This window comes from Castor canadensis, chromosome 17, assembly GCF_047511655.1.
Source record: "Castor canadensis chromosome 17, mCasCan1.hap1v2, whole genome shotgun sequence".
Classification (NCBI taxonomy): domain Eukaryota; kingdom Metazoa; phylum Chordata; class Mammalia; order Rodentia; family Castoridae; genus Castor; species Castor canadensis.
In genome coordinates, this window is record NC_133402.1 from 17,430,325 (window position 1) to 17,500,655 (window position 70,331).

Consider the following 70,331-nt stretch of genomic DNA (forward strand, 5'->3'; position numbering starts at 1 on the left):
GTGGCTGATCCTGTAACTTCCCCCTGCTGTGTCTCAGTTTCCACATCTGTAATATCAGGCTCATTCACTTCCCAGCTAAATCCACCTCCAAGCCTTGTCTTCTTATGCTTTATTGGATTTGGGGCATTCCCCACCTCAAACACTTCAGTGGCTCCCACTTACTTGTTCGAGCATGTGTAGCCTGCTTCCATTAGAGATGGGGTGGGGAGGGGAGAGGAGGATATGTTTACAGCATGTCTGCTCTGAGGTCTCACACAAACCTTATTTTACAGCTGAGAAAACCAGTGTCCTGCAGGTACGAAAGTCACCCAGGTCCACATTGGAAGCAGAGCTGGGCTTCAAACCCTCTGTCCTTCTGCCCCCAGAATCTCTTGCTGCTGCCCATACAGCTTCATCTGGGCCATGAAACGGCTGTAGTTTAAATGCTGGCACGTCTTAATGAAAAGAAAAGAACATCAAAGGAGCCAGGCATCTGTGACTCACGCCTGTAATCCTAGCTACTCAAGAAGGAGAGATCAGGAGGATTAAGATTTGAAGCTGGCCAGGCAAATAGCTCATGAGCCCCTATCTTGAAAAACCCTTCACAAAAAAGGGCTGGTGGAGTGGCTCAAGGTGGAGGCTCTGAGTTCAAGTCCCGTACAACAACAACAACAACAAAAGTTACAAATTGCGCGGCAAGTCTCTCTTCCTTGCAAGTGCCCCGCAGGTCTGGCTCCAGCATTGCCACCAGACATCAGCCACCAGGAAATGGCAGTGACCGTCGCCCTCTCCCTGTCCTTGAGCCTGTTTACACAGATGAGTAACTTATAAACGTACTCAACTTGGCTCTTTGTCTTCATTCTGTATCTCCTAATTTACTTTTATGACATAGCATTTTTTTACATATTAAATTATTTGTAGAGCCAGGTGAGATGGTGCACATCTGTAATCCTGGCATTCAGGAGGTTGAGGCAGGAATGTCTCTGTGTAGCCTAGTCTACATAAAAACAAACCAGCAAACCACCACCACCACCAAAATAACAAATAAGTAAAAATCAGATCAGAAAGGAGTTCGCAAACACCCCAGGCCCCAATGCCTTCAAAGATGAACTTGGCTGCTTTCAGCTGAAGCGATAAAAAAGAAAGAAATTCCAATGTTAATTAAACCATTTTGAGGCCGTGGGAGAAGATGGAAGCACTCTCATTGATTTTAGAAAAGCAATACAGCCCTAATACGAAAATCTGAGGCACACACAAACCGAGAAGCTAAGCCAGCGGGAACAGAAAGCAGACGACAAGCCACGGTGTGGATGCAGACATTGTAAGTGAAACGTCAGCCAAGGGCTGCAGTACAACCTTGAGTTCAAGCCCTAGTGCCGCCAAAAACCCATTAGCCAAAAATCACAATTGTAATCAAAAGAATACCGTGCCTGGAACAAAGAATTTGTTTCAGGAATGGCCAAGTAATTTATGGGTATCATTGTACATTTTACCCTAAAGACACCAATGTGACATCAGCTCATGTCGAGAAGTCAGTTGAAAAACTCAACAGCTTTTTCTAAAACAAACAAATAGGGAAAACACTAAAAAACCAATGAACAAGATATAAATATGACAAAGGTTTTTTTTTTTTTTTGCCAAAATCTAATGGTCAATGTCAATTTTAAATATTAATAACATTTTTATAAAATCAAAACAAATCAGGTTTGTTCTTTTTTTTTTTTTTTTTTTTTTTGTGGGACTGGGATTTGATACTCAGGGTCTGAGCCACACCTCTAGTCCATTTTGCTCTGGTTATTTTGGAGATGGGGTCTCCCAAATTATCTGCCTGGCCTGGCCTCAAACAATGATCCTCCCAAACTTAGCTAAGATTATAGGCAAGAGCCATCGGTGCCTGGCCAAAACAGTGTTTTGAGGGTTCTGTTAATTATGTCAGAATAGGAAAATGAAGTGGTCACTATTGAAAAAGAAGAGATAATTTGGTATTGTAAGAAATCCTGGACTCAAGTGGAAAAAGGAAAATACTCCATCTCTGCTTATGTTGTTAGGGTCACATTTAACAAAGACGATGCATGGCTTTCATGAAGAAAAATGTGCTGAAGGATTAAAAAAAAGAGAGACTAATGACAGAAAATGGGAAGAATTAAAACATCAGAAAAGGACCAGTACCCCCAAATGCAAGTCCAGTTAGAACACCAGGGCTGAAAGCCAGGTGTCATGGTGCATGCCTGTAATCCCAGTATTTGGGAGGCTGAAGCAGGAGGATCATGAGCTCAAGGCAAGACTGGGCTACAGAGCAAGACCCTGTCTCATCCTCACTGCCCCACCCCCAACCAAAAGCAAAACCACAAATGCAAGAGCAGATGGCAAAAAGCAAAAGCAAAGTGCAGCAAGCATTTTGGAAATCAGTCTGTCAATAGCTAAGAAATTTTTGCAAGGTCTGGAGGAATTTACTTCTTATGCACAGTTTGCTGGGCAAGTATAGGAGAACATGCTTCACCGAAGTGAGAGAAGGAAATAAGCACATGCCTGGATCACAAGTTTGAGGCCAGCCTGGACTACATAGCGACCCAGTGTCAAGGGAAGAAGGAAGGGAGGGAGGAAGGGACCCAAGTAAGAGGAACATGATACCATGTAGGAACCGGAGACCCAACACAGGAAAGAGAAGAGACCCTTGGGGAAGGATGACACAGAAAGACCAAAGACGCCACTGGGCACAGTCGGGAAGCAGCTGGTTTGTCTTGGCTCAGGCAGGGCAGGAGGCTTCCACAAAGAATTTTCCAAGATGAAATTCGTAAACTACTTAATCCAACTGAAATCTCAGGAAATGATTTAAGGGCGCTAGGGGTTGAATCAGTATAAATTCATAGATTATTCTAAACAAATGAAGAAGGAGGAAAAAAAAGAAAACTACTAACTCCAGGAAAACATAAAGTTGTGAGAAGAGGAAGGTAAGCTTCATTTACTCCCTGGTTTAGCTCTGGGAGGTGGCGTCCTCACAACGATGTTCACTGAGTTCTTGATGGACAGACTCATGTTTTCCATGAAACATAGAAAGCTTCTACTCATTATTTTTTCAAATTGTTTTCTGTCTTATAAGTGTTTATTTTCTTTCTTTCTCTCCTCCCTTCTGCTGCTCTCCCTTCCCTTCCTTTCACATTCCTTCCCTTCCCTTTCCTAGACAGGGCCTCATTATGTAGCCTAAATGGGCCTCAAACTTGAGATCCTCCTGCCTCAGCCTCTCAAGTGCTGGGATTATAGACCTGTACCACCATGCCCAGACTTGACCCACACATCTAAAGGATGATTATTCCAGCAGGCTTGCTGGAAATGATGTGAATGTCTCTGCGGAGATGGGCAGAGCCCTCAGCAGACACCTACACAGTGGAACCCTATGGAGCCATGACACAGGGAATTCAATGGATCTTTCTCAGTTGCCTTATGGGGTTCCGTCAAGTGTTCTTAGATGAAAGTAAGATGGAAAGAAATATGAATAATTAGATTCCAGTTTTTTTTTTAAACAACAAATAACCTCTTGCTATGGTTTGGATGTCATTTGCTCCCAAGAGTTCATATGTTGGAAGCTTGGTCCCCAGTGTGAGAGGCTGTGGAACCTTTAAGAGGTGGGGCCTCGTGGGAGGTGTTAGGTCACTGGGGCCATCGGCTTCAGAAGGAATTAATGCTGCTTTCGGGGAGTGAGTGAGTTCAAGCAAGAGAGTGATCCGACATAAAAGAGCAAGCATGGCCCTGAAGAATTCCTCTCTGACTTCCTGTCTTGCCATCTGATCTCTCCCTGTTGCACAAACTTCCCATTGTGGTGCCATCTGCCATGAGGCCCTCATCAGAGGCTGAACTGATGAGACCACCCATCCTTGGGCTCTCAGTCTCCAAAAATGTAAGACAAATAAACCTCTTTGCTTCATAAATTACCCAATCTCAGGTGATATTTTATAACGATGAAAAACTGACTAATACACCCCCCTTGACATGCATATATGTGCTTAGTTATGGTCAGTGGGAATAGAAGAGGTGTAAAGGAGCACATTGGATCGTGAGCTTTGGTCATGAGGAGGATGGACTGGAAGAGAGGCAGAGGATGAAGGAAGATTGCCCTTAGGTGGGCACTGGTGGCTCATGCCTGCAATCCTAGCTACTTGGGAGGCTGAGGTTCAATGCCAGCCTAGGCAAACAGATCTTGAGACTCCATCTCCAAAACAACCAGAGCAATATGAACTGTAGTGTGGCTCAAGTTCACCTGCCTAGCAAGCTCAAAGCCCTAAGTTCAACCCTTAGTTCCACTAAAAAAAAAAAAAAAGACTGACCCTGATGACTGGTGCTGGTGCCTGTGTATTAGGACCAGCTTAAACACATCTCCATGTTTGTGTGTGTCTATTCTCATAAAGTAATACCTGAAGGGTGTCACCAAATGACATGGTGGCTTTTATTTTAATTATTTTAATGAATATGTCACTGATATAATCAGAGAATCAGTAATGAAATCCTAAAAGGGCAGGTTTCTTTGGATGGATCCTCCAGAACCAGCTTCTGACTGTTCCTGGAGAGTCCAGAGCACAATGACAGTACAGCCCCACAGCTGAGTGCTCTGATGGTCTCGAGTGCAGTTTGTGCTCAGGGACCCCAAGAGTGGCTCCATCGCCAGTACGCAGGCCACACAAAAGAATTCCTGAGTCTTTTTTTTACTGCTCTGGGTGGCGCCCTGGAATCCCTGCGATGGTGACTATTTGTAAATGACTGCGAGTTTTTATTTTCACAAAGCTGTCGGGAACTGGAGACTCTAGGTTTATCGAGACCATCAGCTATGCAGAGGCCAGCTTCTGGCTTATCATTTGCTACTCATCCTTTCCTTGTGCAGACATCAGCAGCTTTTTACTGCTTGGCTGTGAACCATTTTCTCTGTCATTCGTTCTGCCAAGCTTGAAAAGAAAAACTTTTTAAAAAAGCTACACATTTTTAAAAAAATCAGATCATGCAACACCTTGCTTAACACCTTCAAGGGCCTCCTCCTGCACTGGGGACAGAATCTAGAGTGCTCAGCCAGAGGGACACAGAGGGGCTGACATGATTGGACCTTGTATCCCAAGGAGGCCTCCTAGTCCCTGCATGAGACTGCTCCCCTTTCCCCCTTCCCTCCCAGCCCCCAGCTTCTCTCTCTCCCTTTTCCTCCTCCTTCTTTCTTTCTTCTTCTTTCAGTACTGGGGTTTGAACTCAGGTGTGCTACCTCTTGAGCAATGCCCCAGCATGTTTTGCTCTGGTTATTTTGGAGATAGGGTCTTACTTTTTGCCCAGGCCAGTTTGACCACAATCCTATTTAAGGCTTCCTGCTGTCTCTGGGATGACAGGTACACACCACCATGCCCAACTTTTTCTGTTGAGATAGGGTCTTGCTAACTATTTTCCCTGGACTGGCCTGGGACCACGATCTCCACCTTCTGCATAGCTGACATGACAGGCCTGAGACCACCGCGCCTGGCTCTAGCTTTTCATTTTTACAATGTTCAGCTGGGCTCTGGTGGCTCATATCTGTAGTCCTTGCTACTCTGGATGCAGAGATCAGGAGGATTGTGACTTGAAGCCAACCCAGGCAGACAGTTCGTGAGACTCTATCTCAAAAAAACCCAATACAAAAAAGGGCTGGTGGAGTGGCTCAAGGTAGTAGACCCTGAGTTCAAACCCCAGTATTGCAAAATAAACAAGTAATAAAATGTTCAAACATAGAAGAGTTGAAAGGATGGTGGCTATTCAGGGAGCCATCGCTGACACTCAATAATTACCATGTGGTCCTGTTTGGTGGACCGTGTGTATTTTGCTGAAACATTGACAACCTAACTGTAGACATGACACTTAGCTCCTAAACATGTTAACATGATCTCCTAGATATCTCCTCCATGTTACGTGCTATCATTACACCCCAGAGTCATTCTCTCCTACTGGGTCTACAATCTAATGAAGCCAGTTGTTCCCAACTGCACCTGATAGATGTTGAAGATCTGCCAAGTTTTCTGCATCGTGGTTGGTTAGTGCGTCTCTTTATATTCTTCTAGCCTGGAACAGATACTTGAAGTGTGGCTTGGAAACTTTTTAAAAACCAACTTCATGCTGGGCAAGGTGACTCATGCCTGGAATCTCAGCTATTCAGGAGGCATAGGTAGATCGGGAGCATAAAGGGGCCAGTCTGGGGGAAAAAGTTAGTGAGACCCTCATCTCAACAAAAAAATCTCAGTGTGGTGCTGTGTGGTTTTTGTTCCAACTATGAAGGAGCTTCTTGGTCTGAGGCCAGCTCTGGGTGAAAGTGTTGAGATCCTATCCAAAAGTAACTAAAGCAGAAAATGTGGCTCAAGTGGGAGAGTGCCTGCCTAGCAAGCGCAGGGCTGTGAGTTCAAACAGACCTGGTGGGGGGAGAGAGAGAGAAATCATGAAGAACTGCACTGCAGGGTCATTTGTAGTAGTGAAAAGTTAGAAGTAACTCAAGTAATTAACGGTTGGAAGATGGTTTCATAAGTCTGGGGACATCCATTCAGGAGGCTACTGTCAAACCAGTAAAATGTCACACTCTGCATGACACCTTTAAAGGCAGGTATGCCAGCTGTGATGGCTGATATGGTGGTTCACATCTGTAATACCAGCACTTGGGAGGCTGAAGCAGAAAGATCTTGAGTTTGAGGGCAGCATGGGCTACATAACAAGACCCTGTCTCAGAAATTAAATAAAGAATACATACATATATACATACATATGGCGATTACGAGGCAGCTTCTCCAGTCAGTAAGAAAATGTTGTTGAGACAATAATGTGTGGGGGGTGTGGGGTGTGGGGAAAGCAAGCTACAAAATGGTCAACAGGTGTCTTAGGTTGTATGGGGAAAGCAAGCTACAAAATGGTCAACAGGTGTCTTAGGTTGTAAAGGACAGAAAGCCACTCCAAATTAGTTTAAGGCCCACAAGATATTTCATGAGGACCGACAATATATCATGAAATCCAAGTACAGTAAGCCAGACCCCATGTGAGCAGGAATGTGGAGTCAGAAAACTGACGAGGGCTGTGTTCTCTCTCTCCTTCCCCCCCCCACCCCACACATACTACTGTACCAAAAGAAACTGCTCCTTTTCTTCCTGGGCACCCATTTCCCAGCTTCCTTTGCAGTTAGGTGTGGTCAGGTGACTCTTCTTCCCATAGAATGAGAGTGGAAGTGACGTGGTCCAGGTGCAGGGCTGAGGTTAAAGTGGATATACTGGGCTGGAGGCGTGGCTCAAGTGGTAGAGCACTACCTACCAAGCATGAAGCCCTGAGTTCAAACCCCATACCATTGAAAAAAAAAAAAAAAGCTGTATCTACCATCCTGTCTCTTTACCGTTACCCACCGTGTCACAGGGGAAAACCAGCTTTCACTCAATTACTTTGGGTGGGGCTCCGGCTCTGGGGGTGTAGCATATGACAAGGCTTCAGCCAATCAGAGAACTCCATTGCTCAGACCATGATGATTGGCTCAACCATAGATCTAGGATCCAATCAGAATTAACGAAGCACAAAGCAAACACCAGCTGTAACAAAAGGCTTGGAAAGAAATCGCTCTCCTGTGGGGAATCTGAGCGGGTGTAAGGTGTGGCACCTGGCAGCCAGCCTACAGCAGGAGGAGAGAAGCAGAACCGAAAGACCTGCCCTAGTGTGCGAGTTTAAAACCTTGCATCAACCAGCCAGAACGTGGTCCTACGCTGGGATTTTCCTTTTCAAATAAGTCAGTTAGATTGCGTTTTCAGTCATTTGGAACCAAACAGGTCCTGACAACACACCAGTAGTCTCAGCCTCAAGTGTGCACACTAGTCACAGGTTGGTTGTATGTTCACACCTGAGCCCATTGCTGGCGGCGGGGATGGAATATAGAGATTGGCCAGGCCTGAGTCATGTGACCACCCTATGAGTCAGAGGGGTGGAGAGGGGTGGAGTCACCTTCAGCCGAAAATCAGGACATGGTAGCCAAAGGAAACTCAGGGTGCTATCCCTCAAGTGAGTGGGAGAATGGATGCCAAACAAGTGAGAATATTGTCATTCTTAACATGTCATGATCCGTCTGCACCCCATTGTAATGAACTGCAGCCCTGAATTACCCGCCAGAACTGAAATCAAATGACTTGATCCCCTACTACACACTAAGCCTCTTCCCCCTCTAAACTACTTTTCTTTGTTTTGGTGGTGGTGGTGGCACTGGAGTTTGAACTCAGAGCCTTACACTTGCTATGCAGGCGTTCCACCAGTTGAGCCACTCCACCAGCCCTGTTTTTGAGTTGGGTACTTTCGAGATAGGGTCTCCTGAACTATTTGCCTGGGCTGGCTTGGAAACGTGATTCTTCTGATCTCTGCCTTCTGGGTAGCTAGGATTACAAGCGTGAGCCACCCGTGCCTTGCTAGTTGGAACTTTTGATGAGTGAGTTAGTCTAGACTGAGAGGTGTAGACAGGAAAGAACACTAAGCTCCCTCAAGAGGGAATGTGCTATAATCAAGAGGCATTGAGGCCAGGTTGTAAGGGGCACTTAAAGGGTCATTCCGTGTGTGGGAGAGTCATTGACATAGCAGACAGTGGCTTTATCACCCAGTCAACAATCTCACAAAAGTAGAAACCCAATGCCCCCTAGTGGTGAGACCTGGCATTCTTTGACACATGGTGCATTTCTAACACCAATCTAGAAATTAGTGATGTGGTTTGCACTTGTAGAGTTCCACTCCAATCATTCCAGAGAAGGCGCAGATCATCCCAAGTTCAAGGCCAGCCTGGGCTACATATACATATCCTGACTTTGCCTCAAAAGAAAAAAATGCTACACTTTGAAGAAGTTGTAGACATTTAGAAATACAGTTTTCTTTTAACATGTCCAATCCACTTCTCCAGCAGGAGTTCTCCCCCTCTCATCTCTCCCTTCTTGCTTTTTCTGTCCCCCCCCCACTTTGTAGATATTATGTGACCCACTGTCTGTTTTCCTCAAAAGTGAGCTTGGTGGAGAGCAGGATGAGATAAGGACTGTTTCTCTTGTTTGTTTCCGGGTCCTCAGCCCATAAAAGAGCACGTGGTATTCAATTTCTAGGTGGACAACTTGTGTTGCGTGCTCATTACGTGCCTTGCAGCTGTCTCTGCTCTTGGAACTTATGTTCTAGTGGGCACAGGTGGGCAACAGAGAAATATATGGCGCTGCAAGTGGTACTGGAAGCTGGATGTACAATGAAGTCTGGTAAGGGCCCTTCTGTTTCATAGTTTTCTGGGTTCCTTTGACATTTGAGCAGAGACCTGGAACAGGGTGGGAGCCCTGGGGAGATGTGAGAGAGACTGACAAGGGAAGGTAGAGTCCTCAGGGGAGCACATATTTAGTTGTCCTGAAAACAGACAGGGGAGGAGCCTGGGTGGGCAGAACTGTGTAGGACCTTGGAGGCCACTGTAAGGACCTCAGCTATAGTTTGGAGTGGACTAAGGAGCCACTGGAAGGTTCTGAACAGAGTGATCTTTTAGTAAGAATCACTCTGGCTGCTGTATGAAGAGCTTGTGAGGGGTCACAGAGGGAGCCAGGGTCAGGGAGGTCACGGCATGTGACAGTCGGGGAGGTGGGGGCTGCTCCTCGTGGCACGGGTCCAGGACAGTGGAGGCAGCGCAGATCCTAGGTAAACCTGGGTTTGAAGGCCAGCGAATTGTGCTGTTGACGAGTAGGTAATTAGCGAATATTTTTGAACCCTGAGTCACACTGCTCCCTACAGCCACCCCAGCTCCCTGCTTTACAACTTTGACTTGGCCTTTTAAGCCCACACCCAATGCCAAGTTGGCCCCTGTGCCCAGAGAACTCGGGATCCTCTGGCCTCTGTCTCCCCAGAGACTTCCCGGTCAATTACCTGCCCGGTGCCTGGCCTCCACAGAAGGATGAGGTGTTTCCATCATGGCAGGCCCTTGTCTGTCCTGCTCACCACTGTACCCGTAGCCCAGTACAGCAAAGGTGCTCGGTGAATATCAGCTGACAGGTGCCCTACTGTCTTCCATTGGGTCTTTGCCTCTATTTCCTGCCCAGTCTGAAGGACTCCAAGCTGAAGTTGAATGCTAAGCCAGGGACACCCCCAGGACCAGGTCCTGTTCCCCCAATTCTTGAGCCCTGACCACTGGAAGTCTGAGAGGCCGTAAGAGGCCCAAAGCCACTGCCCCCGGGGTGCTGATGCCACCCCAGCACGTTGAATTTTTAGATGCCAGAGACCTGTGTGCGCTCCTACCCCACAGCTGTGACAACATAGCCACCCAGTGACCATTTTTCTAATCGTTTATTTTATAGCAATTGTCATGATTAGAGAAGTAAATAACACATTTAAAAACCTTCTCAGGGCCAAAGGATGCCAGAGTATTTACAAACACATGGGATGGAGTGGCAAGACAGGATCTGGGGCTCTGGGGCTGGGATTCCACCCAGGACCCTGCCCAGGCCCAGAGCCAGACTTGGACGTCAGTGCCAGTATCTAGGCCTGTCCCACTGGCCACAGTGTGGACTCAGGGAGCATGTGGTGGCCTTGGGGCTCTGCTCAGCGGGCCTGGTGGGAGACCCTCTAGCTGACTTGTGGCCGCTCCTCCCATCCAGGGGCTCCCCACACCCCACAGGCCAGCTTAGAGGGGCCTCTGGGAAGCACCGAAGGACAGGGGCAGTGTGGGAACACCGGCTGGGACAGAGACACGCACACATGTGCACACACACATACACACTGTACCTTCACAGAACGTCAAGGGAGGTTTCTTTTTTGTTTTTTCACTTTTTTTTTTTTTTGGTCTCCTAAGTCTTCATGTCTATGGTGTTAATTTTTTGCTATTAATTTTTTCTTTGACAGTGACATAAACTGAGGTAAACATCTGTGACCAACACCTCTCCTAAGTGGCAAAGGGTCCCAACCCTACTGACAGAGGCAGCAGCAGCAGTGGCAGCGACCATAGGAGCACAGCCTGACCTGGTTCCAGTCCTGCTTCAGGGTCAAGGCTGGGGCTGCCTCTGCAATCAAGGGGGTGGGCTACATACCTACAGCCCCTTCCCAGTGCTAACATCCTAGATACTACGACAGGGAAACAACTCCCACACAGGACCTTGGCAAGAGAGAGAAAGAGAGAGAGAGAGAGTGCAGGCTACTGTGGAATCTCACTTCCTTGTTATTGCAGGAGATCAGGATGTCGAGTGGCCTAAGGCAAAGGAGAATTGACGCTGGGAGAGGAGAGCCTCATGGCCCCAGTGGGCTGGGGCAGTGATGGGGCCTTCTCTGAGATTCGGCCCTTGGTGGGAGGGGTTTGCTACTTACCTGGTACATGGGCCCCATTTCACCTGGGGAGGTGGGGTCTCCAGAAGGGGCATGAGAGGAGAGCGGGGCCAGGCCCTGGGGTGACACTGTTTGTAAACTAGACCCAAGCAGGGCACGGGACCTATAGCCCTTTTGCGCGGTGGGAATGGGGGGTGAGTGCAGAGGTGGGGCTCCAGGCTGGAGGGTGGTTGGTGCCCTCTCTAGCCAGCCCAGCCTACCAAGGAGCACCTCAAATGCCCCGAAACCCCAAGAGGGACCCTGGTGGAGGCAGTCCCAGTGGTGGGCAGCGCACTGCCAGGCCCTGGAGGGGCTGCCTGGGTGTTGAGGTTATTGCGGGATCCCTCACAGGCCACTGCAGAGGGCAGGGGGCACCAGATGGTGCTGGGTGAGGTGGGCTCCTGTCTTAGGGCCCCTGACTGGTGGCAGGTGCCTCCTTGTGGATTCCCTGAGGGGTGTGTGGACCGCACAGGCCTGGCCGGACTGCCTGGTGGGAACCGCAGGGCAGGGCAATGGAGATGGTGGCATAGTCACCAGGATGCACAAGTTCACCCACTCCTGTCCTCTCTGCACTGCACAACTAGTCACACTCCCCCCACATTTCTAGTTATCCCATCCTACCCATCCTGTGCTCCCACCCCTGCATTCTCCAGTATCAAAAACAGGGGGCGTGAGTGGTAATGGCCTGCCTCACTCCCAGGGCTAACACAATGACCCCAATACAAAGAAATCCAGGAAAATTTTCTGGCAGTCACATGCCTGCTGGGAGCCCATGGATGGGACAGCAGGCTGGGAGGGGCCCTGGGGGAGGCGCCCCTGTGCAGCAGGTCTTTGCACTCACTCACTACCAAGCCTGGCAGGTGAGCCCCTGCCCTGGAGCTTCACCTTAGTGGCTGTGCGGCCAAGGCAGCTGCCTTCCCTCCTGGCTTCAAGGTCCTCCTCAGCTGAAGGGGGCGTGGGGACAACACTAGGTTCTTGGGGCCTCTACCTGCACACACACTTAGGTGGCATATGCAGGCTTTTGCTACATTTTCCAGGGACCTGGCCTGTCCCTCCAACCCTCCAGGAAAGGGGCAGGACATGACATGGAGGCTCTCACCCAAGCACTGCTCCCAAGGGTCACGACCCCTTCTCTGCCCAACTCCTTTTCTGTGCCCAGGGTGCGGCGGGGACCGAGTGGGGCAGGACTGACCCTCCAGGGGGAAGCGAGGAGCCAGGAGCGCTGAGTGAGGGTTCCGGACTCAGGGTGTGGTCTGCAGGCTCCTGGCTTGGGGCGTGTCGCCGCCTCTGGTGATGGGGGCTGCCGAGTTTGGCTCCTCTGGGCCGAGGCCACCAGCCCGAGAGGTCCTCTGGCCCTAGCCCGCCGCGGCCCCACCGGGTGCTGGTCCTCCTCGTCTACACTACTCCCTCCCGCCGCGCAGCTGCTGCTCCGTTCCCGGTTCCCGCCGCGGCGGCCCGGCCCGGTTCGGAGCGGACCCGGGGCTGCTCCCGCGCCGCCCGGCTGCGTGCTCGGCGCCCGGCCCGAGGGCGGCGGGCGGCTCAGACGCAGATCTCGATGGCCGTGGCCAGCACCACCTGCCCTTTGCCCTTGTCCGGGCGGCCGTCGGTCCTGGCGGGGGGCCCCGGGGGCGCCAGGCCGGCCTCGGGCACGGGCACCGGTACAGGCACAGGCACGGGCACGGGCACGGGCACCGGGCCGACGGCGGGGGGCGCGGGCCTAGCCACGCCGCCGCCCTCGGTCAGCACGGTGCGCTTGAGCGGCGCGGGCGCCTCGAGGCGCAGGGGCCCCGCGGCGGGCGGCCGGTCCCCGGGGGGTCTGCGCGCGCGGTGCGACGGCCGCCGCCGCAGCTCGGATGTGAGCTCGTGCTTGAGGAAGCGGAAGACCTCCTTGGCCGGGCCGCGGCGCTCGGGTTCCAGGGCCAGCAGGCGCTGGAACATGCGCAGCGCCGGCTCGGTGAAGCGGCGCCACTGCGACGGCAGCCCGGGCAGCCGGCCGCGCTGCCAGCGCACGAACTCCTCGAAGAATGCGTCGGCGCCCGACGCCGCCTCCCACGGGAAGTTGCCGGTGAGCACGCAGAAGATGAGCACGCCGAAGGCCCACACGTCCACGCCCGTGTCCACCGCGAAGCCGTCGGCGCGGCCCGCCTGGCACACCTCGGGCGCCGTGTACGGGATGGTGCCGCTCACGCGCTTCACGCGGCAGCCCACGCGCCGCGTCATGCCGAAGTCGGCCAGCTTCACGCGGCGGCACTCGCGGTCGAACAGCAGCACGTTCTCGGGCTTGATGTCACGGTGCACCAGCTGCCGCCCGTGCATGAAGTCCAACGCCAGGCCCAGCTGCTGCACACAGCGCTTCACTGTGTCCTCGGGGAGCCCGACCTGCGCGGGGAGAGTCTAGCTCAGGGCACCCGGCAGACCGCCCGAATCCACCTCCACCCTCTAGCTGGGCCTGGCACCTCTCCGCACCTTGACCTTGGTCCTGGTGCTGTCCGCCTCCCCCAATCTATAAGGACTTCCCTGCTCCTTCTCTAGCTGGTCGGTCACCTTTTGTCCTCACACCCTTACCTAAGAGGCAGAGCCGATGCCAACCTCTCCACTGTCCCTGCCCCAGGGACCATGTCTGGGGCCTCCTTTCCAGGTGCACCTGGCACCTCCCGCCTTGTGCAGCTCCTTGGAGACCATCGGATTGCTTCCTTCAGAGTGCCTGTCTCAGCCTGCTTTTATCTGGCTAGGATGTGGGCAGGCCCTTTCTCTTCCCCAGTGCCCATCACCAAGTGACACAGTAAGTACTTGTTGGCTAAGTGGTCTCCCAGTCTGGGGTCTGAAGACCACCTTCCCTTCCTATGCCACCATGCAAGGTACCTGGGGAGGGATGATGTCGAACAGGTCCCCGGCGGGTGCATACTCCTGAGCGAAGACATAGCAGTCTTCCGTCTCAAAGACCACATCGAAGACCTTGATGATGAAGGGGCTGGATGACAGGCTGTTGGTGATGCTCACCTCCCGCAGGAAATTCTTCAGCTTCGTCTTGCTCTTGTTCACAAACTTCAGTGCCATTTTGGTGCCTGGCAGGGGCCACAGCAGCAGTGGTGAGGTCCCTCTCTCTCCTCCCTGACATCTCTCTACGCCTGTCTGCACAGCCTGCCCAGTGACAAGGTCAGGCAGCAGAGAGGACTTGCCTAAGCCACTGCATGGCAGGGTTGACCTGTGTCTTTTACACCTTCGGTCCTGCACAAGGAAGGTGGCAGGAGGGCCTCCTGCCTCCTGCCTCTGTATCATGTTTCCCTGTCACATTGCCTGCTCATTTGTTCCCTAGCTGGAACATGGCTCCCTGAGCACTGGAGCCTGCCTTGTACCCCAAGCACACAGTAGGTGCGCAGCAAATGTTAAAAGGATGAATGAAGAAGAAACAAGGCACTGTAAGGCCCAGGTTCCTGCCTAGCCACACAGCTGTATGGCATGGCTGGCCCTGCCTTCAGTACTCCATGCACAGCCCAAGCTTCACAGTGACCTATGAGGTGGGCACGAGTTGTCTTCTTTTCTTTTTTGGCATTCCTGGGCTTTCATTCTGGGCTTGTGCTTGCTAGGCAGGCACTCTGCACTTGAGCTATGCCTCCAGCCCTTTTTTTACTTTTTCAGTTTTTGCCTGGGTCTTCCAAGTAGCTGGGATCACAGATGGGTGTCACCATGCCGAGCTCATTGGTTGAGATCGGAGTTTCACTAACTTTTTCCCCCTAGCTAGCCTTGAACTGTGATCCTCCCTATTTCTGCCTCCTGAGTAGCTGGGGTTATGGGTGTGAGCCACCGCACCTAACCTCAGTTGTCTTCTTTTCTAACTGAGGAAACTGAGGCACACAGACATAAAGTCACTTGTCCAAGGTCACACAGCAAGTGAGTAGCAATCAGATGACCTTCCAGTGTTCTTCCTGCTGCCCTTAGTTGGCACCAAGGCCCCACCCAGCTGTGTGCAGCTGTGGGAGCTCATATAGGCCCCACCCCTGGGTGCTTGCATGGGCACCGTGTGAGCCTAGGCTATGGGAAGGTGTAGCCCATTGGTAAGCAAGAGGGCTCTGGAGCTGAGGATGGGTGTCACCTAGTGCAAGCCCTGTGAGGTTCCTGCTGGATGTTCAGGTCTCGGTGTCCTTGGCTGAGAAACAAGAGATGGCCACCCTAATCTCACAGGGTCATTTCTTACCACCCTCTAAATGTGGTGCTGTGTTCCCAAGGACTCACCCTCACCTCTGACCACCTCTGTAGGGTCAGCTGCCACCAATGTTCTCCAGGCACAACTGCCAGACTCCACATGTTCCTATAGCTATCTCCTCAGCTGTCTTGAAGGCACCCAATGGCCCCAGAGTAGCCTACCCTCCAATTTGTGCCCTCTGCCCCCAAACCCCTGCCTCGTCTTCCTCCACCTGGTCCTCAGTCTCCACCTCCTTGCTGGCTGCACAGAGAGCCTGGTCATACCCCATTCCCAACCTTACTACTCTGCTGCCCCACAGATACTTACCTGTACCCTTGTAAGCCACCAGGTCAACCTTCCCATAGGTGCCTTTGCCCAGCTCCCGGACGAGCTCGTAGTGTTTGGTGACATCACTGGCGGCCAGCGTTCGGAGAGTCAAGGCCTGCATGTCCTCGGTGAGGAGGGGCACACCTGCGCCCTGCCCAGGGGCAGCCCCTGGCCCACAGCAGGGCAGGGAGTGGGGCGGCTCAGGTTCCGGGCAGCCCATGCTCATCTTCTCCCTGTTGTGGGGGGGTGACATGGACAGTGACATCAGGCCAGGCCGCCTCTTCCACCTACCCCTTGCCTCCCCAGCACCCAAGAAACTGTGGGCTGGTTCCATGCCAGGCCCAAGATGACCACAAGGGGGCAACAGGCATCTTTGTCCTGTCACCTCTGAAGCTTCTGGGTCCAGGCTGGAGCCAGTCTCTGTCCTTCTTCAGCACTTTGGATATCACTGGCCCACTTGTTTCACACAGTCATCCACAGCGCCAGGCAAGGCATACATGGTTATGCCACACAAAGATACAGCCATATGTGGCGTTCACACACAGGCTCCCAATCACAATTTTCACTTTGTTTTTCTTGCAATGCTGGGGATCAACCTTGGACCTCGTATGTACCAAGCACTTGAGCTCTATCACTGAGCCCCATCCCAGCCCCATTCACAAGTATTAATGAAGCACCTGCTGCTTGCCCCAGGGACCAGCACTAAACAGATACCCGAGAATCCCTGCCCTTGAGGGCTGGCGTCCCAAAGGAGACAAATTATCTATCACAGTCAGAGGCGTCACAGGCTTTCAGGAACATGGGGTGGGGAAAGGTAGTCTGAGGACAGGGGCTGCTGTGTCAAAAACCTGAGACATAATCTCACTCTTGCTTCAGGTTGCATGGTGCCAATGTGACCATGCAGAGACAGCGCACAGCCATGCCATTGAAGTCTTATGATCCCTCCCGAAGCACGACACAGTGCAGCTGGGGTCTGGGGCCCTGCCCGGCCCTCAGACCCAAGGACAAAGCACCTGCCCCACCCACAAAGACCCTGCCTGCCCGCTCACATTCATAGCCTGAGACCGCTTCGGTGTCCATACCAGCTGGGGTGGTCTTCCTGGACTTGATCTCATAGCTACTGTTTGTCTCCAGGTGGCCTGGTGCCCTTGAAGCTCCCTGTACCTGGCCGCAGGGTGCAGGGCTGGGGACGGGAGACTGACTCTGGAGGTTCCAAGCAGGTGGCAGGGAACTATGCCAGACCTGGGCCTTCATCTTTTTTCCCTGTGTATTTCACTTCCTTTTTCTACAGTTTAATTAAGTTCTACTTGATGTACAATAAACCACATATATTTAAAGCAGACGACCTGATGAGTTTTGACATATGTAGATTTACAAAACCATCTTTGTGATCAAGATAACAAACATACCTGTGACTCAAGAGTTTCCTTTTGCCCCTCTGGCACCCCCATCCCTCCCCATTCTTGTCTTACAGGCAACTGTCCAGGACCCTGGTTTCTTATCTGTAAAAGGGGTAGTGGTGGAGAGGGGAATGAACCGCTTCCAGGTGCGCATGGGCAGAGGGCCAGCACTGTGGCCCCCATCAGCTCCCTCCACCTGCCTCTTTATCCCATCTTAGCCAGCGCAGGACTCTCAGCCTGAGGCCCACAGCTCCATATGAGAAAAGATGCAGATTTGGAGCCAGCCAGCCCGGTTTGAGTGTCAAAGCTGGACGTCCCTGGGCAAGTGACTTCATGTGCCTCAGTTTCCTCATTTGTAAAAAGGACATAGTAACAGTAACTTCTTCCTGTGGGTTGAGGCAGGATTAGATAAAACAGATGGGAAGTAGGGGTGCTTGGTCCACAGTGAGTGCTCTGTAAGTGCTTTGTCGTGTTGCGAGACCAGGACCATAATAGCTACATCGGCTCTTGCTGAGCCTCACTGGAGGCCAGGGGCCCTCCATGAGCCTCACAGCTCCCTTCGAGGCCCAAAGCCTCTTCCTGCACCTCCCCCCCTCCACCTCGGCAGCACGACCCAGCCTCCCACTTCACACGGAGAGGAGGAACATCAGGAGGGAACTTCCTGGCCTCCCACCCAGCCACGGCAGAGCTCCATCTGCACCATCCTCTCAGCTGGCTGGGGTGCAGCCCCCGCCCCCTGTGCTGGCTTCCACCCCTTCCTGCCTCCCGGGGATCCTGCTCCCTCCATTCAAGAAGCAGCTCTGTCATGGCCCCATTTCATGCGAACCTTCCTGCCCCCCAGCTGAGGCCTTTCCCCCCAAGTTCATTTGGATGGGAACGTGTGCGGGGACTCCCTCTGGAGTATGGTCCGCTACTCTCACAGACCCTAGGAGGAAGGAATGGCATCAGGCCCTCAGAAAACCAGACCGAGAGCCAGCCATCAGGTCTCCATGCAGCCACAGCTGGCTTCAGGCTGGCCAGCACTGGGCCTGTCTCTGCTGCAGCTTTTCCTGGGCTATATAGCGGGGTAGCTGGACTATGGTGGGTGCTGTCTCCCCACGATAGTCTCTCCCTGGCTTCAGGACTGCCGTGGGTCACCTCTTCCACGTTCAGTCAAATGTCCACAAGCCGCCTGATCACGAGGAAACCGCCAGGTTGGCTCACTGCCGGCAGGGAGTGAGTGGGCTCAGGTTTGGCATCCTGAACCCCCTTCATGGACAATGTGGGGCTATCCCCGAAGGGCCCCAAAACCTCTTTGCCTTGCACTCTTCCTCACCCACTGGAGATGGCTGGACTGCCCTCCCAAACCCCTTGTGAAGTGTGCACTCCCAGCATTGTGAAGTGGATGGCCCATGTGTGTACGGGCACGTGTGTGCAACTCCCTGCTTTGGGCTTCAGCCCTGCCTGTCATCTCAAGCTGTTTCTGCATCCCCTGGGGGCTTGACTGGCAGCGCCACATAGCTGCATATCTCCCCTCTTTCCCTTGGGTCTCAGAGCTGCCCTGGGTTGGGGCACAGCTGTGGACAGCAAGTTTGGAGGCTCAAGTTCAGCCCCATGCTCTAACCATCGTGCACAGCCTCTGCAGCTTCAGCGCCCCTGGCCAGGTGTCTCCACCATCCTGAGCAACCACCACAGCCTGCTCCATGTCCCTTAGACCCCTCCCATGTCTTCCTGGCCTCAGGTCCTGTGCAGGGAATCCTGACTTGTGCCTCTGCTGCACACCTGGATTCTGACAGTGGTCCTGCCCTTCTCTGGGCTCCTACTGAATATGAGGCGAGGTGTCTCAGCTGCACCTCTCTTTCCATAGTGGACAGCTCCCCAGGGGCAGGACTAGATCAGAGTCCCTCTCCCCTTCTTCCCTTCCTTTGGTTCACAGGGTCCAGTGTTGGGGTCCCCCATGGCCCAGCCTTCCTCTCCCTGCAGGCCTTTCTCCACAAGGTGTCAGCAAGAGACAAGCAATTAATCCACACCCCGTCCTGCTGCTGCATCATTCCTCAGGTACACTCTGCTTCTGACCCACTTACCATGTGTGTGACTTCAGAGGCACAGTGGGGAGTGACAGACTGCACGGACCTGGAGGCTGAGTAGCCTTGGCCTTGGTCCTAACATGTGCCACTTTTCAGCTGGGTGACCTTGAGCAAGTCCCACCCCTTCCCTGGGCCACAGCTCACAAAATAAACAGGGATGCACTAACTTCCACACACTTAGTACTTCCTCCTTCTACCAGGCAAGTGCTATTATTAGAGGATGGCAAGAGGCACAGAGGTAATGCAACTTGCCCAGAGTCATGCTTCCGATTGGCTCCCAAGTTGGTGCTTTACCACTGTTTTCCCAGGTTGGAACATTGGGATGTCTCACTCAGATTCTTCAAAAGCTGCTGAAAAACTGAGGCCTCAGCAAGAACGTGTGCCGTCCTCACACTCCTGGGTGCCAGGCCCTAGGCTGGGCGCTGTATGGGCACTGACTCATTTGCTCCTCTTTAAGCCATGCCACAGGTAGGCATGGTAGCTCCTCACCCAGATGAGATCTCCAGGTGCCGAGTGAAGTGTGACACGTCTACCTCACAGGGTGGTTGGAAGCGTGAAAGTATGTATGTCTGCATAGGGGACCTCGGTCCTCCAAGTACAGACATCACTGTCCTTGTTACATCTGCTTGAAGGACAGCCGTGACCTTCCCAGTACCAGGTGGTGGAGGCCTCTGCAGACCTCTGTTGCTGCCATGTGGCTGGCACCACATCCACCTACTCAAGCTATGCTGCACCAGGGGACCCTTTGGGTCATGCATCCCCAAAGCGTATCCTCACTGGTCCCAAGGGAGGCCCTCCACCTTCCATCTATGTGGCTGAGGGCAGGTGGAGGTCCTCTGTCTCCATGGCAGCAGTCATGGTTCTGCCACCTGCTAGGAGGGCCACTGTGGTGGGGGAGGGTTCCCCAAGCAAGAAGCAAGACTGAACCGCCTACCACTTCCTGTTGGCGGGCAGCTCGGGCTGGGTGCCACCCTGTGAAGCTACACTCGATGCAGCACCAAAATCAGGGAGATTTGGAACCCCTGTCCCTTGCTGCACACACACACGCATGCAGAGACACACCCAGCATGTACACACGCACACACACAGAAGCACACAAATGCACACACAGATATGGACACAGTGCTGCCAGTATGGCAAAATTTCTTTCACTGAGTCCTCACAAGAACTCTGAGAAGGGGGCTAGAAGCTTCCTATGTTTTACAAAAACAACTTAATTGAGGTATAGCTTGTATGCCGCAAAAGTCACCCACTGTGAGTGTACAATTCAGAGACTTTAGTAAGCGCACAGAGCTGGGCAGCCATTACCACAATTGGGTAATGCTGTTTCTATTTTACAGTGAGAGCAGAGGCCCAGGACATTGGTGATCTGTCCATGGTAACAGCAAAGACAGCTAACCGTCCACCATCCATGTGTCTCTTCTTTACGATGCAAAGTCGCTGTCTAGCAGGGTGCTACATGCTCAGCCTCCTTTGCATAGAGGTGTGGCATGTGGCTGGTTTTCCTCACGGGATGTGAGCGGAAGTGATGTGTATCACTGCCAAGCTGGGCCTTCTCAGAGCTGCAGAAGGCTCCTCTATTCTTTCTTCTGGGTGCCAGCCTTCACAGAAGATCCTGAAACCTTAAAACATGGTAGCACCACAAGGAGGAGAAGCCTGGGCGCCCAAGGAAGGGGTGTGGAAGGCTGGTGAGGCTTACCTACGCTGCATACTTCTGTGAGCCAGAAGCAAACCTTCCTGTGTTACATGGCTGAGATGCAGGTTTATTTGTCACAGCAGCTAGCACTACCCTGCTTCATGGGTTATATAGCCAGCAAGCAAGAGCTAAGATTTGAATGAAGACCAGTGTGTTCACCTGCCCTGGATGGTGGCCGGGTTCCCCACAATGCTAATAACACTGAGGCCAAGGGATAAGAGTCCAGTTACAGGAGTGGGTGAGGGGAAGCAGTCTACAGAGGAGGACCTGATCTTAGTCCATCTTGTGAGAGAACAATCATGCCTTATATACAGGTGCTTTGCTAATGACAACCCCCGGGAAGTAGACACTTACTATCACTAGCCTCTCTTTTTTTTTTTTTTTTGTGGCACTGAGGTTTGAACTCAGGGCCTCACACTTGCTAGGCAGGCACTCTACCACTTGAGTCACTCCTCCAGCCCACTAACCTCATTTTATAGAGGGATACTGCTACGGTTTCAATGTCCCTCCAAAACATGGAAATCAAGTTGCCATGTTAACATTGGTTAAGGTGATACCCCGAGAGACTAGGTCATAATGCCATTACTGAGAATTGCTTAGGAAAGGACAAATTCTGCTGCCTTTTAGCCTCTCTCTTGCCTTTCCATTTCCCACCATGGGATGATGCAGAATGATGCTGGTGTCTTGATCTCGGATTTCCCAGCCTCCAGCAGTGGGGGATGCAAATCTCCATTTGTCACGAACAACCCAATCTGCAGGACTCTGTTATGGTGGCACTAAATGGACCAAGGCAGTTACTGAGGCACAGATGGGATATGGAATACCCAAAGCTTGTAAGTGGCAGAACTTGGATTTGAATTCAGCTAGCAGGCTTCCAGTCCCAGGCTCTTGAGTTCTGTATCCTGCAGGACCCCTGAAGGTAGACCCAGGCAGATGGTAACTCCAATATGACGCAGCAGGGAGGAAGCACATCCTCCATCCCTGGGGTTGTAGAAGCAGAGGCTGGACCAAGGGATGTCAGTGAGGCCCCTCTGATCTCCTCTCTGGGATCCTAAGATTCTCTGCCCCCATATCCAGGTCCCCTTGCTCAGCCCCCTGGACCTATGCTGTGTCCCCAGCATGGGCAAACCCCAAGGTGTCATAGCAAACGCCTGGCCTGCAAGGATGCCACTGGCTGGGTGATGCTGCTGGTGAGGCCACCTCCCTTCTCTGTGTTAGTATTATTGTTCAAAGTCCTCGTGAAAATAGCAGCCAGGTGGTGAAACTTCAAGCACTGAGGGGGACAAGGAGCCCTATGACTTCTTCACTTGCTTCTCTGTGAGGCAAGGGCCCAGAGTCTATGTGATGGAGCCAGCTCCCTGCCTTCATTCTCCTTAGACACATAGACAGACTGTCTTCAGGCCAGGGTTGATTTAGTTCTCCCCTCGTGGTGGTTTCTGGAATGGTGTTTTTTCCTGCCCAGCATCGGCTCAGTTCCCCTCTCTTTGGGTGTGGCCTCTCTTCCCATGTGCCTCAGGGGTCTCCACCCGGGAACCCTAGGACTTCTGCAGCAGCCATCAGGAAAGAGGCCCCCTTTCAGCCTGGGCCACCCAGCTAGGAGACAGCTGTGGGAGGCTGATTCTGCCACTACCAGGGTGGAGGCCTGCCTAACAATAAAACCACAAAGGGTTTCAGGGCTGAAAGATGGGGAGAGTTCTCATGACTTTGAATCCTGGGTCCTGGCATGCATCCAATTATACTCTGGAACGATTATTTCATGAATCAGTATGTTTCGTTTTTGGCTTAATGAAGCCGATTGAGTTGAGTTTATATAACTCCCAACCTAAAGATTCCAGTGTACCCACAACCCAGCAAGAAAGCCAGCCCCTGCCTTAATCATCCTGCTATTCCCAGCACCAACCAGGGTGACAAGTGCTGGTGAATAATTCCTTACATGTTTGGGAAGTTGGAACTTTTTACATCTTGGCTTTCCTGAATTTGACCCTGTAGGTGCACAGTTATTTTCCCAGGGGCCCATTTGCCCCTTTTGCAGGTGCAGAGATTAAGGGCCAGCGAGGAACAATGATGTGCTCACAGTCACACGGAAAGTGGCAGGCTGGGCCAGGAGCCAGGACATCTGTAGGGTGAGGTGCTGTCAACTCTAACAGCCCCAGACCCTGGGATGGCACAGACAGAAGTGACCGTGAGTAGCACTGGTCACAGTCAACAGATAGGAAAGTGACACTAGGTAGCTCTCACACCTAGGGAACCCCTTTCCGGTGCCAAGAGCCTCATGTAGTCCCACAGAATGGGTAAGATTGACTCCAATTTACAGATGAGAAAACTGAGGCACCAAGAATATCCTTTTCTTTTTCTTGTGGTTCTGGGGATCAAACTCAGGGACTTGCTCATGCTAAACAAGTGCTCCACCACTGAGTCACATCCCCAGCTCTTATTTTGTGCCAGGGTCTCACTGTGTAGTACAGACTGGCCTGGAACTCTCTATGCTCCTGCTGCAGTCTCCCAGGTGCTGGGATTACAGGTATGTACTACCACACCTGGTTTTGTCATGCCATTTGAGCAAGATGATCTATCCAGGAAGTACTGGCGCCAGGCATCCTCACTCTGGTGTCCAAGAACTTAACCCTTGTGCTTTGCTGCCTTTAAAATGATATAGTGAAAATGACCATTCTGTCACTGTGCCAAAGCTTTCTATGGCTGCAGTCATTTAATTCTCAGTAGCCCCATTTCAGGTCATTGAGGCTCAGAGGGGCTAAACAGTCCCTGAGTAACAGAGCGAGGAACTGAGTCCTGAGCTTCTGCCTACTCCATCTCCCGTTCTGTCCTCTGGGTCTCTGGCTCACAGCCCAGGGCCTCCTGCCAGCCTCACTGTCTTCAGCACCACAGGCACGGACAGCACCCAGACAGGGCCAGCACCAAGTGCAAGACTAGGGAGGGTATGCCCTAGGACAGCAAGGTGAGCATGGATGAACTGCTGGGGGACTGGAACCTGGGTTCCCATGGCCACTTATTTAGACAGACCCCTACTGATGGACACTCGGTCATGCCCAATCTTCTGCTGTTGCTACACTGAGTAGCTGTGTGTTGAATGAAGTTATTTACAGTGGGTGGAGACGCATGTGTATGAGTTCTAGAAACAGGCTGCAGGGTTCAAGGGCAGGTACGTCTGGAATTTCTAGAGTGCCCAATGCTCCTGTGAGTTGTGCTGCCAATCACCCCAGCCCTGGAGGTGAGGGGTGCTTTTGGATGGGGCACAGCAGCTGTCACCAGCTCCCTCGCCCTCTCTGGGCCGCTGTATCACTGTGGGATGAGGTCAGACAGCAGCAGCTGTTTAGCATGCTACCTTGACGTAGGGGAAATAGGAGTGGGTTCTCCTTTGCTTGTACTTGCACGAAGTACCAGACATTGATAAAGGTACTTGACCATGCTTAGCAATGATCGTGGCCACTCACCACTCACTCCCACTGGTCTGGGCCATCACCTCCTCTTGGCTACTGAAGTAACTTTATTTTTTCCTTTTTCTGGTACTGGGGTTTGAACTCAGGGCTTCATGCTTGCTAGGCAAGTGCTTTATCACTTAAGTCACTTCTTCAGCCCAAAGTAACTTAACTGGCCCCTGGTCCCATTCTTTCTTGACCTTTTTTTTTTGGTGCTATGTAGCCCAGGCTGGCCTAGAACTCTCCATCCTCCTGCTTCAGCCTCCCCAGTGCTGGGATTATAGCAGTGAACTAGCACACCTGGCTCTCACAGTCTATTCTTGACACAGCAGCCAAGAGCATCACATTACTCCTGGGCTCAGCTCCCTCTATTGGCTCCCATCTCTTTGGAAAGTCCTTCCTGTGGCCCTCGGTGTACTCCTCTGACCTATCTCCTCTCTCCCTCTACTCAACATGCTTGTCTCCCTGCTGGTCCCTGAGTCACCAGCTCCTTGAACCTGGATAGCTCTTGCCTCCGTATCTGCCAGCTTGTTTCCTCAGCGTCTGCTTGGATAAGACCTTCCCAACCAGGGCTGCGCTTGCCCTCCCTTCCTTTCTCTGCTCTGTTTTCCCTCCCCAGCAGAACGGATCACCTTCAGCTGTATTACATAACGTCCTGACTGAGACACTGAGGGTGACTGTCCCCCATCCCCCACTGCCAGATCTTAGGCACCCAGACAGCAGGGGTTGTTCATGGCTATGTCCCCTGGAGCTACATGGGGCCCAGCACAGAACAAGTGCTTGATAAATATCTGTTGAAAGAATGAGCAGTGGAGTCCTGGGGAACAGGAACAGAAATGGAGGGGGTGACGAAATGTCACCAGGTGCAGTCCTGTTGGGTCTGTGGAGCAGAAGGAGCCGGCATGATGGTGCATCCCATCCCGAGAGGGCAAGTGGCTGCCCTGAACTCCCACGGTGGCTCAGCCTGTGCTCAGGAAGCAAAGCTGTCCCTGTGTCCCCATGATAGGTGTCCTGGTCAGGCTCCCTGTCCCATACACTGCTTTACCCAGTGCACAAATCTGTCCACACATGGACTCTCCTGGTCACTGTAAGGGAGTGGGGGACCCAGAGCCCGGCCCTCTGGCCCCAGATGGATGTTCGCAAGGCTCTTGGAGAGGCTCAGGCCTCTGCTCCTATGCCCGGGAGTTGTGGCCAGCTACTCTTCTCTCTAGCTTTCCAGCCTATGAAATGAACGAATCTAGCGGTTCTTATCCTTCTGGGTCATGAAGAAATGTGACACACAGCACATGCCTCCTTTTACATGCAATATTTGGGGTCAGGGCCCTGGGAGCCTGCAAGACTTTAGGCAAGGCTCTTGACACAAACACCCCACCATATGGTCCATTCTGGTTCAAAGGAAGAGGGGGAGGGGAAACAGGAAGAGAAGATTCTCAATCTCTTTGCACCTCTGGGGTGCAAACCCTGGCTCTCTCCCTCCTTAGTGGTGTGACCTTGGGAAAGGTGGTGCTCTCTGCCTGAAGTTCAGTTCACCTGCCAGGAAAATGGGGCTAAGGATGTCCGCCAAACATGGCGGACGGCAGTGAGAATGAAACAGTCAGTGTCAAGTGCCTGCTATGGAGCAGATGCTCCGTAAGAACTGGCCGGGCAAAGGAGCCTGGGCCCAGTTTCACTAATGAACTACAGGAGAGCACACGGAGGCCATCTTGGCTCTGCTAAGTCTCACCCCTGACCCTGCCCAAGCCAGAAGGGACTATGATCACCTGACCCATCCCCAACCTCAGACAAGGAAATTAAGGAAGATTTGGGACTGTCCCAACGTCAAGCCATTCTTCCTTGCTGTCCTCCCCACAGGGCAGCCTGGAGTTTGAGGTGCTGTACATGTGGCTCCGTGTCTGCCTCTAGCCCTGGCCCCCCTCCCAGCTGGCACGGTCCACCCCTTCCTGGGGGCACATCCTGGGGGCTATTAAACAGTGTGTGCTGATGCCTGTCTGCAGGTGGTGCCCAGAGTATAACAGACTGCGGCTTCTATGGCCCTGTGGGAGGCAGGAGCCCTGGTCCTCACCCGTCCCAGACCCAAGATGGCCTCAGGGGTATGGGATAAGGTTCCCAGGCCTTGTGCCTGGGAGAGGTGGGCGGCCCAGCGGGCAAGGCTATCAGCAGAACGGAAGGCAGAGGGCAGGGGTCACCCACCACTGGAGACGGCTGGTGAGCAGAAGTTCCAAGAGGACACAAGCCCTTCTGTAGCTCTCTCTCCTCCTGTCCTCCCCTGAACCCTTGTGGAGGGAGGGATGGGAGGGAACCTTGCTTGGCAGCCTATCGTCCAGGCTCAGACATTCCCTGTGGATCCCAGCCCTGGAGCTCTGGGCAAGTTATTTTCTCTCTGGGCCCCCATTTCCTCATCAGTAAAATGGGCACAATATGGTTCAGGTTCAAGTAATATTAATATGGCTAACAGGTATGAGCCACTCAAAGTAGAAGAACTTTATACACCCAAATCTCACAGCAATTTAGCTCTTCATTAATCCTCGCGTGCCCTCACAGCTAAGCAAACGCCCAGAAAAGACAGATTAAGTGACATGTCCAGGGCCCAGAAGCTAGGAAGAGGCTCAGAGATTACTTGTCTGGCTCCAGAACATTCCATAAAGATTTGTTGAGCAACTACTGTGAGCTCAGCACTGGTCTCCAGCAGCAACACAGCCTTGCCCCCAGGAAGTTTAAATTCTGTCGTGGAGGCAGATGGTGATGAAGTGACTAAGAGACACACAGGCAGGAGACTCCCCAGAGAGCAACACCATGCAGGAAGGGGAGAAGCTGTCCACAGAGGTCAGGATGGGCCTCACTGAGGAGCTGCAGTGGCATGTGGACAAAAGGGGTGGGTCACAGAGTAAGGGACAGCGCTCAGGGTGGAGGAGAGGAAGGGTGGCACTCTCCCACAGGGCCTCAGAGCACATGCAGGGCCTAGTTTTCACTCTCAGTGAGATGTAATCCACACCCTAGGCCTGAAGGCGACCTTTGTGCTGGGCCCTGAGAGGTGAAGCAACACAAGGCCCTGACCTGGGGCCTGGCACTCAGAGACCAGTGCAGCTGCTGCTGCCTCCCTACTTTGCTTGGGGAAGGCGGCCAGAGGCCAGGCTCAGGTCATGGTGGGTCTGTGTGTGAATTGGCAGAAGGGCAAGCAGATTGTTCCCTGAATCCCAGACACAGGACATCTCCATTTCATCATCTCTGAAAGTGAAGTAACAGTCCTTTTCTTCTCAGTGTCTTTGAGCACTAGCAATAGTTTTTCAGAGTCTCAGCCGCTCCACAAGAACCATCTCTTCTTACAGATGGCTCTGAGACACAAGGAGCTGAGGCTCCTCGCCCAAGGGGTCACAGTAGGGCTCACTGTGCTCTTTACTGCCTGTGTGTTGACTGCATCCTCCCCACCCCCTGGAAACATGTGGGGTCTGGGCTGGCAGGCATCTGGGCTCCTAGGGTGAGGTCTTGCCCCTGCAGAGCCTGAGTGCCAGCACTCAGCTAAGAGGCCTTCCCTTCCGGCGAGGCAGAAGGTGCTAACAGACCCAGGGTAGCTGCCAGGGGCAGAAACTGGAGTTGTGCAACCTGTCTCCTGTCTGACCAGGAGAAGGAAGAGGTGGCCCTGTCCTGTCCTGTCCTGCCCTGTCTCCCAGTCCCTCAGGGCTTCCCCAATGCTCAAAGATAGCTGTAAGATTCTCTGCCCCTCCTGTGACAGGAGGGAGTGCAAGCACTGGGAAGGAGTGCGAGCAGTGGGAACTCACAGTGGGCACCCTGACCTGGCCTGGGGCAGCTCGTTTGTTCGCATAAGCTGCAGAGTGTGAGACAGTATGAGCAAGACTTAGGTAGCAGACCCTACCCATTCACTGGACCCTTGGACTCACCTCAGGAAGTAGGAGCTCTGAGTGCCACACTCTGCTGACTAGTCCAAGATCACAGCAGTGAGTGGTGGAGGTGGGATTCGAACCCAGGCAGGCTGAAGCCATTTCACACAAACCTTCAGTGGCCCTCAGCGCTGGGCTCAAATCCCTGCTCTGGACTTAATGTAGTGCTGTCCTGCCTGGGCTAAGTGAAAAGATGAGTCCAGTGCCTGGCATGGCCAACCTGACACTGAAAACTGTCCCACCACTTCCTCCCAATGCTGACAACTGGGAGGCTGGACCTGGCCCCTCTCTGTGTGGCCAAGCTGTGGCAGGATGGAGGAGGTGTGGTCAAGAGAGGAAAAAGGGGACCTCGATGTGCTGTTTCCTGAGACCTGGAGGGGGCAGGGAGTGGGGCAGGAGCTCCAGGTCTGAAGAAGGTGCTGGTCACTAAAGCATGGCAGATCCTCACCTGGGAGTGAGGGACCTTCCCCCAGGAAACCAGGGTCAGACCACACAGTCTGCCTCAGATAGAGCTCCAGGACAAGGCTGGAAAGCTCCCAGACTCTCGGCCTTGGACACCCTCCCCTCACCACACACACCCAGCAGTGCGAACTCCTCCTCTTAAGCTGTATGAACTCCTGCCTCTCGAAGACTCCTCCCCTTTTTTGGGGTCAGCTCCTCCCTAGACTGACTCCCTAGGTAGCATACTGCCATGACTTACTCATGCTCTTGTTGCTGCTTTTACTAAGAGCCAATAGCTCTCAGCTGAACCTATATGGTAGGTGTCATCCCTGTTTTACAGAGAAGTAAACTGAGGCCCAGAGAGGCTATGTGCCTTGCTGAAGGTCACACAGCAGCTAAGCGAGGTATAAACCCAGGTAGAGTCCAGAGCCTGTGCTCCCACACACGGTGCTCTGCCATCTCTTTTGACCTCAAGTGGACATAGACCTTTGTCCAGGAAGATGGCACAGCTCTTTTCACAGCCATGCCCAGTGGCTGGGGCCCAGTGCTGGCCCCTGGTCCTTGTTCTAGCTGCTTGGCAAAAGACGTCAGTGTCATTCATGTTTAGGAAATGTTTAGTTTTTGTTTTTGCAGTGCAGGCTAGGCAAGCGCTCTGCCACTAAGACACACCTCCAGTTCAAATGTTGGTATTTTTGAGTGACGCTGCATGTAGACCCCCATCCCTCCCGCCAGACAAAAATGTAGAACTGAGTCCTAGAAAGTCAGAATGAGGAGGAAGCTTATGGCAAAGAGAACTTTTAGTTCAGTTCTTCTCTGGACAGATGAGTAAACTGGAGCCCAAGCAGCCCTCCTGCAACAGTCCTCAGCAAGGCGTAGGCTTAGAACCTTGGGCCTTTGCTCCTAGGCAGTGGTCCAGAAAAGACATGTTTTTGGTGGCTGAATGCCTCTAGCAGTAGGTGGGGCATAAAATGGGGTGAGAGTGAAAAGGGGGGGCCAGGCTGGGGAAGTCCAGGCTTGCTTCACAACTGAGCCCTGAAGACCCCAGATGGACACTGCTCTGTGCACGTTCTAACCTTCCCCGGGGGCAGGCAGGAAGCACACACGGATGAAGACTACCCACTGAGAAAACATTTTTCTAGCCTCCACTCTAGTCTGCAAAGCCTGAGGCCAGCAGGTCACGTCAGTGAGTGAACAGGAGGGGCCTGGGGGCAGCTGAGGGGCATGTACCTTGTCTAAACAAGGCGATCACTCAAGACTCTGGCTTGATTTTGCAAAAGGACCCCCAAATTAGTATTTGAATGTGAAGTCTTCTAATTTTTTTTTTTTTTTAGCACTGACAACAATGCAGACATGTGAAACCCATGACCCACGAAATGAGCTGTTTTACATGCGCTATATACAAGATGCTGGGCACGGGTTTGATAATGCCAGTGTGGCTGGGATAAAACAGCCCTGGTCTCCTGGGGCTCAGAGTCTAGATGTGCAGAAAAACTCTGATAGCACATGGAGACACATGTCACTGTTCCTGAGCCGCCCATCCACCAACCAATCAAATACAGCCCTCTACTCTGTGCCAGCCTAGAGCAGATCAAAAGGGGAGGTGGAGGCAGAAGTTGGTTCCAAGCCAGCCTAGAGTACGGCTCTAGGTCAGGGAAGTAGCACATGGTGGGGGGAGAGGATTAGAGGACATGGAGGAGATGGAATAGGGCCCAGCTGTTGAGCTACTTTAGTCCTTACTCACTGGGGAGCCACTGCAGGTCAGAGAGGAGGGGAGGTCTTCCTTCCTGTCCCCCTCTGGCCTCTTTATGGTTTTCCTAGGTCACTCCAATCTCTGCTCTTCAGGCTCTGGTTCCTCTCCTTTGCCCAAGGGGTGTGTGACCTGAGCTCCAACCCTTGGGGAAAAGAACTCCTTCTGAGATTAGAGGCATCCACACCTGGACCTGCAGCTTGGCTCTCAACACCCAATTCCTATCTACTTCCGCCCTGCTGGCTGAAGAGTGAGTGGCTGGTTCTGTCACTCTGGGAAATGCCACTCGCCTGCCCAAGGTCACCCAGTCTTCAGGGCAGTTGGCTCTCCCACAGCCCACGTTGAGGGCATTTGGCTGGACTGTGCTTGGATTTGCAGGAGAGCCTATGAAAGATCTCACCTGAAATGTACCCCCCTTCTGCTGGTCATATCTTCACCCTTCTTCAGTCAATGCCAGACAGGTGGAGTGGACAAAGTGGGTTGGGGGGTGGGGAGGAGGGGAAGAGGCATCAATCAGCTGCCCAAGCTCAGTGTCCTCAAGTTCAGCATAGGTATCAGGTAGCTCAGGGGTGGGATCAAGAGCTGAGCAGCTGGTGTGTCCAGATCCACCTCAAGCATGGCCTGGGGGCTGACTGGCTGGAGATGGGGATGAAGTCGGGGAAAGGCCCCTCCAGTACAGGGAGTATCCGACACTAGCTAGGGGTTTGAATGAGTGAGTGATTAACAAAGGAATTGTTGGTGGAGCTCCCTGTCCACAGGTCCTGCCTTCCTGAGCCTTTTCCCTCACCCAGCAACAACAGCTCAGAACCAATGCCTGTCTGCAGAGGGCTCAAAGAGAACACAGGGCATCCTTACAGCCCATAGAGCTCACCGGACATAGTTCAGCCCCTTCCACTGCAGCCTAGCTTTCCCATGAGCTGCAAGGCTTGGGGTTCAGGTCCTTATTTGAATCATGCTGTGGGATAGCTTTGTAGACTGCTGAGACAGGACTTGCCCCTGGGTTGTGAGGACACACTTACCCAACTGCAGGTTTGGCCCTGGGTGTTTCAGAGGTCAGAGAGGAGAGACTCTTGAGTTTACTGTCCCTGGGACAGAAAGGTGCTCTGACCTGAAATGGCAAGTTCACCCAGGCTACCTCCCCTCCTAGAAACTAACACCTCACTTTGGGGAAGGCTTGCCCTATCCCTGTCCTGCAGGGAGCACAAAGGAAGGCAGGGTGGAGACCCTCCACTTCCACCTGGGTGGGGACAGTGGAGTCACAGAGAATAAGGGCTTCCCACTCATACGCTCAAACACACCCCTTCTGTGCTTCAGACAAAGGCACACACCCCAAAGCCCCAGTGGTCACTCACAGCCACCGTACTGCATGCCCCTCACCTGTGGACACCCCCAAATTTTCTCCTTTCTGAGAGGACTTCCGTTAAGAACAGTCTGGCCTTTGGGGAAGGGGTATATACAGTCCAAGGGCCTGGGGTCCCACACTCTAGGTTGTTTTGGGGGGAAACGCTCCACCTTCTTCCCGTACATGGGGCACCACCACCGGTGGTGTGTATGTGGGGGCTGGGGGGGCTGCGCCTAAACCTCAGGGTTAGGATGGGGGTGGGGGAAGGGAGAGGAGGAGGGGGCGGCTCCTCCAAGCGAGACACAAAGAGACGTCCTTCAGCCTGGCTCCATGGCGACGCTGGGGAGGGGGAGCGCGCATCCAATACTTCCCACCTGCAGGGCTCCAGGGACCTTAGTGGCCACGCACCTGCCACCCCTCACCTGGGCCCGGCTTACCTGGGCTGGGGCCGCGGGGACGCCGCGGCAGGGGGTCTGGGCGCCGTCTCGGTCTTCCTCAGCCCGGCCCGAGGGGCTCAGGGCACCACAATCATGGGCCGGGATGCGAAGGGCGTTGGAAGGGGTTCAATCGCCCGGGTCCCGGCGCTTTGGGGGTCCCGAGGCTTCTTGCTGGTGAGGGGTATCTCCTGTTGTTCTCGGGTCCCTAGATTTGGGGTTTCTGTGTACCGGAGTTGGGGGAGGGCTGGGGTCCCCTGAGCCAGGGGAGTCTGAGCTCGGTCTTCGTGTCTTGAGGTGTGGAGTTGTAATGACCAGGATCTTGGGAGCGGGTCCCGCAATCTCGGGCTGGGGGCACCACGTTCTAGGTTTTGGGGGCCCAGACTGAGGAGAGGGGTCTTCGCGGTACCGTCCGAAGGTCGCTGTCTTCTGAATACAGAGGAAGACTCCGCTAGCCCCCGCCGGGAAGTCGCCCTGTGCTGGATCTGGGGGTCCCCGTGTTCCTAGAGCTCGCCGGCTCCTGGATGTGGCCGGGGGGCTCCCCGAGCTCCGCGGCTGCGGGGGTTTGCTGCGTCCTGGCCACCAGTAGGAGCTGGGAGGAAGCCCCTCAGCCGCTGGGGGGCTCCGTCGCCGCCGCTACGAGCAGTCCGGCCCTGCGGTCCGGAGCCCCGGCCTGGCGCGGGCTCTGGCTGCAGATCCGGCTCGCGCTCCGCCTGGTGCCCGGGCCCCAGCGCCGGTGCCCGCCCGGGCTGCGCTCCATCGCGGCATCGCGGCTCCGCCCTCCCGCCGGCGCGCACCTGCCCGCCTGGCCCGCGGCTCCGCCCTCCGGCTCGCGCGCCGCCGTCCGCCCCTTTGTCCGCCCCGCGCGGCGCGCGCCCCTGCGCACGCGCACTCCCCCCGCGCACGCGCACTCCCCCCGCGCGCCCTCCCGCCGCGCCTTCCCGCCGCGCGCCGCGGGCGCAAATTCTCCCCGCGCCGAGGGAGCAGCTCGGCGCCCCCACCCGCCTTCCGGCCACTCTGGGTCCTAGCGCCCGTGGGCTCCCTCTCCATCCTCCCACCCCTCCCCTCCTCTTTTCTAGGTCAGAGCCCCCGAGGGGGCGAGAACGAGGTTAGCGAGGACTCAGGGGAGTCGCGGAGGATCACCTGGTCCAGCTGCCTGGTCCCGGGGAACCAGACTGCCCCAGACTGTTCCAGTCAGTGCTTGTGGGGCGGAACCTGGGTATGTTTCTAGGAGGGAAAACAAATCCGAGTCCTCCTATTCGATATGCATTCACTCAACCACGCGTCCGCCTTTCTGCCTATCCATCTATCCATCCATGCATCCATCCATCCATTCACTTTCGAGCGAGAATTACCAGTCTACTCAGGGAAGACGTCGTATACTGAGGACTTGTGACCTCAACTGTGAAAGGACAGTGAGGAGCGAACGAGTAGCTGGGATGAATAGTGTTTAGCAGAAGGGGACACAAGAGACTCCTAGCAGAGGCAGCAGCATGTGCGAAGCCACCCCGGTGTGAAGGGGCTTTGTCTGTTTGATAACCGGAAATTGGTGGCCTGGATGCAAGTAGGACGGATGAGGACAGAGATGAGATGGGAACACTGCATCTTTCCAGCCCTTGATATCTCTCTGACAGTCTTTCCTTAACGAAAAAGCCCTCGACACACTGTTGCCTCCCCTCTTCCAAGCTTTGATCAGACTTTTCGCAACCCAGCATCCTCTGCCCAATGACTCTCACTGCTTCTAGAGCTTTTAGAGTCAGGGATGGGAAACTCATGTACCCATAGGTCACATAAAGATTGGGAGTTTGACGGTGTAGCTAGTGCCAGAGCCCTTGCTTAGCCTGCAGGAGGTACTGGGTTCCACCCCTCTTTCCTCCCCCCCCCACCCCCGGCAAAGAAAAAAGAACTGGGGTCATGTGTAAGGGTTAGGGAGTGGTACAGATGAGACAAAGGAGCCATTGTGGGCTGCATATGGCCAGTTAATATTTCAAGAAAAACAGGAAATCTATATTCTAGCAAAATCTTCCAAATGAATTCCCCAAATTCAAAGCTACTGAGTGGAGCAAATGAAACATGCTTTAGGGGTAAATCTGAACCACAGGGCTTTGGTTGGCAACCTGTGTATTGAGAATCCTGCTCCTTACTGTCTCTACTTAGACCCATTTTTTTTTCTAGATTAAATCCTTTGTGACCATTAGCTCTGTACAGTTCAAATTGGATTGGGTTGCTCCCTTACATGAATTTGCCAAGGACTCTCTGTTCCTTGCTGGATCAAATCTACCCTCCTTATCCTGGGATTCAAGGCTGTTATGTTTGAGAACCTCTCTCCTGTACTCAGCCTTGACCTCAGCCACACTGTTCTGGAACATCTGCTTTCTCACTCCCATCCCCCAAGTGTTTGTACCTCCAGTTTCCTGTGCCTAGAACACATCTTTTCCCCTCTTGTCTGTTTTCCAAACATGTTGTCCTCCAAAACAGCTCCTCTGAGGCCTCCCTTCCTCTGCCACTCAGAGAGGACCAAGGTCAGGAGTTACAAGATTCCATCCTAACTTGGTTCTAATCTCCAAACTAGCTCACGGCAGGGTCTGAGTTATCAGGCACACGGCAGAGAGGGAGAGACTGGAAGAGGGAGGACACAGAAAGGGAATCTTTCCTGTGACTTGCGAATGAGTCCAACAGCATCAGACCTTTTGTTCCCCTAAAGAGGGGCAGGGGTAGAACCAGGCCTTGACGTGCTCCCAGCCATGGTTATTGCTGCAGTTTGGATCTGGAATGTCCCCTAATGGTCCATGTGTCAAAGACTTGGTCTTAAGCTCGGCATTATCAGAAGGTAGTAGAAACCTTTAGGAGGTGGAGCCTAGTGGGAGATTTTAGGTCATTGGGTGCATGCTCTCAAAGGGAATTGTGGGAAACTGGTCTCTTCCTCTCTCCTTTTCATTCCTGGTCATGTGGTGAACAGGCGTCTGCCCCATGCTCCCACCATGATGTGCTGTCTTGCCACAGGCCCAAAAGCAGTGGGGCTAACTGAACAACCAAAACCTCCAAAACCATGAGTCACAATAAACCTTTTCTGTTCATAAGTTTATTATCTCAGGTATTTTTTTCTAGTAACAGAAACATGACTCGCATAATTTATCAAGGGCTACCCAGTTCTGCAGAAACCTCCCTTGATTTTTCAAATGGGGCTTTGATTATCTGCAAAGCAATTGGTAAAGGTTTGCCAAAGTGCAGTATGGGTAGTCACATCCCATTTTCCCTCTCAGCTCTGCAGGGTGTGATGGTTTGGTCTCCAAAAGTGAGGGGAGCACTCTGGCCAGGAGACACAGGGTCCCCTTAAATTTGGGACCAGCAGGTTCAAGAAGAGGAACAGAAGGCAGAGCTGCCTTCACAGAGGGAGAACAGGGAGATATAATGCAGAATCTGGGGACCCACTGGTTATGATAACCAAGAGTTTGGGTCCTTTAGGATCAACAGCTGGGTCACAGCACCAGGTAACCAATCACGACCTGCCAAAGCAGTAACTGAGGGTGTAGCTAATTTAGCCTGGCCAGTGGAAGGGGAAGGAAGGGATCCCCATTTCAGCCCCAGCTGACTGCAGCAAGAGGGAGGGGGCTGTGGTTCACTCTGATAGCCTCCCTATTCACAGGATCCATGGAATTTCTGTGTAGTATGAGGCATGAAATGTGGTGGCTGTCACCTGTGCCACTCAGACCTCTGACTTCAGGAAAAGTAATTGGCTAAGGGCAATAGCTGCGAAACCCATCTGTGGTCTCCAAAGGTGGCCCCGGTTTGCTTCCCATTAAATGATCCCAGCCAAGGCTCCATGGCATGCTTGGGCTTTGGTGACACAGGACTCCTTTAACTGGCCACTTTGAACCATGGACTCTCCTAAGCTCACTGCAGTCTGACGCCCTTCCTTCCCCACCTTCCTTCCTAGCCTTGCTCTTTCAAGCCCTAGACTGTTGTAGCCTGATGCTCCTCCCCACCTCCTCTGCCTCCTCCCCTTCTTCCCCCTCCCAAGCGTTTTCTCCAATAAATTGCTTGGCCCGAACCTCAGAGGACTGAACCAACACAATGTGTTTGAAGAGGGGAACCAAGGCAGCTGTCTGTAATGCTACAGTCCTCTGTCCTAGACACCTCAGGATAAGCCACTCTTGCCAGCTCCAAGCTGTTTGCACACCAGTGCTGCCTTTCTAGAGGGTCTTGTTGGGTGTAATTGGGCTAGAAGAACACAAAAGAATGCAGAGATAAAACTTGGCCACAATTTCCACGGCCATGAGAAAGAAACGCTGGAAGACAGAGCTCTTGTGCAACTCCCTCTGCCCAGAACCAGGGTCACAGCCCTCTTCAATGATGGCTTTCTGTAGTTTTATGAGACAGGGTCTCACTTTGCAGCCCAGACTGGCCTTGAACTACGATCCTCCTGCCTTTGTCTCCCAAGTGCTGGGACTACAGGTGTGTGCCACCACATCAGAAATGATGACGTGTCCTTATGCTCCTGAACAGTTAGTGAGTGCTCCTTGCACAAGGAGACGGGGGAGGCCCAGAACCGTTGGGACTTCAGATTACTATGCACCTTCTCTGAGACTGATTTGGTTTCTCTACTGTGGAGAAAAGGGGGTGGGGATAGGGAAAGAGTTGCTCCTTTTGGTTCATGTCCCCAGTCATGACAGGTATTCTTCTAGAGGAAGGCCCCGTCCACTAACATCCATCATCATCCCCAGAACGTTGGTAAACCAGCTTACAAAGCTTGATGGATCAGGGACCCTGGTGGCAATGGCCTAGGGATAGCTCAGAGAGCTGGTGAGGTTTGAGATGGCAACTATAAGGACATTTTAGGCAAAGGTACAGAAGCCACTGATGGCTTGGAACAGGAGCATCCAGGACCAGAGAACGGAAACAAGGAGGTCTGCCAGAACCCAAGAAAGGGTGGCAGCCTGGATGTGCAGCTCAGGGTGGTGGTTGGTCCCCGAATCTTCTGAAGTGAGAAGCCTGGTGTTCCAGTGACAGGCTCTGGGCTCCCTGACCCACGTGGAAATACAGCTCTGTGACTGTGGGTGGCCAGCAGGATGACACTGCTGCTGGGAAGCTGCCTTGTGATGGCAGTGTGAGCAAAGTCCAGCTTCTCTGTGGCTCTGCGGACCTGCTGGGCTGGACTTGGAGCGGCTTTGAGCTGGGAACTCTGCTCCTTGTGGCTGGAAGCAGGCCATGCACAGATCTCCAAAACCACAAGAGCCGGTAAACGAGTGGTCCTTCCCGGTTCTTCCCGGGGACTAAATCCATGGAATGGGACCAGAGGGGGTGTGATGGGAATTCATGGTTATCTGTCATGTTTTGTCTTTTTTTAATGGAAACGTCTGACACAAATACGATAAAATGTTAGCATTGATTCTAGGGGTGGATATGCACAAGTTTACACTTGCCTGTAATTTTCTTCACTTTTTTCCAAACAATAAAAAAAATTATTATTTGTGTGTGTGCGTGTGGCATTGGGGCTTGAACTCAGGGCCTACACCTTGAGCCACTCCACCAGCCCTTTTTTTTTGTGAAGGGTTTTTGCAAGAACTGTTTGCCCAGGCTGGCTTTGAACCTTGATCCTCCTGATCTCTGCCTCCTGAATAGCTAGGATTACAGGTGTGAGCCACTGGAACCCAGCAGAAGTTTTTTGGTTTTTTTTTGAGACACCTTGCTATGTAGCCCAAGATGGCCTTGAACTCTCAATCCTCCTGCTTCAGCCTCCTGAGTGCTGGAATGATTACAGGTGTGAACCACCACACCCAGCTCAGTGGGATCTTCTTCCTCCTCCTCCTCCTCCTCCTCTTCCATCTTCTTTTCTCTCTCTCTGTCTCTACCTCCCCCCGTTTCTTTCTTCCCATGCTGAGGATGGAACCCAGGGTCTTGCTCATGCTAAGAAAGCACTCTACCTCTGAGCTACACCCCCAACCTTAAATGGAATCTTAACATTTTTTTTTTAAAAGAAGAAAGGCCTTTTCCATTATATGAGTCTATGTTTTCTAAAACTTGCTCCAAGAACTACCCAGGATGACCTCATCTGTCACACTCTGAAAAGCACTTTGGATGAGTAGGACATTTGGCAGCCCTGGCCTCCTGCCACCTTGACCCCAGTCACCATGGTACCGGACACTTGTGCTTTTTAGGGCTGGGAGGCAGCTGTTTCTCGGGGAAACCATGAATGAAGATCTGACAGATCTTGACAACGCCCCCCGCACCCCCCTGCATCTCTGGAATCTTCCAAACAGAGGCAGGTGTCTCAGAGCTGGTTCTCAGCTCCTTCCACAGGGATGGGTCTCCAAAGTCACCCCCAGGAACTGCAGACACGTGTCAGGGAGCAGTGCTGTCTAGCACACATCCCTAGGGGCCTGGCTTCAATGACGTCCTAGTTTGGGTTTCTCTGAAACAGACCCTGAGGCAAGAAGTCGGGAGCGAGGTGTTTATCTGGTAGGTGATCTCAGGTAGGGGAGTAGAGAAAGGAGACAGGAAGACAGCAGTGTGTCATCTGCCAGTCACCAGGACAGAAGAAATCCACTCCACTGTAGAACATGCTGCCAGGATGGCCCATCTAGGGCAGGTCGTTGGTGAGGGCTGCTGAGGCAGGGGTTGGCAGGCATACTGCACTGGGGGGAGAGATGGGGTCCTTGAGAAGAGAAGAGGTGCTGGCGAGAGAAACTGGGAAGGGGTCAGAGGATACGACTGGGAAACTGACAGGGTCAGTTGAATGCCTGGCACTTGAAACATTGCTGGGCCTGGCATGGTGCCTGCATAGTATGGTACCAGAAGCCCAATTCCCTACATACCCTGCCTTCCCTGCTTGTTAGGAGTTCTGATGACCAGGGATCCCCACAGGGACCTGTTCCACTTGTGACTCAGCTCCACCACACACACACAGCTGTAGTGATTGTTTCTGAGATGGGGCTGCACACCAGCCAGGCCGTGAGGATGGACACCCTCTCTGCACTGTGCCAAACGGTGGAGTATGTGAGTCTGGCATTGCTGCCACCAGGAAACACCTCCCAAGGATGAAGCCAACACAGCAGACAACAGGGCCAAGAGATAGATAGTCAGTCATGTCATCATTTGAGCCCCTTGATCTAGCCATACCTGAAGCCTCTGCACTTTTTCATCCTGTGGCCCAAAAAAGTTCCTTTCATGTTTAAGTCAGAGACGTGGGTCTCTGTTGCTTACAACCCCAAACTCTCTACACTATGTGTAAAAGTGGGGCTCAGAAGTTCTTAAAAATGCAGGAGTGAGTTAAGCCCTGTCATCTTCTCTGTATAAACTGGGTCCTGCCAGGGCATCTCAGAAGGTGCTCAGCCTGCCCAGGAATAGAATTTCAGATCCTTGGAATCAAGCTCTTGTCTCTCACAGTGATTATTCTTGGGGTCATGTGAGGAGCTTGGCGGGTTCACAGCTGAGCAAGGAGGCAAACAGGGCGAGGCACTCGATCATTCATTCATTCATTTGTGCATTCATTCATTATTCATGCATGCACTCACAGGTGCCCACAATGTGAAAGCGCCAGCACAAACAGCCTGGTCCTGGTTTGGAAGCTTCTGGTTGAGTTGGTAGAGACCTTAATCATACTAATGAGCGTAAAATTCTGACTGTGACCATGATACAAAGGAGAGACGAAGGGCTTCCTGGAGTAGGTGATGGCTGCAGTGATATCTGGGGCTCTGTGGACCGAGGCCCTCATGGTGCTCAGGCCCCATTGCCTCCTCTCTGTCAGCTGTGGGTGCTGACTGGACCTCTGTCCCCGGAGTCCAGTCTCAGCAACTTGGATATACACTTTCTCCTTCCTGCCTTGGAGATCTTACACTCAGCAATTCTGGAAAGACCTGCCTGATGTCTATCCTGCATCCTGCCTGCACAGCCTACTTGCTTCATTGGGCCATGGGGGTGGTGGCAACTGCTAAATACCTCCTCCCAAATGCTTTCTGAGTCATCTTCCTTCTAGACTTTGCTTAAGGCATCTAGGATGTGTTAGGTACTTTCACAAGGCAAGGGCCTTTTTCCAGATGAGGAAACTGAGGCCCAGAGAGCAGCAGCCTTGAACTAACAAAGCCAGCCTCTTCCACCCCCTGCAGTAGGAATGGGACACTGTCCTGAGGTCCTTCCTACCTACTTATTGTCTCTTGATCCCTCCCAAGACAGGGGCCCCTCCCAAGCAGCAGCCTCTGGCCAGTCTATTTCTGACACCCTCCAGACAACAGGCCCAGACCTGGTACCCCCTGGCTCTCCCCTCCCCTAATCCAGCCCCTTGTCCTGGGAACTTCTGGTCACACCTCCCACTTTTAACAGATCTGTGCCAGGCCTCGTTCTAAGCTTTTGCATGCACACAAACTCCCTTACACCTCACAAGGCCCCTTGGGTACAGGCACTTTCCCTGCTGTGGAGGGATGATGGAGCTCAGACTGGACTTGAAGCCCTGCTGAGTCCAGGCCCTGACCACCTCAGGGATCATGCCCAGCCCAGCCATCTGAGCTGCCCTCGCCACCTGCTTCCATTTGATCCCGTTTTCCTCCCTCTCCCCATCCAGTGCCCTGTGTGTATTTCCAGTCCTATTGTGGGCTGAGGCCAGGGAGGGCACTGGCCTGGAGTCCTGGGACTGAGGGGCAGGACAGAGTGGAGGCCTGGGTGCTGGAGGGGCCCAGGCCATGTGTGCGCCATCCCCAGCAGGGTGCAGGCTTGGCTGAGCAGGGCATGGAGGAGGTGGGAGAAGCGGAGGAACAGGAGGGCTGGGCGGAGTGCGGCCTGCAAGCCCTAATTAAGTGAGTTAATTAGGAGGGGAGGAGGCTCCTCGTGGGAGTTAATAAGCTCAGCTAATTAAGTGCATCCCCAAGAATGGCTTGAATTCTAGTGGCAGGGGAGAGTCAGGGGCTTAGCCAGGATGGAGGGAGGGAACAGATACCAGGCACTTCTGGATGCCACCAGGGTTAGTCTGAGGCTGTCATCAAGGTCTGGAGCCACCACTGGGATCTGCTGTGAAGATACCAGCAAGGTCTGCTGGTCTCACAAGAGTCATGGATACTGACACCTGGGCCTGAAGTCACCACTGAGGTCCTCCTGGTCCTTGTCACCTATCCCTTGGGAGGTAAAGCTGGTCCTTTTGAACATTTCAGGGGTGAAGGTAGAAATTGGGTCCTGCCCTTCAGAGCAACCAGGACAACCCCTGTGATGGGTCAGGGTCACTGTGACTGCCCACACCTCTTTCCCCCTGAGTTTCAGTGTACAAAGACACCCACCCCTACTGTCACCGTGGGAAAGGGTAATGTAGGCTCTTGTACTAGTTAACAGATGTGGTGGCCGAGGCCCAGGGAGGAAGGCAGGGGCATGCCTTGGCCCATTGCTAGTCTGCTGCTTGCACAACAGACCTGGGACACAAGGCCACAAGGCAGGCAAGGGAATGCCCTCGCCCAGGCCTGGTGCCACCAGCTGTCCCAGGAGCCTGAGTGCTTTCTCTTGTTTGACCAGGTTCTAACTGTGTTGTCCAAAATCATAACAAAAGGCCTGGCTTAGTGGTATATGCCTGTAGTCCCAGCTACTGAGGAGGTGGAGATTGGGAGAATCGAGGTTCAAATCCAGCCAAGGCAAAAAGTTAGTGAGACTCTATCCCAACAAACAAGCAGGGTGTGTTCGTGCATAGTTGTAATGTCAGTATGCAGGAGGTGTAGGTAAGGGAATCAGGGTCTGAGGTTAACCCGGGCAAAAAGTAGAAGATCTGAAAAAAAAAAAAACTGAAGCAGAAAAGGGCTGGGGGCGTGGCTCGGGGGTAGAGCACCTGCCTAGCAAGTGCAAGGCCCTGAGTTCAAACCCCAAGTACCATGAAAAAATAAATCACAATAACTGCTTCAGTGAATGGAGCACTTAATATCTTCCAGGTGTGTGCACTGGGCAAGAGCTCTACCACTAAGGTACACCCCACCCCCTAAATATTTATTGAGATCCCCATCACTATTTGCAGTAAACAGAGAAAAATTCCTGACCTCAGAACCTCCAGTAGAGCAAGGAGAGACTACAAGAAGGACATGTAAATATTGTGAAGAAAAACTAAAGCAGAGAAAGAGATGGTATCCAGGGACATCCTCACAGAGACCATGACATCTGAGCCAAAACTTGGGAATCCAGGTGCGGGGAAACAGCCAATGCAAAGGCCCTGAGGCCAGAGTGTGCTGGAAGAAGGAGTTCAATGTGTTTGAACAGAGTGTTCAGGAACAATGAGGAGGCTAGTGTGGTTGAGGATGCATGGGAGGAGATGAGAGGTGTTGGGGACAGTTCCGGGTCACTGGAAGGCCTTTGGATTTGACTCTGAGTGAGGTGGGAATCACTGGAGGGTTCCAGCAGAGCACGATGGGTGTCTTGGGGAGGCGTAGACTGCCAGGGGAAGGGAGAAGTAGAGAGACCAGCATGGAGGCTGCTGCCTAGGCTGGATAAGAGAAGATACCAACTAGGTGCAGGGCAGCAGAAGTGGAGTGGGGAGAAGTAACAGGCCCCTCGTCTGTGTGGACCTGCTGGGAGGTGAGAAGAAGGAGTCGGATTGGCTCCCCTTGTGGACCATGAAGTCCTTTGGACAGCTGAGAACTTGGAGCTCTTCCAGCCAGGCCCAGGACTCTTGCCTTTCTCTCATTTCTAGACCCCAGCCTCTATGTCTGTGGTCCTGCCTGCCTGGCTTCCACTGCTATATAGAAAGTTACACAATATGCTTTGTCCCAGGCCTCTCTGCACAGGGTTACAGGCCCAGATGATCCCAGGGGCCTGGAAGGTGCCATGATTGGGGACAGTGGTCACCTGCAGGGTACTGTCCCACATGTGCAGGTCATCTCCCCTTGGTGGTGTCCATGTGGATGGCTGTGAACTCAGGTTCTCAGAGCTTCAAATTTTCCCAGAGAAGTCAGACCCTGAATCTTAGGAGGTAATACCCTGATTTTTAAGTTTTGGCAAATCTTATCAAAAAGTCACCCTTCTGTAATGCATATCTACATGGAAATGTCACAGTGAATCTCCCTATAAGTATCTTAAACAAACAAAAATGGCTTTCCCCACCCCCCCAAAAGAAAGGGAGAACAGGAAGGCAGAACAAGTCCTGTCTGGGGTTGGTACCAGTGGGAGGGGAGGATATAAAGAAAGGGTGCAGGAGGGTAATGTGGTGGAAATAGTGTGTACTCGTGTATGAAAATGAAAAAATGAGACCTGTTGAAACTGTTCCAGGAATGGGGGAAGGAGGAATAAAGGAGAATGACGGGATAAAGGAGGGCGTGAATTCAACTAAGATATATTGTAAGAACTTTTGTAAATGTCACAATGTACCCCAGTACGACAATAGTATGATAATAAAAAAGAAATAAAAGATAAAATAAAAATAAAAAGTCACCCTTCTGTGGCACTATGGACAGGACAGAGGGGTTGCTCTCGTGGGCTTTCTGTACATGGTTAGCCCCATGCACTGGGTCTCTGAGTCCCACCAGCTGCAGACCTTGGGACACAGACATCTTTTGGGGTTTGGTGTGATCCGTCCATTCTTGGTTGTTCTGGGGCAGCAGCCAGGCTGAGGACCAGTTGGGAGAATGGCTAGGAAGGAGCCCCTTGGGTGCCTGGCAGTGACAGTACTTCCAGGATGCTGTGTTGGCCAGGTGAGGGCTGCTTCTGGTCCCTTGGGTACAAGGGAGGAAGGGGCAAGGCAGGGAGCAGATGGGTGAGACCATGGCTGGGAACAAGCAGAGGTGAGGTTTGCTCTGAGACAGGAGAACCAACAGGACTGAGCAAGAGGGGAAGTCACTGTCCCGCCCTTGACACCACACCCTGCCCCTGCTGCCCTAAATGCATGGGAGGCAGAAGTCTATCTCTCAGCAGGGAAGCAGAGTGGGACAGCGGGGGTGGCCAACTCTCTCTACCATCACCAGGACAAGCCACTCTCCACTTATCATGGCTCTGCTTCCTGTGCCTGGTGCCTGACCTCCTTCTTCCTCGAACAATCTTAGAAGGACAGCACTATCACTGTGCCTATTTTTTTATTTTTGGGACAAGATCTTACTATGTAGCTCAGGCTGACCTAGAACTGGTAATCTTCCTGCTTCAGCCTCCCAAGTGCTGGGATTACAGCTGTGTACCACCACACCTGGCTTGCTGTGCCCACTTTGTGGCTGATGAAACTGGGTCACAGAGTCTTTGGATAACCTGGCCAAGGCCAAAATACCAGGAAGTAGTGGGCCTAGGGTTAGACCAGGGGTATGTGGTTGCAAAACCTGTACTTTGAACTTAGAAGTTGTCAGAAAAAGAGGCGGAGGCCTCAGAGCTGGTGATTGCTGGCCATCCCCACATGTGTGAGGGCAGCGCTCCCTCTAGTGGCCACTAGACCAAGGGACTGCAAGGGACAAGAGCCTGGGTCTCTCCCAACACACACATAAGGCTATCTGGTGCTGCAGGGGAAGACAGAGGTATTCCACCTTCTGCTCTGTAACCCAGGATAAGCGGGCCCTCCCTAGCAGGTCTATCCATGGCCCTTGCCCTCTAAGTCCTTCCTGTCACCTTCCAACCCTTGGCCACTGTTCCCAGGCTCACACCTGTCCTCACCCCTCTGAGTCTCCAAGTCAGTTGCTCCTGTAACTATCCCCTCTCCCTCTTCCTCCCCTCCATCATCTTTATCACTTGCTAGTACCTTCCAGTGACAATTCTTTGGCCTCAGAGACACCGCTTGTCCACAGCCTGAGTCATGTTCTCAGTGCCCAGAAGCCTCTGCTGCCACCACTGTCCCCTCGTCCTGCTGGGCTTCCTCTGCCATCTCTAGGAAGGTGCCCCGCTGCTGTGCCCACCTCTCCTGTGAGGTACCTGCCAGGCACAGCATGACACTAGCTACCCTCCGCTTGCACTGAACAAGTGACACACACCAGGAGATCACAGGCTAGGCCAGCAGCAGCTCTTCTCACCCCAGGGTGCACCCCTATGTCAGTGTCACCCGGCAGCCTTTTCCTGCTCCCTCTGAGCAGGGCTTCCCAAGCTTTCTTTTGCTTGGGAATTTCTTTTGCTTGAGTCTCCTGGGACTGTGGGTGGGGACAGGGTAAGGACAGAGACTCTGCATCTAGCCAGGCCTAGGTGATGCCCACACCGTGAGTAGCAAGGTTTTGCTTGTCACTTTTCCCACTTCTCTCTCCCACCACTCCCTGCATCCAGCCAGAAGACAGCTCTTCTTCCTTCCCTACTTCTTCCAAACCTGGGTGGCAGGAGCACCTTCCACACTTTCCTTTCTCCCCCGAACCATCAACCTCGTTCTTTTTCCAGGACCATCCTCCTGGCTCTGGGCCCTCTCCCTATTTCTTTTCTTTCTTTTTTTCTTTTTGCGGGACTGGGATTTGAACTCAGGGCCTTCACCTTGAGCCACATCACCAGCCCTTTTCTGTGATGGACATTTTTGAGATAGGGTCTTGTGAACTATTTGCCCAGGCTGGCTTCAAACCTCGATCCTCCTGATCTCCGCCTCCTGAGTAGCTGGGATCACAGGCGTGAGCCACCAGCGCCTGGCTCTCTCCCTATTTCTTGCCTCCTCTGAACAGTAAAGCTTCGTGATGGAGTTGTCTCAGCTCTGCCGCCTTCTGGTCTTTCATTCTTATTGTTATTTCTATGTAAAAAAATATGTATTTTGTAAAAACAGTTCTTATTTTTATTAAACTTAAACATGTCTGTAGTTTAGAATCTGTGAACATGAGTGGCCCCAGCCCCATTTCCATGTCTTAAGGATCATCATCGGCGGATTGTCACCTCTGTGCTTCCTACATTGACACTGCTTGTCTTCCAGTTTCCCCACCCCCACCCCGCACAGGATGGAACTCAGGACCTCACACTTGCTAGGCAAGGGCTTCACTGCTTGAGCCACGCCTTCAGTCCTCTTGCTCTTAGTTTTGTGTTTCAGATAAGCTCTCACACTAAATTGGTCTGGGCTGGCCTTGGACTGAGATCCTCTGCCTTCTGAGGAGCTGGGATTATAGCTGTGCCTCACCACGCCCAGCCTTGCTTTTCCAGTTTTGAGATTTAACCTACCAACATCTCACTTTGGAAGATGAGGATTTAACTCCTTTATGCCCACTCCTCCCCCACACCCCTTCCACCTCCTGTCCCCCACCTGCACAATTCAGCTGCACCATAATACTGGCAAGGTTAGTACTGTTTATATATTGTGGAGGCACGGCTTTGTGCAGAACTCTATGCCAGTTTTTTCCTTTTTTGTACTTTTTTTTTCCAAGACAGGGTTTCACAAACTATTTGCCCAGGGCTGGCTTTAAACAGCAATCTTCCTGATCTTTGCCTCCTGGGTAGCTAGGGTTACAGGCGTGAGCCACCGGTGCCCAGCTTGTAATTTTTTGTTTTGTTTTGCGGTGCTTGGGATGGAGCCCAGGGTGCTGGTGTGGTAGGCGAGGACTGAGCTCTTTTCCAGCCCCATCATTTTCTTTTCAGTAGTGGGATTTGAACTCAGGGCCTTGTGCTTTGCTTAGGCAGGTGCTCTACCACTTGCGCCATGTCCCCAGCCTCTGTAATTTACTTTTAAATGCAGTTTTAGGGTTACAGAAGTGAGTAGAAAGTGGTTGTGTATATCAAGAAGTGTTTTTCAGTTTTGTCATTCTCTCTCTTCCCTGTCCGTCCTCTTGCAGTGCTGGAGATGGAACCCACGGCCTTGCGTGTGACAGGCAAGGGCTGTCACTGAGCTGCACCCCAGCTCTTGCCAAGACTCTGTTTCCCCTGCCATTGTTTTCACTCTTACTCACACCTTGCTACACTGGTGATCAACACTGATAAATTAGTATTAATTCACGTTCGCAGCTTACATTAGGGCTCCCTGTCTGTGCAGTTTAGCTGGATTTTCTACAAGTGGGTAATGTCACAAACCCACCCTTACAGTGTCACATGCTGCCCTGAACGTCCCCTGCACTCCCCCTGTTCATCCCTCCCTGTCTGCCCTCACACCCAGCAGCTACTGGGCTTCCCAGTCTCTACAGTTTCGGCTTTCCCAGAATGTCATCGAGTGGGGGCCATGCGGCACTTTGCAGACTGGCTTCCCTCACTGAGCAATACGCATGCAAGGTGTCTTTTTTGTAGCCTGTTTCTCCTATTGCTAAATAATATCCCATTGTGTGGACGGGCCGATTGAAGGATGTGGTGATGCTTCCATGTCTGGGCAATAATGACTGAAACCATGGTGACAGTCATGTGCAGATATGCTAGCTTTTTATTTCTTAGAATAAAGCACATGTGTTTTTTAAGTCTTGCAAATAGTTTAATGCATACTGAGTTGAACAGGAATCTTTTAATCTGTTTTTTCTTTTTTTGTGGCAGTGCTGAGGTTTGAACTAAGGCCTCATGCTTGCAAAGCAGGTGCTCTTCCATTTGAGTCACATCTGCAATCCATTTTTCTCTGGTTATTTTGGAGACGGGGTCTCTCGAACTATTTACCCGGGCTGGCCTTGAAGCAAGATCCTTCCGATTTTAGCCTTCCAAGGATTACAGGCATGAGCCACCGACACCCAGCTGTCATGTGTAGATAGAATACTAAAAACACACGCAACAAAACCAAAAGTAGACAGAGGAACTTACATCAAACTGAAAAGCTCTGCACAGCAAACAACCCAAATGAAAAGCCCACCAATGGAAAGGAGGAGAACATTTGCAAACCATACATCTGACTAAGTGGTTAATCTCCAACATACATAAGGAACTCATAACACAATAGCAAAAACAAACAAACAGAACAAGCTAACTAATAACCCAATTAAAGGTGGGTTAAGGCTGAGCATGGTGGCTCACACCTGTGATTCTAGATACTTCAGAGGTGGAGATCAGGATGACTGAAGTTTGAGACTAGCCCAGTGAAAAAGTCAGCAAGACTCCATTTCAACCAATAACAGCTGGGCGTGGTGGCACATGCCTGTCATCCCAGCTGTGTGGATGACATAGCTAGGAGAATCAGGGACCAGGCCAGCTTGGGGATAAACCCATACTTTATTTAAATAATAACTAAAGCAAAGGGCGCTGGGGAGTGACTCAAGTGACAGAACTCCTGCCTAGCAAGCAGGAGGCCCTGAGTCAAACCCCAGTACTGCAAAAAAAAAGGGAGGGGGCACCGAGAATAGGAATATACACATTTCCAAAGAAGACAAATGGCCAAAAAATGCTCTATGTCACAAATCACCAAAGAAATGCAAAGCAAAACCACGGCTAGCTGTCACTTCACACCTTTTGGGATGGCAAAGACTTGGAGAAGCTGGAAGCCTGCATGTGGTTGGTGGGAATTCAGAACAGGACACCAGTTATGGAGAACAGCATGGAGGTTCTGCCCAAATAGAACAGAACTACTGCATGACCCAGAATAGAAATCAAGGGCTGGGGGTGCAGCTCCATGGCAGAGCACTTGCTGGCATGCACAAGGCCCTGGGTTCCATCCCCAGCACCGAGACCAGCCAACAAACAACAAGGACGAATTGAAGCCAACAAAATATTAACAGTCATATGTTCATTACAATAACCAAGCTATGGAAACAACTGGAATGTCTGTAAAGAGATGAATAGATAAAAGGAATCTTGTAAATATACAATGGAATACTAGTCAGCCTTGAAAAAGAAGTAAATTCTGCAATATGTGACAATGATATGTTCAACATATGACAACATGGATGAACCTTGAGGACATTTTGCCAAGCGAAATAAGCCAGTGCGGAAAGGCAAGTGCTGCTTGACTGCACTTATCTGAGATAAGTTCAACAGTCAAGTTCACAGAAATTGTTCTGATAGTTTCCAGGGCAGGTGGGTGGGAGAATGGGAAATTGCTGGCCAATGGACACTGGGTGAGTCAGGCACTCACAGGTGTCTGGGGCGGCCTGCTTCATTGGGAAGTCCCCAGGCCACCAGAGTTACCTGTTCTTGGCTACTTAGACTCAAGAAAAAAGACAGAAGTAGGGCTGGGACGGCAGCTCTGTGGTGAGTTCAAACCCCAGTATCGCCCAAAAGAACAGAATAACCCAGTAGTCATCGCAGTGTGGAGGGTGGGAACGAGCTAACCCTGCGGCCTCCTGGGACTTCTGGAGCCTTGAGGCCTGACCCTGCTTGTCTGGGGGTGGAGAGGAGGAAGAAGGCAGGGGGGAGGGGCAGTGGGGACCAGGGCTTCCACATGCAGGATGGGACATTCCCATAGCCCTTGGGGCAGGCCTACAACACCTCCTAATCAGCACCTGGGACCCCCAGGTCAGACCCCTCTCTTTGCTTTGTCCTCTCGGGGTAAAGCTCCAGTCCTGGCCGGGTGGAGGCGGCCCAGCTGTGCTGTGTGGACGGAAGCCCCAGGACGGACGCCTTCTGAAACCAACGCTCTGATTTTAACCGCAGCTTTCTGCTATGCCGGTGCCTTTGGGAGGCTGGGACGCCCTTGGCTTGTCTGCTGTCAGTTTGGGGTTTGGGGAATGGACAAGCTCCTCATGCTGGTAGGGCGGCTCCCACCCCTTCCCCTGCCTTCCAGACGTGCTGTCTCCTTTTGCGATTGGGGTGTCCCAGTGAAGGCAGAAAAATGATGTCCCATGTCACGGTCAGAATCCCTGAAACCTGAGAATGAACAGTTTACCCGACATGGGAAAAGGGACTTCACGAATGTGGTGGAGGTTAAGGACCTTGAGAAGGGGAGATTATTCTGGGTTAGTCAGGGAAGCTACTTGCGCTGTCTTCCAGGTGTCCTCCCAAATTCACGCGTGGGAACCTTCATTCCTCAGCGCGGCGGTGTTGAGAGGTGGAGCCTGGTGGGCGGGGCTTGGGTCGTGGGGGCGGAGCCTCTCAAAGGGACGAGTGCCTTTCTCTCCTGAGTGGGTTCTTACTGGATTTGATGCTGTGAAAGCGGTGGTCATAAAGTGAGGATGTCCCTATGTTTTGCCTCCCCCCACCTCACCTTTCCTCTTTCCACCATGACTTGAAGAAGCACCAGGCCCTCACCAGATGCTGGCGCTAGGCTCTTGGGCGTCTCCTAGCCTCCCGAACTGGGAGCCAAATAAACCTCTCTTCTTTGTAAACCATCCAGTGTCCAGCATTTTGTGATAGCAACAGAAAGTGAACTAAGATTCCAGTCTGAACACATGAACCTTTTCCAGCTGTGGTCAGAGAAAGAATGTGTTGCTAGAGAAGGGCCACGGGCCAAGGGGCACAGGTGCCTTCTGGAGGCTGGAAAAGTCAAGGAAATGGGTTCTCCCCTCTAGCTTTCAGAGAGCTCTTCCAGAAAGTATCCTATCAACATCTAGAGTATGCTATCAACACTTTGATTTTGGCTCAGTGTGTGGGTGCTGGTATATACAACTGTAAGAATAAACAGATTTTAGGAAATTAAGTTTGTAGGATTTTTTTCAGTGGAACTGTGGTTTGAACTTAGGGCTCCCCACTTACAAAACAGGTGCTCTACCACTTGAGCCAAATCTCCAGTCCAATTTGCTCAGATTATTTTGGAGATGGGAAAGGTCTTGTAAAGTATTTGCAAGAGCTGGCCTCAAACTGCAATCCTCCATATCTTGGCCTCCTGAGGAGCTAGGATTACAGGAGTGAGCCGCTATGCCTGGAAGTTTATAGTAATTTGTTATGAGAGCAATTAAAGACTGATAAACATACTGCTATAGTTTGGATCTTGAATGTTCCCCAAAGACCTATGTTTTAGAGGGTTGGTCCTCAGGGTGGCGCTTTGGGCGGTGGTGGAACCTTTAACAGGTGGAGCCTAGTGGGAGATCTTTTAGGTCACTGGGGCGTTCCCTTGAAGGGGATTGAGGGACCCCCAGGCGCTCTCTCTCTCTCTCTCTCCAGTGCTGGAGATGGAACCCAGGGCCTTTCACGTGCTAGGAAAGTGCTCAGTGTTACACGCCCAGCCCTGCCTTCTGTTTTGCTTCCTGGTGATGAGAGGACAGTTCCAATTCTGCTCTGCCACACATTTTGCCATTGCCACAGGTTCAAAGTTTTGGGGTCAACTGATCATGGACTGGAACCTGCAAAGCTGTGAGCCAGAACAACCTTTTTGTCTTATAAGTTGATCACACAGGTATTTTGTGACAATGATGGGAAGCTAATTACCACAGTTACCACATGCCTTTAAAAAATCTATCCACAATTTTTTGTTTTTTAGCAGTACTGGGGTTTGAACCCCACCCCCCTACTGCATTGCCAGGCACATATCACCATCACAGGCTCCAAAGCAGCAAAGCCAACCAAGTGTGGACTGAAACTGAGCCAAAATAAAACTTTCTTCTTTAGATGTTGATTATCTCAGGTATTTTGTCACTTCAAGGGAAAACTATCCAATATATTTCTCAAACTGAACATGTCTGTAACAATATTCTTTTATTTTTCCCTCCCTCCCTTCCCTTCCCTTCCCTTCCCTTCCTTTCTCCTCCCTTCCCTTCCCTTTTTTCCCTTCCCTTCCTTTCCCTTCTTTTCTCTTTGTGGTGCCAGGCATCGATCCCAGGGGGTCAGACATGCTAGGCAAACACTACCCCTAAGCTGCACCCCCAGCCTATGTGGCAAGATTCTTGAGTTTCTAACCAAACCTCTTCCCTCCCTTGAGTGTTCTCATCATCCACGTGTATATCCAACCCCCAAACTCCTGATCTACTTTGATTCTGTTCTTTCCCTAACAGGAAGAATTAATAAATTCTCTGGATTTTGTGTCCTAAATATGTTCAGAAGGTATTATTAGTCAGCACTTCTTTACTATAATGAAGTAGTTGAGACAGGCTACTTTATTAAGAAAAGAGGCTTATTTTGGGGTGTGGTAGTACGTCTGTAATTTCAGCACTGGGGAGTGATGCAGGAGAATTGTGAATTCAAGGCTGTCTTAGAGAGAGAGACACAGAGAGAGAGACAGAGAGAGAGAGAGAGAGAGAGAGAGAGAGAGATTAGCTCATCACAGTTTGGGGATTTTGGGAAGGCTGGAAGTCCAAACAGCTTTGCGTAGGCTCTGGCAGTGATCCTCAGGAGCTGATTACCTCGTGCGGGAGTGCTTGTGTATCTCTGTGTGTCTCTGTGGTCTCACCAGAATTCAATCATGGGGGCTCCACCCTGATGACCTAATCTAATCACCCCAAAGGCCCCACCTCTAAACACCATAGCTGACTTAATTCCCCCTCCTTAATATCATTGCTCACAGGGAGAAGCCACATTCAAACCATAGCAGGAGTCTTCCTCTTGGTCTGGGCCTGGCCCTGCTTCCTGCTCTGAGTGCCCCAACATCATGACCTCCACGCTGGTGCTCTGCATCCACACTGGCCCAGCAGTGTCGTTCTCCCCAGAGCAGCCGGAGGAATCGTGTAAAATGTCAATCAGACTTTATCACTTTCCCACTCAAAAGCTTCCAAAGGTTTCCCAATTCCATCTAGAATAAAATCCATTCTCCCCAGCGTGGCCACCAGGCCTGAGTGGTCTGGCCCATTCCTGCCTCACCCTGCGTCCCAGCCCCCATCAGTTGCTCTGGCCTGGCCACACAGATCCATTAGTCCTCACACTCACCAAAATCTAGCCTGCCATTAGCCCTTTACCCTCTCCTCTCTTTGCCTCGGGGCTTTCCCCACTCTTCCCATGCCAGCTCCTTCTCAAAGTCCCTCACTTACTTGGTCACCTTATGCAAAGTGGTGTCTCCTCTCCCATCCAGTGTGCTTCCTTTACAGTGGACTTTTTGTGTTTGCCTTTTGCTTTTGGCAGTTCTGGGGTTTGAACTCAGGACCTTAGCTTGTTAGCCAGGGGCCCTACCACCTGAACCATGTCCCTAGCCTTTTTTGCTTTGGCTATTTTTGAGATAGTTTCTCATGTTTATGCCTGGGCAGGTCTGGATCACCATCCTCCTATTTATGTTTCCCTTGTATCTGGGATGGCATGCATGTACAACCACACCCGGTTTTTTTATTTGTTGAGATAGGGTCTCATAAACTTTTTGCCTGGGATGACCTCAAAACTTGACTCTCCTGACCTCTGCTCCACAGTGAGCCACCATGCTTGGTTAACAGTGGGCTTTGAACCTAGATGATCATATTTATCTGTTTCCTTGTGATTTATTTGGCTCCCACATTGCTTTTAAGCCCCAGGAGAGCAGGGATGGTAACTCACTGTCTAGTTTGTTTGTTTATTTTTTTTGTGGAACAGAGTTTGAACTCAGGGCTTCACATTTGCAAAGCAGGTACTCTATTGCTTCAGTTGCACCTCAATCCATTTTGCTCAGGATATTTTGGAGATGTGAATCTCACAAACTGTTTGCCTAGGTTGCCCTCAAACTGCGATCTCCTTCCTGATCTCAGCCTCCTTAAGTAAGGACTTGCAGGCATGAGCTCCTGGTGCCTGGCTTCACAATCTAGTTTCTAGTGCTAGCCATGGAAGGTGTGCAAACAACTCTGATGAGTGAATGAATGAATGGATGAGCACAATGGGCACCTGTTTACATGCCAGGGCCTTGGTGTGTACCAAATTTTCATTTTTACACAACCTTATGGCTGTGTCACTGGACTACATTTCCCAGCATCCCATGCAATTAGCTGCCTGGCCAATGCCATTTCCAGCTTTGGCTCATAAAACCTCTGCTGATGTCCACTTTCTTCTACCAGCTCAATGCAGTGGATTCTGAGGCCCTGGGTGGTGACATAGCCACCAGATGGGAGGAGCTTGGGCCCCTGAAAGACTGCGTGGAGCAGAGAGCCTCCCCCCTCCTCTAGACTTTGCGTACGTTGGACATTAGGCTCCACCGTGTGGAGCCATTGTGACTTCCAGGCTTGTCACTACAACTTGCCTCACCTTAATTAATACATCAAAACGCCATGCATAGGTGACTGGTGAACAACACCGTGGCGTCTCTTTCTCTAACAAATTCTCATCGTGCAGATGTGTTTTGCTGGGCTGTTTCTTGCATCGATCCACAGCAGATACCGAGCACACGCACTCACACCTCCGTGATACACATTACCGCATGTTCGCGTCCGCTTGTCCCCTTGAGGCTGTGAGCCCCTCCAGGGAAGTGTCTGTGTCACTCCCCTATTATCTCTGTGGCCTCAGCATTCAGTCCCAGGGGGCCTCTGGGAAAATTTGCTCAATCCACAAATGAGTGAACAGGTGCTGGCGGAGAGGCTCAAGTGGTAGAGCACCTGCTTAGCAAGCATGAGGCCCTGAGTTCAAATCCCAGTACTGCCAAAGGGAAGAAGCAAAACAAATGAAGGGGTCACCTGCACCCTTCATTGCCTCTGTGAAGTCAATAAAAGTGCTTGGGAAAATCCAATTCTGGTTTTACAGAGGACCAGAGAAAAGAAATGACTTCCCCAAGGTCACACAGAGGCGGAATATGGCAGGATCATTCTGCTCAGAGCTACAAAAGTGGTGGCTGGTTGTTCAGGCGTCAATCCTGATGGCTCAGGGGCTGAAGAAAGGGTGGGGGAGGTGGGCAGGGGACTCTAAGGGCAGCCACAGACTCAGTCAAGGTGGCTCTTCACCCAGCCTCCTGCTCACGCCCCTCCTCAGAGAAATGTTCCTACCTCCTGGCCAGAGCCGCCTGGCTCTGCAGCCTGGGTATCTACATCACTCAGTATTTTTAGCATCACCACCTGGCACCTGTGGTCACTCTCTCTGCCCAGCCTGGCTGTGCCCCTCCCTAGGCCTTAAAGAGCCAGAGTCCACCAGCAAGAAAGGAAACCAGTTCCTGCCAACATAGGTCACTGTTCCCTGGGGCAGAAGGCAGCAGGCCTCCCCTACAGAGGAGTCCCTGAAGCTGGAAGTGGGAAATGGGGGAAGGAAGGTGGAGAAGGTAGAATCCCATAGATGCCTGACTCTAAGGCCTGAGGCCATCTCATTGTGGGGCTTCCGAAATGCAGTTTGCTTGGATTGTTCATGGAGGTAGGGGGAAGAACAGGGGACAAGGGACTGAATATTACATATCAGTCCTCTCTAAGACCTGAGGCCAAAGAGACTCTAAGGTGGGGCTTGGGGATTTTAAATAGGTTGAATGAGGGGAGCATCTTATTTTATTTTTCTATATCCTCTTTCCTTAATTCCTTCCTTCCTTCCTTCTTTCCTTCCTTCCTTCCTTCCTTCCTTCCTTCCACGAACATTCTGATCCACCACTATGAAAATCATGGCTCTACTTCGAGAGCATTGCTTCTCACATCTAACTTTGCTGAGTTTCTTAACCTGCCCTGTCTGGCTTCAAGCCCTCCTCATGGCTTGCTCCACAGCCTAGGGTCAAGGGCCTTTGTGATCTGACCCTGATGCCCTGGTTACAACACCTCCACTGCCTTTTGCTGAGCCTCCCCCAGTCCCAGCCCAAGGCTTTGCATTTTCAGACAGATCTGGTGAGATTTCCCACGGTGCTGCAGGCAGAGCCGGTCCATCTTTCCTCCTGGTTCCCCATACAGTCACATCTCTTGCACAAAGGTGCCCCTCCCTCTGTGTCTAGTCCACCCTTCCATTCCTCTGTGCACAGGCTGGGACTCTGTGGGACTGGGCCTAGGCTCCAGTCCCTGGCTGGGACCCTGGCACTCTGTGGGTGCCCGGCCAATGTGTTTCATGGTCAAATGCCCCCAGGCAGGACCACATTTCACAGATGAGGCACAGAGGCCCATGGTGGTGAAATCACAGGCCCAGGGTCCAACCCAGAGAGCCAGGGGGACCTGACCTAGGCTGCAGAAGCCCACGTCCACATTGCCCTCCTGTCTTGAGAAGGGCCTTGGAGGGGTCTCCTCCCCCTCTCCCCAAGATAGTGCTGCTTCAGGATAGAGATGTGGGCAGGCCCAACTGGAGCAGAGGTGACCCCTGTCACACTGTGGTCACAGCTTGGGTAATGCATTTGACTGGGCTGGGCTTCCCTGCAGGTGGGGGCAGGGAGAGCTGGCCAAAGGGGTAACAGTGCTTCAGGCACGACACCCCCCCCCCCGCCAGGTGGTACACAAGCCCTCCCCCCACATAGGTGCACAGAGCTCACACCTACCCTCACAAGCCTTTACTCCACTCAAAATCACACTCTCCCCCAAATGCTTCAGTCACACCGTCACACAAACCTTCACTATCGTTTTCTCTTCCTCCGTCTCTTCAGCATGCACACACAGCAGGTACACACTTTAGCTTATTAACTCAACAGACGGAGCACCTGTTAGGTGCCAATGCAGCCCTTGGAAGGGAAGCTTCTCTCAGACTGGGGAGGGCCTGGAGGCCTTCCTGGAAGAGAAGGCATTGCATCTGGGCCTGAGTGGAAGGAGCCAGTGGACAGGAAGTATGGCAAGAGTTTCTCTGGGGGTGAAGTGAAGGAAACAGAGAGGAGGTGGGCGGCATCAGCCTAATCATGCAGGCCTTGAATGCGAGTATTGACTTTGTCCTGTGGGAGTGGGGAGCCACAGAGGGATGTGAGCAGGGGAGGGACGTGCCCACAATGGGAGGGGACAGGAAGGTCACTCTGGAGCCAGAGTGGAAGGGATGGGGAGAAGGCTGTGGTGATAACCAGGTGAGCACTGAGCCTCAGCAGGAAGGTGGATGTGGGTGGACAGAGACTCACAGCAGCCCTGCCAGGCCCTGCGGGGTCCTGGTGGAGGCTGGCCTGCCCCCTGCCACCGCTGCCCACCTCGGACACTGACCTTCGCAGTGGGACCTCTTGCAGTTGCTCCTCTTCCTCCTCCTCTCTGTGGAAGCAGACCAAGCAGAAAGCTGGCACGTTGTCGGCTCCACAGCCCAGGGGCCATGCCGGAGGCAGCTCCAGGACAGCGCAGGGGTGGCTGGTGGCAGTCTCGACAGCATCGTCCCTGGCTAGGGCAGGGGTCCCCGAGCCAGCGTGCTCCAGGGTCAGCAGCCTGTCGGCCTCAGGACCCTGAGCCTGCCTACCTGCCACCTGTACCTTCTCGCTCAGGTTCCCCGTTGCCTTGGTGGGGGGAAGAGCCCGAGGCTCTCTCACAGGACTTCTGGTCTTGACCCTCAGGGGTTCCAACCACAGGGCTGGACCTTTGTAAAGCAGTCACCAGCTGCCTGGACTCAGAGGTGGCTGGCAGGTGGTCAGGTCCCCTTCCTGCCTGTGCCAGACCCCTTGGTCTCCAAGCTGCCCACTCTGCTGCTGTCTGTCAGAGGCAGAACAGGCCCGCAGGTGACCGACCTGTCCTTTTGTCCATCAGTCTGTCCAGCTGTCTGCTCCTCCCAATCCGGCCAGTAGGCGCAGAGACAGATTCACTAAGAAAGTTTGTTCTCCCCTGCTGGGGTTGGTGGCATGGATGGCCTCCAGGAGAGTGGGTTCAGACCTGAATGCTGAGAGGTGGGTGAGGGCCAGGTGAGGCTGGCACGGTGTCCACGCTGTTCCCGGGAAACTTCTGAGCCCTGGGGTCCGGCTGGGCTGGGCTGGTGACTGGAGGCTGCGGCTCTGCTCCCTTGCTCCAGTGGCAGCTCTGAGCTGGCTGGGCTGTGGTATTAATAGCTCCACACACACGCTGAGGAGGCTGGAGGTTAACTCCTTCCCTGCCACAGCCGGGAGGCCACAGTGAGCTGAGCAAGGATGGCGCCTCGGCCCTGCCTCTGCCTCCCCGCTTGCCCCGGTGGGACCCTCAGAGCCGCCTCCTGCCTGAGGACTCTGTGCAGTGTGGGGACCTGGGACTTTGTCAGACCCCCCCCCCACCACACACAGCCACTTAGACCTCCATGTGCACCTCCAGGGAACTAGGTAGGATTCAGGCTTGGGTTAGCAGCCCTGGGATGAGAGGGTTCTGGATTTCAGGTAGTATCCTCCGGGTCCCCCAACTCGCCTTCACCCCTCAACTCTCTGAGTGCCTCCACATGCCCCGAACAGCCACATCGCCAGGGCTGGGTCCAGTTCCCTTACAGAAGAAGCAGATGTGGCTCCTCACATGCATGATTGAGGAGTGTGGTAGTGGGAGGGGGTCAGTGTGGGATGTGTTTCCTTGACATTGTTTTTTTTTTTTTTTTTTTTTGCAGCACTGGAGTTTGAACTCAGGGCCTATACCTTGAGCTACTCCACCAATCATTTTTTGTGATGAGTTTTTCGAGTCTCTCAAACTATTTGCCTGGGTTGGCTTTGAACCACAATCGTCCTGATCTCTGCCTCCTGAGAGCTAGGATTACAGGCGTGAGCCACTGGCGCCCTGTGCTTGACAGATGTTTATTGACCATATGCTCTGTGCCAAGCACTGTGCTGGACACTGGGCCCACAGCCACAAAGAAGGAAGAGTGTCTTCCTTCCTGGGTGGGTGTACGTGCCACTGTGGAAGTCCATATGGTGCCATCAAGTGAATCAGAAAAAAGTGTTCTGAGCCGGGCATGGTGGTACACATCTGTAATCTCAGCTCTTGGGAGGCTGAGACAGGAGAAGCACAAGTTGGAGTCCAGCCTGGGTTACACAGTCTCAAACTAAAAAAGAAAAGAAAATGAAGAGAGAAAAAGGTGCTCCCTCTAGGCAGGTGTGGCCCAGATCCCCAGCTTGCAGAAGACATCCAAGCTAGGTTTCAGCCCTATTCCCCTGTGCAATAGTTTACAACTCAAAAGGCTATTCACAGAGCCCCAGAAAAGAGAAGAAAAATTCAGAGTATGAAAAGTGCTAGGGCAGAGATGAAGCAGGCAGACATGAGAGAGATGATGGTGGATAGTTAGAGTAGTCGGGGAGGCTGTCCCAAGGAGGTGACATTACAACCTCCACCAGAAGAGGGAGAACATTCTGGAACTAGGGACCAGCAGGTGCAAAGGGCTGCAGTGAATACTGGTTGGCATTTGGGAAGAGAGTGAGAGGCAGCAGAGGGCTTTAAGATGGGCTTTGAAGAGTGAGTAAGAGTTTTCCAGCGGCTCAACAGGCTCAGAGGCATGACAGGGATGGATGGGGCAGAAGCAGAAGTGACAACGGTTACTGAAGTAGGAGGTGTTGGTTTCAGAGTCGCACTGCCCAGGGTGCTGTATGGGAAAGGTGGATATGGAAGGAGGTGGAAGCTGGAACTTGGGGTCAGAGTTTGGAGGTGGGAAAAAGCACCTATGTGTGTTCTACTGGCTGGAAGCACAGGTTTGGGCCTCCTTGGGCAGAAGAGGTGGGGGCTGGGAACAGAGTTGCCACATCAGTTGTTTAGGCTGCGCGGACTGCACAAGGACAGGCTGGCAGATAGCGTAGGGGCTGATATCCAGCCCTACCTCGTTCTGCCAACCTTGCACTTTTGTATAGTGACACCATGGGAGTTTGCCCTTTTCTAATTGGTCCACCCAAAAGAGTGCTTTTTTTCTAACTGGTCCATCCCAAAGGGTGCCTTTTTCTTATTGGTTACCCTGAAGAGAGCTTTTTTCTGATTGGTCCACTTAGAGGGTGCCTCGTGCTGATTAGTCTGTTCATCTAGCTGAGCCTGTTTTCATCTATCTGGGCGAGAGGGCTGTGCTTTTTGAATTGGTGGGTTTTCCACCTAGTTCAAAAGGACCCCCTAGACTGAAGTGGGAGAAGGGTGAGGGTGGCACAGGTGCTAGGATGGGTTCTGCTGCGGACTGGCTATGTGGCTTGAATCATTTTTTGTCCCTTTCCAGAACCACAGGCTTACAGTCTTAGCTAAGGGTTGACTGGCTCAATCCTTACACAGCGCAGTGGGGGAGAATGAGCGCAGAGTGCGGTGGCAGCTCCCCTAAGGTTCCACAGTGACACATGACAGGGCTGGCACCCCTGTCCCCCTGCTCCAGTGTCAGCTTGGGTCCCAGGCTGCTGGGCTGACTTGACTTGGTGTTTCTTTGAGAGGAGGGCAGGGAATGGAAAGGAACGAGGGGAAGGTGGAGAAGGGAAGCAGCCCATGCCCTGGCTCCCTGAGGGGGCGTCCACAAGGGGTCAGAGTTGCCCTGGCCTCTAGGCGCCCCTCCCCCTCCCCCAGCCCCCATGGGTTGTCATTCTCAGATGTTAATTATTCAGATGCTGTGCTTTGCTGGTTTTAATGCACTCTGATGGCTTCTCTAGCTAATGGGGAAAATCAATATGTTTTAATTCTTAGTGGCTGGGAAGCCCTGTCTCCTGTTTGGGTGGCAGGGCCTGGATATTTGGCTGGGGGAGGGGAGCAGGCTCAGCCCCAGTCTGTGGGAGCCGGAAGCTCCCCCTCCCTCTTCCACGCTTACCCCCAACTCTGGTCTGCCTCCAGCCTGCAGAGCAAGCATTCAAGTCACCAGGCAGCTCCAAACTCTGTCCCAAACATCATGAAGGGGCTGAACCCATAAATCCCAGCTATGTGTCGCCACCCTCTCCACTGAGATGGATGGCAGTTCCTCCAGACAGATCTATGGACCAGATGTGCCCTACCCAAAGCCCTTGGCTCTGGGGGTTTTGGGACCGGGAGGGTCTCCTTTCCCTTACTCACTACTCTCAGGACCAGCCCTGGTCAACCTCCAGGGTCACTGCAGGGAACCTGGCCCTGACCCCACATTCCCAAAGAGCATTAAATGAAGACTTCTGATATTACCCTGTGGGCAATTACACACTTCTGAGCAAGAATGGAGAGCTGAGAGGTTCAGTGGCTGTCTTTACCAGCGCATCTCATCTCAAACCGCATCCTTCCCCGAGTGGATGTCCCTTAATTCCGGTGATTGTCTTGTGAACGGAACAAGCATATCGCACTGCGAGTGTGCGGGTGTGTTTAAGTGCTAATTATTCAAGCGAACACACTGCAGATATGTGGCGGTCTTGCTAATGCTGTTTTTTGGTATTTCTTAATGTTTCCAAAACACAAGCCTCCAAGAAAAGAGAGGCCTGATACATTGCAATGTGGTGGGGACCCTGGCTGTTTCTTGGTGGTCTGGAGTCCAATCCCGGCTGGCAGAAAGTGCTCGGGCTGTTTGCGGCGGGCGGGGAGCGGGGCTGTCTGCTAGGGTCTGGCCTAGTGCTATAGCTTCCTGGAACTCAGGACCTGGACTTGGAGAATGGCGAACACCAGGCCTTGCCTGTTGCTATGGTTTGGACATGAAGTATCCCCCAAAAGGCTCTTGTGTTGAAGGCTTGGTTCCTGCAGCAGTGTTCAGAGGTGGGGCTTTAGGGAGGTGACTGGATCGTGAGGGCTCTGACTCATCAATGGATTCATCCCTGGATGATTTCATAATTTGATGGCATCATTGGGAGGGGTGGAAATTAGTTAGGTGGAGCTCTGGAAAGACATACCTAGCCCCACCCAGCCACTTCCTGACTTTCTGTCCTTCCTGGCCACCATGAGGTGGACAACATTGCTCTTCCACCACGATGCTGTGCCTCACCGTGGCCCAGAAACAACAGAACCAGCCAACCATGAGCCGAAATCTTGAGAACCATGAACCAAAATCAATTCTTCCCCCCCTTAAGCTATTTCTGTCAGGTATATTGTCACTGCAGCAAAAAGTCTGCTTTGTCCATCCGGGTCCCAGACTGGCCTCTTCCCCTCCTTGTCCCAAGCCCCACTAGACAGCAGGACCAGTTCCAGGTGGGACAAAGAGCTTTGGGGTGCAGGCTTCACAATGGGCAGACCTGGCTGGAATCCCTCTCCAACCCTTCCATTCAGAAGCCCGGGGTTTCTCTTTCAGACTCTTTCAGAAGGCCAGGCTGAGTGAGCCCTCCTCGGTCATGGTCCACGCAGGATCCTCCTTTATTTTTATCCATCCCTTGATTCCCTTTCCTCCCATGGATGGAGGGCAGGAAAAGCAACTGAGTTTTGCTCCAATCCTCGTGGGATTGCTGAGAAAATAACCTGAGCCATGCAATATGCTTGGGGTCACTCTGAGCACAGCAACTGAACCATTGACAGTCCTGGTCCATCCCAGGAGGCTCTCTCCCCAAGGGGCCATGAGGCTTGAACAAAACTTCTGCCTTGGCACACACAGGCTGCTGTTTTTCAGAATCCTTCACTAAAGACCCCAGTGATCCCCTGAGACAGAATCTGACTTGTTCATAGTTGTAGGGAAAACTAATACCTTCACGACTGGCTCTTGTTTTCTCCTTTTCTCTCCTCTCCCCCCTCCTCCTTTTTTCTCTCCCTCTGTCTCTCTGCCTCTCTCTTCCCCTCCCACCTTCCTCCCCTCCTTCCCTCTCCCTCTCTCTGTGCTGGAGGACCATGCACATGCTAGGCAAGTGCTCTGCCATTGAACTATATCCCCAGCCTTTGTTCTTATTCCAAATTTAAATTCAGGAGTGACTGGTTTCACAGTCTAGCCTGGGCTAAGTGTGGGGCAGGTGCAGAGAAAGGGTCCCACCTATGGCGAACTCTCTGCCCAATGGAGTGAACAGAAGATGATATTTATTTTCCTAATAACCAGGGTAGAGCTAAGCTGCTATAACAAAGAGGCCCCACACTGTAGTGACTCAAGCAAGTCTCCTAATAAATCAGCATGGGGGGAGGGGACAAAGGACAATGATCCATCATGGTGTGAATTCAACTATGATAGATTGTAAGTACTTTTGTAAATGTCACAATGTATCCCAGTACAACAATAAGATGATAATAAAAAAATACATAGCAAAGTTTTATTTTAGGTCTGAACCAAGTTGGTTCAGAGCTGTTTCCTCTTTTTTTTTTTTTTTTTAGTAGTACTGGGCCTTGAACACGTTAGGCAAGTGCTCTACCACTGGGCTACAGACCTTTTTAAAAATTTTGAGACAGGGTCTTGCTAGGTAGCCCAGGCTGTTCTCCAACTCATGATACTCCTGCTTCAGTCTCCTGAGTAGTTGGGACTACAGGTGTGCCCCACAATGCTTGATGTTCTTTCCCTTTTATAAGAAAGAAAGTGGTTAGATATTCTTTGTTCAACCAGCACAAGAGAAAAGAAAGACAGTCCAAATCCAGATCAGATCATTAGAGTCCTCACTGACTCTAAACTAAGCAGATGTAAGAATAATTTCCTAGAAGTGGTCAGACTTGGCTTCAAGTTTATCAGAATGTCGCTGAAGCATTTTGTCAAGAATGCCAGTGTCCTCCCAGACCGAGCTTGTCAATTACACCATGTGGAAAAATAATTATATCCTGAATTATATCCAGGTTTGGTCCAAGTTTGTACTGGGATATGAACTCAGGGCTTCATGCCTGCTAGGCAGGCACTCTACTGCTTGAGCTGTGCCGCCACCCCTTTTCATTCTGGTTATTCTGGAGATGGGGTCTCGTTTTTTGCCCAGGCTGGCCTGGACTGTGATCCTCCTATGTTAAGCTTCTTACCATTACTGGCCCCTGTTGAAATGGGGTCCTGCAAACTTTCTGCCTGGACTGGCGTCAAACCTCTGTCCTCCAGATCTCAGCCTCCTGGGTAGCTACGGTTACAAGTATGAGCCACAAGTGCCAGGTTCCGAGTTTTCTTTGTCATAAGTGGGATTTTGTTTCTCAGGTAGCAACTCAGTGGGTGGTGGTCCTGTTGCTTGAAACTGGCTTCTAAGCATCCTATGGACATCTTAGTCCTGAAGAAAGAGGAAAGATGGGGATGCAGCTGGGTACTCCTCCCTTCACTTGTTTTCTGTTGGTTCCTAGCTACAAGAGAGACTGAGAAATTCAGCACGTAGCTGCACAACCATAAGCATTGCAAAAAACTGGAGCAGAGGCAGAGCATTACTGAAAGGGAGGAGAGAGCACAGTGAGCTGTCATGAGAGCCTCATTCATAAAAGAGGTTCTGAACCCTCCTCTTTGTGACCTGCCGTGAGCTCTCTTACTAGCCATTTTTTTTTTGGTGTTTTTGATTGAAGAAATATATGGAAGAATATATGTGAAAGTCTATACTGGACCAACAGGACAGAAGCTGTAAAGTGTAGATCATGTGATGTGTTTAAATCTACTGAGAAGAGATTTTCAGTTTTCTCAGAAGGTTTGCAAATGCATTAAATGAAGGTGAAATGGATAAAAAGAGCCAAATGTGGCACACACCTGCAACCCCAGCACTTGGGAGGTGGAGGCAGGAAGATGGCAAGTTTGAGGCCAGTCTGAACTACACATCAGCCTGGCTGCATAGGGAGACCCTATCTCAAAAAGGGGAGAAAAAAAAAGGAAGCAATAATTAACTCCAGGAAAAACAAAAAGTTGTAAAAGAAAGGAAATGTTACCATAATATACTATGTGGCTTACCTACAAAGATGTAATAATATAAATACTAAAAATTATTTTAACCAAAAAGGATATATAACCCTATTGGAAGGAAAAGAACAGGATGCATGTGTGTGGAAGGGGGAACAAGAGTATAAGAGAACTAAATTTTCATTTTCTATGGTAGGAAGTAAGATCAGAAAACAGAAAAATCAAGAAATAGCTGTATCAGCATGTGATTTAGCATCCTGTCATCCAAAGAATGATCCATAGGTCAGCAGTAACAGCAGCAGGCTGAGAGCTTATCAGAAATGCAGAATTTCGGAAGCCACCCCAGAGCTGCTGAGTCAATGCATGTGTGTGTCTGTGTGTGTGTGTGTGTGTGTGTGTGTGTGTGTGTGTGTGTGTGTGACTGGGATCACGCCTGGACCTTGCACATGCTAGGCAAGCTTTCTATCTCTAGCTGCATCCATAGACCCCAGACCCTGGATTCTAACAAGATCCCCAGCTGGCATTTGTGTTCCTTAAGGTTTGCAAAACCCTAATTTGGAGGACCAGGGATGAGGCTCAGAACCTGACTTAGAAAGAGAACAGCAAATGTAAGGAACAGCTAGCCAGGTACCAGTGGCTTATGTCTGTAATCCTAGCTACTCAGGAAGCAGAGATCAGGAAGATAGCGGTTCGAAGCCAGCCCAAGGGAATAGTTTGTGAGCTCCTGTCTTGAAAAAAAAGCCATCAAAAATAAAGACTGGTGGAATGGCTCAAATGGTAGAGTGCCTGCCTAGCAAAAGTGAGGCCCTGAGTTTAAACCCCAGTGCCCCCAACGCTAACCCCAGTGCCACTCCCCCCCCAAAAAAAGCCATAAGAAACAAACAAACAAAAAAAAAACCTAACAGCTAAAAGAGTTGAATTCAGTGCTGTCAGGATTGCAATCCTGAATGGAAAGACTTGGTGCCGGGGACTGTTCATTTTAAACTAAGTCCTGTAGCTTTGAGCTTTAAACTGCATGGAAGGCTTCCATTCCACTAGGCAGCCCCAGGCTCCCCTTTGTCCTGTCGACAGATCTCCTTCTATAACATTCTTTGCACATCCAGCATTTGACAGCGTGGCCATTCAGCTTACATATTTATTTTTCCCAGATAAGACCACATACAGTGCACTATAAGGCACCTTGCTATTTCCACTTTCTAATCTCTTGGAGATGATTACATATAAGCAATATAGATCCACTTAATTCACTTATAGGTTACTTTAGTAAGCTATTATAGGTGCCTAGAATTGTCATTTAACTGCTCCCCTGCTGATGGGAAACCAGGTTGTTTCCAGCTTTCTGTAACACACAGTGTTACATTCTGTAACCACAATGTAGGTAAAGGGCACAGAATGCCTGGACTTGGAACTCCAGGGCTGCTGCTAAAGCCAACTATTTATCTCTGTGAATTTCAGTTTTTGTAGCTGTGAAAATGGAAATAAAAATGATACCTATATCAGAGGCAGAGATCAGGAGGATCTCTGTTCAAAGCCATCCCTGGACAAATAGTTCGAGAGACCCTATCTTGAAAATATCCAGCACAAAAAAAAAAAGCTGGTGGAATAGCTCAAGACGTAGTGTTACGTGCCAGCGTGAAGTGTTGTGGGCCGGTGTCAAGGGTCCTTGCCTTCACCGGCCAGGGAACTGGCTCATGAGGCAGCTGATTGATTTGTGAGTCAAAGCCGGTATATGAAGTAGGATTTATTAGAGCGAAAGGAAAGGCCACAGCTAGAGCAGTGTGGCACAGCCCGGAAACTGGTGTATCCCTGCTCAGGTGAAGGCTGGGGTTTTTATGGATGTTTTAACTCTGGGTTTAGGGAAGGATTAGGTGGGCTCTTTTCATTGGCCATGGATTTGCGGACTTTCTTAGATGAATTGGTATGTCTGCCCATTATTGGGGGAGGGGAAACAATTTTGAGAGCATTTTGCTCATCAGCCCTGTATCTATCAGATCCTGTATCTCCTCTCTGGATGCAGAAATGCAGATTTACAGCTCTTTATCAGAATGCAGGAATCACAGTGCTCTCCGTGGGGGATGGGATACTCACTCATCTGCCTTAGGTCTCCAGACCCAATAGTAGAGTGCCTGCCTAGCAAGAGTGAGGCCCTGCGTTCAAACCCCAGTTTTGCCAAAAAAAAAAAAAAAAAAAAAGATATGTATGGTGCTTACTATGTGCACTTACATTCTAGATGCAGGGAATATAGTAATGAGCAAAACAGATTTAAATCCCGCCCTTGTGGCTCTTAGAGAAAATGATAAGCAAGATAAATTAATAAAAACATATGAAGACAAGCACTAAAGGAGGTGGAGCAAGGAAGAGGGACTGAGTGGGAGGTTTGCAATTTTAGATAAGTTGGTTGCAAATGGCTTCACTTGAGTGGCATAGACCTGAAGGAGACAAGTGCAAAGGAACAGGGATGGGGAACTCAGTGCCTACCATGACAGCTATGGTACTGGAACGTGCTCTCTGTGCCTTCTGCCCCTAGCCCTAAGTCTGTTCTCGGCACTTATGCAAAACCAGTAGAACCCCTCCCTCACGTGCAGCAGCAAGACCCATGGCATGTGACCTTGTGTTGTGATGGAGCCACCCAAAGAGCTACAGCGACATTGTCACATCTGAAGTAGCCTGGTCCTCAGAGAAGGGGGCTTGATTCCCAGTCTAGTGGGGTCAGTCTGGATCAAGAGGGGCCTCCGTCCCCAGATCTGGATTCCACTTCTGGTAGGAAGCAGAAGAGAGGGTGCTGGGAATTCTCTTTGGACAGTACACTTGGGTGGGCTCACAGAGAAGGTGGGTGGGTTGTGCCCATCTCAGTAGGGCAGGACATGGACCTGTGAGAGGAGCCCTCTTGGACCTTGCTGTGTGTTCCTGAGCCCTGCAGAACCTGAAGACTCTCTAGATTCTGATTGGAAGAGAAAGAGGGGGTGCTGGGGAGTTTGTTCTGAGGCAGCATTGGAGAACAGTGGGCTGTTTAATTTAGAATACATTTCTTTGGGAAATTGGTGTGTGTGGGGATGGGGGGATGGTTTGAGTAAGTGTGAGGGGGCTCCCCATGACCCCAGGGCTCAGGAACAGGAAGGACTTTTCTGTCCTTTTTCCTCCTCCAGCCTCCTCTGGCACCCCTTGTGGCGGGAGTCTGTAACGCAGTTGCTGACCCAACCAGAAGGTGGTCTTCACCTTGGCACTGGGGCAACCTCAGCTTCACAAAGTTCACAAGGGTAGGTGCAAGCTTAATGCCTGGAACAGGGGCATTTCAAAATAGTAAGGAGAAGGATGGGCTACTCGATAGTCTTTGGGGCCAGATACCCAACTCTTTAAAACCTAGGATACAATGGAAGGATCAGAGACTGCAAAGTTAAAAATAAAACTACAAGAGAATTAGAATAAAATATGAATGATTAAAAAATAATCTCAATGGGAAAGGCCTTTCAAGGTAAGCAACCAAGTGTGGGAATCATAAATTTGACCATAAAAAATTAAAAAGTGTCCACATAGCAGAAGCTACATAAACAAAATAAAGTCACATGGAAAACTATTTTTAAAGCATGGAAAACAAAGGGCAGATCAAGGGTAATGTCTGTGATACAAAATTAGCTCTGACACATCATAAGGACAATGATCACAAACCCAATAGGGAAAAGAGCGGAGAAAATGAACTGGCAGTCCTCAAAGAAAGAACTAGAAATAGCCAGTGCATATTTGGGGAAAGATACTCACCTTCTCTCATCTCTAGAGGATCTTCCTCTTGCTTCACCTGGAACTTTCTTCCCCTACTTGACACGTCAGTTCAATATCATTCCTTTCAGAGTATAAGGCTATCAACAACCAAAGGGGCCTGCGTTGCAGCATGCCTCAGATGGGAAGGACCCTCCAAGGTCATCTGGGTGAAGGGTCCCAAGGGCAGACAGGAATCCTTTCTATAGCAGGCACAAGGCCACTCAATAGGTTAAAGCTTTTGATCTCCATCCGGAGAACAAGCAAAGGCCAACGACCATGAAGGGCAGACATGATCAAATTTGTGACTGGAGCCAGGGATGGTGGTTCATGCCTATAATTTTAGCTACTCTGGGCTGATGAAGGTTTGAGGTCAGTCCAGGCAAATATTTTTCTTTTTTTTGGTGGACCTGGAATTTGAACTCAGGGGTTCACACTTGCAAATCAGATCTCTACTGTTTGAGCCACACCTCCAGTCCAAGCAAATAGTTTGTGAGACTTCATCTCAATCAATACAAGCTAGGTGTGGTGTCATGTGCTCTCATCCCAGCTATGTAGGAAGTGTAAATAGGAGGATTGAGGTCCAGGCTGGCCTGGACATGAATGTGAGACTCTATCCAAAAATAACCCAAGCTTTTTGGGCTGGGGGGTGTGGCTCAGTGGTAGAGTGTCTTCCTGGAAAGCACAAGGCCCTGAGTTCAAACCCCAGTATTGACAAAAAAAAAAAAAAAAAAAAAAAAGATTTGTAAAGGTCCCTCTGGCCTCTGGAGGATAGGATGATAGTAGGGATATTGTTACAGTGGTCCAAGCTAATGATGACAGTGACCTTTACCAGAGAAACACAGTTGGAGTGGGGAGCAGTGGATGAATTAGAAAGCTATGTAGCAGGTAAATCTAGGGATTTGGTGAGGTTTGAGACAGGGTTGAGGAAGAGGGAGTTGTTGAGGATGACCTCTAGGCTTCTGGCTTATGACCTAGACCAATGGTGATTTGTCTTTTGTTGTTACAACAAAATACCTGAGACTGGATGATTTATAAAGAATAGAAGGTTACTTAACTCACAGTCTAGATACTAGGGGGTCCAAGAGCATGGCTCCGACCTCTGGTGAGGGCCCTCTTGCTGTGTCATGACATGGCAGGGCACGTAATGTGTTGAGACAGATTAAGCTGCTAGCTGAGGTCTGTTTTCCTCTTCTTATAAAGCCACTAATGCCATTATAGCAACTCTCATCTAATCCTAAGTACCTCCAACAGGCCCTACTTCCAAATACCGTGACCAAATGAATTGAGGGATTAAATTTATAACACATGAACTTGGAGGGGTGTGGTAAAACCATAGCAGATGGTTGCAATCACTAAAATAGGGTACACCCAAAGAAGACTGGGTATGAAGGACCATGAAGGCATACCCAGTGATGTGATGTGATGGGCCCCAGGGGCCTTGCAAACATCCAGATGGGTCTGTGGAGCTGGAAGTCCCATGAACACAACTGCAGTCCAGGGTGAGATGTGGGTTGTGTGTAACTTGGGAAGATTGGTGTCAATATGGCAGCCAAAGTCACTGATGTATGGGGGTAGACAATTAGGATCACTGCAGACTGAAAGAGGGTCCCGACATTTAATCACCAGGATGATCTTTCAAAGGAGGGTGGAGGAGAGGAAGCCCAGGTCACAGAAGTCACCAATTGCAAAGTCAGCTTTGCGGAAAGGAGGAAGGGAGAGCGGTGCTGGACACTGCTGAAGAGCCAAGGTAGACGAAGACTTTAAAAGAAGTCCCCTGGATTTAACTTAGATATCAGAGGTGACCTTCATGCAGGGCTTCTTAGCCTCAGCTTCGTTCACAACTGAGCTGTGTTAACTCTGTCCTGTGGCTCATATGATGTCCAGAACTCCTTCCAGTGCATCCTGGGAGGACAGTATGTGGTCAGAGGAAGGCCAGAGCCACCCCTGAATCTCACTGTAGAGAGTTAGTGATACCTAGAGCAAAGCTAGAGGATCAGAAACTACAGGCCTGGGGCCATAGCTCTAAGAATCCACCTACAAGATGGGTGCCATGGCACACACCTGTAATTCTGATGACACAAGAAGTACAGATTGGGAGGATTGAGTTCAAGGCCAACTCTGGGCAAAAGCTAGACCCAACCTGAAAAATAAATTTGGACAAAAAGGACTGGGGGCATGGCTCAAGTGATAGAGTGCCTGCTTAGCAAGTATAAGACTCTGAGTTCGAATTCCAGAGCTTCCAAAAAAAAAAAAAAAAAGAATCCACTTACATCCTTTTCTAGTTCTACCAAGTCCACTGTGAGGATAGATTGGCCC

General features: G+C 51.6%; 1 protein-coding gene and 1 long non-coding RNA gene across 4 annotated transcripts in view; both read right to left on the bottom strand.

Annotated features, from left to right (window-relative positions):
- LOC141418451 (uncharacterized) overlaps positions 1-416 on the bottom strand; it is a 4,052-nt gene extending 3,636 nt beyond the window's left edge. Inside the window, exon 1 of the long non-coding RNA XR_012443071.1 lies at positions 261-416. This is a non-coding gene — a long non-coding RNA (uncharacterized lncRNA). The remainder of the gene's footprint in view (positions 1-260) is intronic.
- Positions 417-10,268: 9,852 nt separating this feature from the next.
- On the bottom strand, positions 10,269-57,656 carry Sbk1 (SH3 domain binding kinase 1). Of its 3 annotated transcripts, none has more exons than XM_020159469.2 (4): positions 56,876-57,656; positions 15,806-16,038; positions 14,158-14,360; positions 10,269-13,674 (listed from the first exon to the last, which is right to left on the bottom strand). In XM_020159469.2, exons 2-4 carry the CDS (start codon positions 16,029-16,031, stop codon positions 12,835-12,837), a joined length of 1,269 nt encoding a protein of 422 aa, XP_020015058.1. In that variant the 5' UTR covers positions 16,032-16,038; positions 56,876-57,656; the 3' UTR covers positions 10,269-12,834. The 3 variants fall into 3 exon arrangements, with proteins under 3 accessions (XP_020015058.1, XP_020015066.1, XP_073916469.1); XM_020159477.2 differs by lacking the exon at positions 56,876-57,656 and adding an exon at positions 32,268-33,045; XM_074060368.1 differs by lacking the exon at positions 56,876-57,656 and adding an exon at positions 31,508-32,240.
- Positions 57,657-70,331: the final 12,675 nt, after the last annotated feature.

Bases quoted from the DNA above. Each gene is read 5' to 3' on its own strand.
- Sbk1 (XM_020159469.2), bottom strand. From the start codon at position 16,031: ATGAGCATGGGCTGCCCGGAACCTGAGCCGCCCCACTCCCTGCCCTGC. The intron at 14,361-15,805 runs GTAAGTATCTGT...GGCCCCTGCCAG, and splicing joins GGTGGCTTACAAGGGTACAG to GCACCAAAATGGCACTGAAG. The intron at 13,675-14,157 runs GTACCTTGCATG...CTCCCCGCGCAG, and splicing joins TCGACATCATCCCTCCCCAG to GTCGGGCTCCCCGAGGACAC.